The 62,678-nt window shown below is 40.0% G+C and overlaps 1 long non-coding RNA gene across 1 annotated transcript; it reads left to right on the top strand.

The window, feature by feature from the left end:
- The first annotated feature begins 3,078 nt into the window (after positions 1-3,078).
- LOC148148952 (uncharacterized) lies at positions 3,079-42,782 on the top strand. Its single transcript, XR_015758292.1, has 3 exons — positions 3,079-3,153; positions 24,648-24,690; positions 42,716-42,782. It is a non-coding gene; the product is annotated as an uncharacterized LOC148148952 (long non-coding RNA).
- Positions 42,783-62,678: the final 19,896 nt, after the last annotated feature.

Below are 62,678 nucleotides of genomic sequence, written 5' to 3' on the forward strand. Positions count from 1 at the left end.
CTATCATTTGTCCTTGAGAACGTGGTGATGAGCTTCCCTCTTGAACTGCTGCAGTCCATATGCAGTAGGTAGACCCACAATGCCATTCGGAAGGGAATACCAGGGTGTTGACCCAGCAATAGTGAAGAAATGGTGATATATTTCTGAGTCATAATGGTGAGTGGCTTAGAGGGCACTTGCAAGTGGTGCTGTTCCCATGTATTTGTTGCCCTTGTCCTTCTAGATGGAAGTATCATGGGTTTGGAAAATGGTGGCTCAAGAGGCATGGTGAATTTCCGCAATGCATTTATAGATTGTATACACCACTGTCACTGAGCGTTGATGGTGAAGGATGTGAATGTTTATGGATGAAGTGCCAATAAAGTGGGCTGCTTTGTCCTGGATAGTGTTGAGTTTCTTGAGTATTGTTTGAGTACCCAGCCAGGCAAATGGAGAATATTCGATCTCACGCCTGATTTGTGTATTTCAGATAGTGGATAGGATTTGGGGAGCCAGGAGGTGCGTTACCCACTGCTGGATTCCACGTCTTTGATCTGCTCTTATATGCATAGTATTTATATTGTTAGTCCAGTTCAGTCTCTGGTCAATGGTAACCCCAGGATATGGATAATGGGGGATTCAGTGATGTTTATGCCATTCAAAGTCAAGATGTGGTGATGAGATTCTCATTTGTAGGGGATAGTTATTTCTTGGCACTTGTGCGGCATGAATGTTAGTTGCCAATTGCCAGACCAATTCAGGGAACGAATGGACAATTAGAAGCTCCAGAGAAATTAGGTGAGTTTAGCTGATGATTTGATGCAAGTACAAGAAAGTAAGGTAGTTGCTTATCAGTGAGATTCTGAGTTCACCATTAAAACTTTAATTGGGAATTTTTTTCTCAAGGTTGAGGTTCTGATTTTTTAATTTTCTCATATTTTACCATATTCTTGCCATTGCTCAACCACACAAGTGAGCAGAAAATTGTACTCAAAGGATACGGAAGTACTATGTGACTGTAGAACTGGAGGACACGATTGCAAAATAATGAAATGTGGGCGGCACGGTGGCACAGTGGTTAGCACTGCTGCCTCACAGCGCCTGAGACCCGGGTTCAATTCCTGCCTCAGGCGACTGACTGTGTGGAGTTTGCATGTTCTCCCCGTGTCTGCGTAGGTTTCCTCCGGGTGCTCCGGTTTCCTCCCACAGTCCAAAGATGTGCAGGTCAGGTGAATTGGCCATGCTAAATTGCCCGTAGTGTTAGGTAAGGGGTAAATGTAGGGGCATGGGTGGGTTGCGCTTCGGCGGGTCGGTGTGGACTTGTTGGGCCGAAGGGCCTGTTTCCACGCTGTAATGTAATGTAATGTAATGTAAAAAATGTAATGAAACTCAGGAATGAAAGAATAATTTTTACTCAGATGAGTTAATTTGTCATCTGAAGTAGTAGCAGAATGGCACTAGCTATTCTGGGACCATCTGCAGTATGTAGCCGCTGCCAAAGGATAGTGTGGATACACTGAAGTAGATTAATACCTCAGAATGTTCCTCAATTTCCCATTTAGAGAATATAGAGAGCTTAATTTGATGATTTGAAGGGGTCGGGCTCAAGTTGGGAAATTGGGCTCTAGTTTGAATTCATTTTCGAGAAAATTGTTTATAGTTAGCAAAGTAAAAATGCCTGATATGCTCCATGGACTTTCCTTATTCCATCTTGTCTAATATTTCTATCAAGCAACAAAAAAGGATTCTGAATGATTCAACCTATCCCCTCACACTATGTCCAATTTCTAGTTATTTGAAAATAGATAATAATAGCTGGAATTGGTTCACTTCCTACTTGGCTTGTAGTGTTCCCCAAGAGTGCAAAAAACATTGTTGATTTTTCATTAATATGTTCTGTGTCTAAAATTCATTTATATCATGTTGTTGTTAGTCAGGTTTACTGTTTGGATTGAAATTTTAAATTTATTATTATGCATTTATTTTAAAAAAATCAATTTTCATGTTGAGTTTATGAAAATGATAATAAAATAATATGTGGTGACATTGTTCAATTATTAATTAAAACTTCCATATAAACTGGGAAATATCTTCTGGTTCATGACCTGAAGTTGTGAAACTTGATAGACATTCATAACATAAAATCATTGCTCATTTGGCAGGATCAACTCAAGAAATATTATTTGGGGCTATTCTGAATTAAGGCTTTCCAAATCATTCCCGCAATGTTGTTTAATCCGGATCAGACCTTAATTGAGCTTGTATGCAAATGAAAAGGCTCTTTTCATATTCGCATTTATACTATGATATAAATTGACCCTTACAAGGGTTTGTAATTGGATTACAACATCAAAGACACTCCTTAACTCTGCAGAACATGCACTATTTGCCCATTTGCAGACCCCAGCAAATGTGGTCTTTAGGAAAATCATGACCCATAGATTGAGCAATTACTTTTGTAAACTCTATCTGTGAGGTATGAGTAATTGCAGAATGTTTAGCACGATTCAGACTTGTGATAAGAAGAGAGTTAAATAATTGCCCTGTGTGACTTGTGATTGTTAACCTCCGAGGTCAACTAGTTTGAACATAGGTTTAATGAAATCCTGGAGCTAGGATTTATGATACTGCCAGTGAATGTTAAATTGGACAATTTACATAAGGAGGACATTAACCTTCTGTGATCTAAATAGCATTTCAGAACCTAGCCGCTAGGGACAAAATAACACATACCATTATTTCTGATTAGCCTAGCTACCCTGCCTAAAGCCCTCGTGATGACCAATTGGTGCACTAAGTTTAGTGGCATAATTAAATAAATGTACTTGTAAGAAGTAAATTACTATCAGTGTATGCACTATATCATTAAATTCCTGAGGACTGAAAGATATGAATAATTTAAAAACACATTACTAATTTACCAAGATGAAGCAATTGTATGCCACTTCCATGCAGATCTGACCTATAAAATATTGTTTTATGGACTTGCGTGTTATGTGTATGTAGAAGATCCTTGATTTATAGAATAACATATTTCTTTTATTCAGGTTGTCAAAATTGCAGGGCAGTAAAATAAGATGTTGAACAGTAGAAAATATGTCCTGATCTCTTAAGTTGCAGCATTGGCTGAGATACTTTTTGTTAAACATTTGTGTGGAATGAAATGCATCGAGGGTAAGTCATGGCCTACTGTAAAATATTATATCTCTTTAAAATTTATTTTCACAGGTCAACCTCATAAGTGGAAGTATAAATCATATTGCATAGATGGCCTAAAAACTGTGTTATTTATCACAGAGCTTTCTTTGTGATAATTATTTTTAAAAACTTTTTTTTTAAAAATTCATTTACATGAGAGGATGAGGTGATATCTAATAATTTCATGATGTCTTTATAGCAGGATTGATTTTATTTGCATAATCAGCATTCTACAGTGGTAGTGGGAGGTTTGTCTTTAGTTTGTATGACTGTTCATATCAGTTTCAATCCTGTACTGATGCCCTATAACTGAGGTATTTGCCTCAAACAACCATGAACTAATTTCTTGCATGCCATCATTGACCTCATCCACTGGAGAATTTTCCCATTGCTTCCCATTGACCTCATTTTTTTCTTGATCCTTTTTATGCCAGAACTAAATGAAGCTAGACTTAATGTCAAAGGTAGCTACTTCAATACTCCTCTGGCATTGATTTCTTTGCTGAATTGAGGCTGTGATTAGGCCTGAAACAAAGTAGTCATGGCAGTGTATTAGAAATGGTTAATTGGTGCTTCTTGATAGCACAATTAATGACTCCTTCTGTCACTTTGCAGATCATTGAGAGAGTTAATATAGCGAACATTAGATGAAGAATCATCTAGACTTGAAACATTACATTAGATTAGGCTCCCTCCAGTATGGAAACAGGCCCTTCAGCCCAACTAGATCACACCAACCCTCGAAAGAGTAACCCACCCCAGACCCATTCACCCTAACTAATGCACCTAACTCTACAGGCAATTTAGCACAACCAATTCACCTGACCTGCACAACTTTAGACAGTGGGAGGAAACCGGAGCACCCGAAGGAAACCCACGCAAACACAGGGAGAATGTGCAAATTCCACACAGAGATTCCAGAGGCTGGAATCGAACCTGGGACTCTGGTGCTGTGAGGCAGCAGTGCTAACCACTGAGCCACCATGCCACCCTATTAGCTTGCTCTCTCTCCATGGATATTGCCTGACCTGTTGTGATTTCTATTATTTTTTGATTTCCGTACAGATTCCAGCATCTGCAGTAATTTGCTCCAACATTAGATCTTTCTTGTTTGCTTGAAAATATCACAACAGGGCAGCTTTCCACATTGATCTGCAAATGATAGTGCTTTAGATGCACTCAAACAGCTCAAACAGCTCAAATGTAATAAGGATTGAGAGTGAAACACCTAGTATACAAGTATTTGACATTATAGACAAGATAATGTCAAGACGCCTCACCAAGTGGGTGTGTACCGTGGCCAGTTTCTTTTTTAGTATCTCATGGAATGAACGAAACAAGCTGAACATTAGCATCAGTGAATGAAGTTGAATCATCCATACAATATTTTTTGCTGCAGATGCTTCAACCTTATCTTGTGCTATGCTCTGTCAAGTGTTGTAATTTTGAATGGGGATCTTAATAGAAGTTCCTCATCTCATTAGCAGCCTAAATGACCAATACCATTCCAATTGGAAATGGTAGGGATAGAGTATTGAAATACCTATACTGGAAATGAATTACTTTTTGACCTTTTATTATGACAAAAGATAATTCTCTGATACAACCTATTCCTTTTGGCAACTTGGGTTTGTCCATATAATCTATCCAGGTACTCATGTACTTTGAGTACCTTGTGTAAAATAGCATCATAATCAACTCTTAAAGGTGGTGTGAGGATTTGTGAGGATCTAGGAATGTACTCATAACTTTCATAAAACTATCCAGTGTGATACCAAAGCTTTTAAAGTATATTTTACATTTTTAAACATTCTTTTGATTTTTTTTTTAAACAGATAGGCTAAGTTATGCTTTCTGCCAACACCAACTATTGTCTACCATTCACACTACAGAAGGGAATGTGAACTATTAACATTGTGAGGATTATCATTGACTAAAAACTGAACTGGATTAGCAATATAAATGCAGTGGCTATGAAAGCAGTTCAGAGGTTATGAATCATTTGGCAAATAACTCACCTCCTGACTTGCCAACAGCATCCAGGTACATATCAGGAATGTGATGGAAAACTCTTCACATGCCTGTATGAATGCAGCTCCAATAATACTCAAGAAGCCTTACATCGTCCAGGGTAAAGCAACTGCCTCTTTGGCACCACATCCACAAACATTCATTCCCCCTTCTACTGACACTAAGTGGCAGCAGTGTGTACTATCTACACTGCAGAAATTCATAGAGGGTCCTTTGACAGCACCTTCTAAACTCACAACCACAACACTCTAAACCACAAAGGCAGCAAATTTGTGGGAACACCAGCAAAGTTCCCCTCAAATTCATTCACCATACTAACTTAGAAACACATTGCCATTCCTTTATTGTCTGGCATTCTGACACCACTGTGGGTGTAGCTACATCTCAAGGACTGCAGCAGTTCAAGAAGGCAGCTGACCACCAGCTTCTCCAAGGCAGTTAGGGATGGGCTATAAATGCTAGCCTTGCCAGCAGAACCAAACTCTATTGAATGAATAAAAAAAAGCACTGACCAGTGTCTTGGTCATGAATGCTGAAATGATGGCCAGCAACTTCTCCTCCAGAGAATGAGAATGTGCTGTCAGATCTGTCCCTGCTGGAAAGCTGTTTTGGTCTCTGTGTGCACACTATCTTGTTTTACAATGTGCCAGTGATTGTCACAATGTTTTTGGGTGATAGCGTTAACATGGCTGAAGATCTGTCAGTGTGTGTGAGCTGTGAGGTAAGTGTGTAGGTACTATCATGACAGCGTGTGAGGGTGAAATACAATCACGTAAACCAGGAGCCATGACTGTTGGTAAAAAGTGTTGATAGATGAAACAAAAACAAAAATGCTGAAAATACTCAGCTTGTCTGGTAGAACCTTCCCCTGCAGTTCAATTATTGGCCAATAACAGCCAATAATTGAACTGCAAGGCTTGTACAGCTGTATAGCCTTCCAGCGGGTGTGGAGATTGCAACATTGATGACCCTAACTCTCATTTGCCTTTATAAAAATATGTTTTGCAGACATCTGAAAACATGTACATTGTGAGGTTGTGCCAAGCTCTCCTACTTCCCTCAGTAGCAGCCACTCTGATCCCTGTGGAAGCAACCTGTTGGCTGTCTATCAGTACAGGAGAAAGTGAGGGCTGCAGATGCTGGAGATCAGAGCTGAAAATGTGTTGCTGGAAAAGTGCAGCAGGTCAGGCAGCATCCAAGGAACACGAGAATCGACGTTTTGGGCATAAGCCCTTCTTCGGGACAGACAATCTCATTGAACTTCTTGTGTTTAAATTGTGTCTGACCTGCCACCTTTAATTGGTCAGCAAAGGCAGAGATAATAAAAAGAGGCAGAGACAGACAGCTTGGAGACAGCCTTACCTAAAGTTGTACCAGTGGGTGTGCTGAAGCTTTGTGCAGGTTCAGGATCTGCATATAGTCATGGAATTAGGGTCCTTACATGCATGGAAATATTCCGCTCAAATTCTTCAAGTTCTCAAAGTACATTCCATATCTTTCTACTGCATTTCATTGAATTTTTTCTGACTTTTTTGCTTATTGATATGAGAAATGTAAGTGTTGAGGTTGTAGACATTTTGATCTACTACTGGACAAGTGCCTGATGCAGGATATATTTCAATTTAATTAGTATTGTAGTAATGTCATGTCCACACCCAGATCATTGACTATTAATAACACTTATTGACTACAATATTATCTGCATGAAAAGGCAAGGCATACTTAGGACCCAGTTCCATGTGTTCTACCATCACTGATAATATGATCTACTAATTAATATAATTTGACAGTCCCTCGTACCACAAATCCCATCACATCTTTTACTCTACTGCTTCTAACCATTAACATTTAAACATTAACATTTTAATTTTATTTCTATTCTTTCAACCCCCATCAAATTCCCTTCCATACAAGGCTTCAATTTTTAACAATATTCTCAGCCCTTCTTGAGAACTGTTGTGACAAATATATTCTCACATTGTTGTCCTTGGAGAAACAGTGGAAGACTAAGATTCCGGCCTCTGACAACAGCTGCTATGTAAACTGTGGGACTGACAATCATCTGAATCCAGTGCAAATCTTCCAGCTCTGCTGGAAAAGTTTATTGCTGTACAGTTTAGTACTTTATTGAAGACCAAAGAAAGACTCAAAGCCTCTCACACTTCAACTGGAAAATATTCCTCAGTGTTGGACACGGTTTCTAGGAAACTAGGGAAATGCATCGTATCATCACAAACAATTGGAGACTATGGAAGATCTGAAGAAATTGCACATGGGGAGATTCCTTCACATATATCTAATGAAAGTAGAGCTTCTGGGATTCTATCACCAGCAGCCTGATCCTTAGGAAGCCTTTTATAAAGCTTTTCCATCTGAAGACTTGATGGAAGATTGGACCATGGCAAAATAAATTCTTTATCTCATCTGCGAGTTTAGACTGGGTCAGCATTAAGGAATAAATTCTGCATTTTCCTTAACAATTTTTTTCCCCAGGAACTGCCCTCCAGATGGTGATGGTCACCCCTAGCAACAACCCAGGAACAGCCCCTCAGACAGTGATGGTCACCCCTAGCAACAAGCCAGGAACTGTCCTTTAAATGTGATGGCCATCCCTAGCATTAACTCCAAAGAAGGTCAAGCTAGTCCTGCGGTTCACAGACATGACCCTGCAGATGTCACTGGATGTGCCCTCTGAGAGGAAGTCAGTCCTCTTTGCAGCAAATCACATCAGGAGTCCAGACAAAAAGCAATGCCGTGTTCATGTGTTCATTTGACATTGATAACCTATTCATCAAAGTCCTACACAAGAAAGCCATAGATACCAGCACTGCAGCACCATATCATGGTAATCTAGACCTACCGTCAAAGCATGACTCAGTATTCAATGAACTTATAAACACAGCAATTCATGTGGTTAAATTCAGTTTTCCACATGGTCAAACATTGCCATCGGTCAACTTTCTCCACTGGTGAGAAGTTTTTTGGGAAGGGGAAGTTAATATTATTAATGAAATGTAAATACATGCAAATAAGCTTCTTATCATCTGGTGAGAATTTTATATAGACATCCAAAAAGAGAGAACTGATTTGCAAGAGCTTTTCTCAACAGCAAGAATACGACTTTTGGACACTTGATTAAGTCATGATGCTCATAACAATTGGCGTCACCTCAGGAAGGGGAAGATCATTTCCATGTTATTGATGTGTGCATCCAAAATCCCGTGTTTCTTTTAAAAATGCTATTTACTTGAACTGGAGTTATTTATGCTTGACTATGAAATTATTTATTTTATTACAGCCTCCTTGGAAACAGGAAAAACTGCAATGTTGGTACTTATTCATATAATAAAGGAGTTGCTACGCAGACTTTTGCCACTGCTAGATAGGAATCATGTCTGAAGAGGAACTATAGGACTAATGTACCTCTGCATCAATGCTATCTTCAAAGAGCATTGAAACATTCTGAAGAGCCTCCTGCACGATCATTAAAATTGGCATTCCCATATATTATTTTCACAAAGAACAATTGTCAGTCCAGCATATCATCTCATGACTTTCTGAAGAAATATCATAGAATCATAAAACTCCTACAGTGTGGAAACAGGCCACTCATCTCAACATGCCACACCAACCCTCCAAAGAGTAACCCACCTAGACTGATTCCCTTACCCTATTACTCTATATTTACCCCTTATTAGTGCACCTAACCCACACATCATTGAACACTATGGGCAATTTAGCATGGCCAATTCACCTAAACAGCACATCTTTGGATTGTGGGAGGAAACTGGAGCACCTGAAAGAAACCCACACAGACACGGGGAGAATGCGCAAACTCCACACAGAAAGTTGCCCAAGGATGGAATTGAACCTGGGTCCCTGGTTGTTAGCAGCAGTAGTAACAACTGAGCCACCATGCCGCCTTAGTCTCCAGTGTCTCCCAGTTCTTGAACAGGAATAGATTAAGAAATAAAGGAACATAGGACTTAGGAGCAGCAATAGGCCATTTGACATTTTGAGCCTGCACAGCCATTCAATAAGCATCTGATCTCAACTCAACGTTAATATTTGCCCTCCATGATCTTTGATTCCCTTGTTCTGAAATATCTATTTAACTAAATCTTGAATAAATTCAATGATCCAACCTCCAAGAGAATGCCATAAAACTGACAACCATCTGATTTTTTTTTAAAAAGTCCTCATCATAAACTGTGTTCCCATCTAGTCTCTTACAAATGGAAACATCTTCTCAGAACCCACCCTGCAATTTATTTCAAGATCTTATGCTTCAATAACATCACTTCACATTCTTCTAAACTCCAATATGTGAATGTGCAACATGTTCACCCTTTCTTCAAAAGACAAACCCTTCATCCAAGTCAGGAGTGAAGTGAATCTTCTTTGAACTGCTTCTCATGTAATTATACCCTTTCATAAATAAAAAGATCAAATTTGTATACAGTACTCCACATGTAGTCTCACCAAGCTCTGTATAGAGATGTACAGCACGGAAACAAACCCTTCGGTCCAACCTGTCCATGCCGACCAGATATCCCAACCCAATTTAGTCCCACCTCCCAGCACCCGGCCCATATTCCTCCAAACCCTTCCTATTCATATACCCCTCCGAATGCCTTTTAAATGTTGCAATTGTACTAGCCTCCACCACTTCCTCTGGCAGCTCATTCCATACACGTACCACCCTCTGCGTGAAAAAGTTGCCCCTTAGGTCTCTTTTATATCTTTCTCCTTTCATCCTAAGCCTATGTCCTCTAGTTCTGGACTTCCCAACCTCAAAGAAAAGACTTTGGCTATTTACCCTATCCATGCCCCTCATGATTTTGTAAACCTCTATAAGGTCACCCCTCAGCCTCCGACGCTCCAGGGAAAACAGCCCCAGCCTGTTCAGCCTCTCCCTGTAGCTCAAATCCTCCAACTCTGGCAACATCCTTGTAAATTTTTTTCTGAACCATTTCAAGTTTCACACCTTTCCGATAGGAAGGAGACCAGAATTGCACGCAATATTCCATCAGTGGCCTAACCAATGTCCTGTACAGCTGCAACATGACCTCCCAACTCCTGTACTCAATACTCTGACCAATAAAGGAAAGCATACCAAACACCTTCTTCACTATCCTATCTACCTGTGACTCTACTTTCAAGAAGCTATGAATCTGCACTCCAAGGTCTCTTTGTTCAGCAACACTCCCTAGGACCTTACCATTAAGCGTAAATGTCCTTAATATTTTCCTGCTCTTATGTTCCATTCCCTAGGCCAATATTCCATTTGCCTTCCCAATCACCGTTATTCCCCATATCAAAATTTTATGATTTACGAATCAGCACACCAGGTTCCTGTGCATCACAGAGTTCTACAATCCCTCTCCAGTTAAATAGGATACTTCTTTTATATTTGAATTGAATTGAATTGAGTCTCTTGTCACATGTACCGAGGCACAGTGAAAAGCTTTGTCTTGCGAGCAATACAGGCAGATCACAGAGTTAAGTGGCATAGATAAGTAAATAATAGGTAAACAACAGCAAAAATAAAAACACAGACGAATGTTAAGAGTTTGTGAATCCTTTCAGTATTCTAACGACAGTAGGTAGAAACTGTTACGAAACCGGCTGGTGCGTGTGTTCAGGCTTCTCTGTACCTTCTCCCCAATGATAGAGGCTGTTGAAAAGCATGGCCAGGGTGGGATGGATCTTTGAGAATGCTGGCGGATTTTCTTTGACAGCGGGCCTGGTAGATGGATTCTATAGATGGGAGGTTGGCCTTTGTGATTGTCTGGGCCAAGTTCACCGCTCTCTGTAACCATCGCCGATCTTGAATGGTACAATTGCCATACCAGGTAGTGATGCATTCAGACAGAATGGTCTCGATGGCGCAGCTATCAAAGTTGGCAAGAGTATTCACTGTCATGCCAAGTTTCCTCAGCTGCCTGAGGAAGAAAAGACATTGTTGGACCTTTGTAACCAGTGCATCCACATGAAGAGTCCGAGATGACAACTCCCAGGATGACAACTCCCAGGAGCTTGACACTCTCCACTTGTTCCACCTCTGTACTATTAATGTTTAGAGGGGCATGAGTAACATCCTGCCGAAAGTCAATAATGGGTTCCTTGATTTTGCCACATTGTTCTCTAGGTTGTTCTCAGTGCACCATTTTTCCAGATCTTCCAACTCCCATCTGTAATCTGTTTCGTCGCCATCTGTGATTCGACCGATTATGGTGGTGTCATCAGCGAACTTGTAAATGGCATTAATCTGGTATTTGGTGAAGCAGTCATGGGTATATACTAGGGGGCTGAGTATGTACCCCTGGGGGGCTCCAGGGTTGAGTGTTAGTGACGATGAAATATTGTCCCCAATCTTCACTGATTGTGGGTTGTGGGTTCGGAAACTGAGGATCCAGTTGCAGAGAGTGGGGCTTAGTCCGAGATCACTAAGTCTAGTAATCAGTCTTGAGGGGATAATAGTGTTGAAGGCCATTTTCCCTGCTAAAATGGACAATTTCACATTTTGTTACATTATATTTAATATATTGGTTTATTACAACCATTCATTCAAGCCATTCCCCTTTGCAAGCTTCCTACATCTTCTTTACAATTTATCATGGTTTATGTTTGAAGGTTTGTTCTGCTGCTGGAACTCTTCCTCTGCTCCAGTGGAGGTAGGCTTTATTATGATATGCAGAGATTTCAGCAACTGAGCAACTTCCTGCCAATGGAATATTTTCCTACTATATCACAGCAATGGAAGTGTCTCTTACAGCCTTTCTGTTGACCTGTGAGTGAAGAAGAAAACTGGTGTAATGACTGATTCTATCGCTTTCCACAAATTTCTTTAAACATTCATTCGTGAACTTCAGACTGTTGTCAGCTGAATGACCATGGATTGAAAAGATATTATTTAGTCCTTTTGCTACTATGTAGTACCATGTAGTCTGATAGCTTCCAAGCATCTCAAATTTTAAACTACTGCAAGCAACTGTGCTATTGCTCTAAAGTCAAAAAGTCTGAAGCTTTGCCAAGGACTGTTTGGATAACTGGATGGCTATTAATTGCACAAGTATGTCAGGATAAGATAGTCTTTAATTGGCTTTGGAAATTCTGGGCCACTAATCAGACTGTTGTGCACACGTACTATATTTCGCTATGAATTCTATGAATTGTTTCCTCCCTTGTACTCTTGGGTACAATTAACCAATTGTATTAACCAATCTATGGTTAAAGACTCAACGATTGCCCCTTCTTGTCAGATATTTCCTCGATTTGTGGTACTTCCGATGGATTGGACTAACTCTTCACCAACTTGCTTGGCAGCATTTCCTATGCTCTGTATACTCCACATCATCGTTTTATGATTCTTCTGACTAGAGTCATAGAGTCATAGAGATGCACAGCACGGAAACAAACCCTTTTGTCCAACTCATCCATGCCGACCAGATATCCCAACCCAATTTAGTCCCACCTCCCAGCACCCGGCCCATATCCCTCCAAACCCTTCCTATTCATATACCCCTCTGAATGCCTTTTAAATGTTGCAATTGTACTAGCCTCCACCACATCCTCTGGCAGCTCATTCCATATACATACCACCCTCTGCGTGAAAAAGTTGCCCCTTAGGTCTCTTTTATATCTTCCCCCTCTCACCCTAAACCTATGCTCTCTAGTTCTGAACTCCCCGACCCCAGGGAAACGACTTTGCCTATTTATCCTATCCATGCCCCTCATGATTTTGTAAACCTCTATAAGGTCACCCCTCAGCCTCCGATGCTCCAGGGAAAACAGCCCCAGCCTGTTCAGCCTCTCCCTGTAGCTCAAATCCTCCAACTCTGGCAACATCCTTGTAAATTTTTTTCTGAACCATTTCAAGTTTCACAACATCTTTCCGATAGGAAGGAGACCAGAATTGCATGCAATATTTCAACAGTGGCCTAACCAATGTCCTATACAGCCGTAACATGACCTCCCAACTCCTGAACTCAGTACTCTGGCTACTTGACACTTTTTCTCAGAACTTGATAAACACTTTGTACTGAATAACAAAAATGGTTTCTTGTTTGGGGTCCAACATTTGGATCCTATATAGATGTATTTTGTAATACCTGTGGTCTGTTTATACCTAGGAGTGTCTGTAGTTTGACTCAGATAGGCTTCTGCAAAGCTCTGTCAATTTGTATTGTGAGGGAGTACATTATTCTCTCGTACAGACTGTTGCTTCTGTCTTCCCAGTGTCAAGCACATGACTGCTGATGGTGCTGTTACAGGATCGTATACATAAATACATCAATATTATTTCAATTCTCTACAAAGATGTCGACTCCATGATGGCTCATTACGCACAAGGGGTCCATATACTACTGTTACCATGCTAAAATCACACCTACACCCAGGTTAATGAACATTAATATCATTTATTGAATGCAGCACCACTTACAAACAAAGACAAGGGTGGGTATCTTTGGAAATCTTACACTCAAAGGACTCAGTTCCATAAGTTCCATTATCACTGATTCTACTAAATAGCGTATATATCATCCCATCACTCTACGTATTTCAGCAATGCTATTTGATTCCAATCAGACAATGACCCCATGCCACCAAAAGTGCCTACAGCATCTTGACCACTTCCTCCTCATCTCACAGCACTAATATCAGTTTCTTCAGCAACCATGGTGCTGTCCCCTCTGTCTATGATTGCAAATTTAGATCTTATTTTTGCTTTTCTATGTACGATTTAGTGCTCTAAACTTATGCCTTCTAAGAGCTGGACTTAGAGTTATTTTTGATGGAATCCTTACAGCTACCATGAGCAGAAGATGATAGACAGCATTCAAATTAGAGTTGTTATTGACTATTACACTGCAAATGGATGTTTGAATTTCTGCTAGGTATTAATGATGAACGTGGCTTCTTACTTGCAGCATAAATGACCACAAGTAAATTACTGCACTGAACTGTTCAATCTTCTATGACCATTTCTAACATATCTGTAAATTCATTGTGAGAATGGTCAGAAATATTTTGCTGTTTGACAGGAAGGAAATGTTTGAGCCTTTACTTTGAGAGATAAGTATGGTTCTGTGGACATCTGTTCCTCCTAACTGCTGGGATTTATGATAGTCGGTTTACAAGTGCACTCCATGCTTCAAAGTCTACAATACATACAGGTTGTTTTGCTATAACACGTGTTTCATTGACATGAATTCACTGTAACGCGACTGATGAATTGTGGACACTATGTCTAAAGTGCGAACTTTTAAAACATGGTTGGCTGTAACACGATTACATTGCCAACACTTTGGGGGGTGCTGTTTCTAGAGCGCGATTTTTCTATAATGCACGGTTGCACAAGAACACAACTATTGTGTTACAGAAGAAGCACCTGTATATTGCTTTGATAAATTTTAACAATGGTATTCACTAAGCAGTTCACTTTCCCTCAAGTAAAAAGAATGAGTTTAGGACTTTATACACAAAATGGCTAGATTGGATTTGTTTCTTTTCTTATACCCCCAACATTCTAAGGAAGAAAAGATTCAAAGGTTCACAGTCTCAATTACTTAGCGCTCACCTTGTGGGATCTCATAGTTTCTTTATCTCTTTGCCTTGGTCTTGTAGGGATATGGGTTGAACCAGAGTACAACTACTCTTGAGGCTGAAACAAGCTATGGTCTTTAGATTTAGTCTCAGACAATACTGTTGGTTATTAATCTGGTTTAAGATTTCCACTTCTGTGTATTACAAGTCTTGATTTATTAGACGTATGTTTCCTGTAGTAATTGTGGTTTAGTTAGTTTTTGGATGTATCTCAAAGAAACATCTTTTCCGGAGACGCTATTACTTTTCAGACATGCCTGTACCCTCAAACACATTAATGAGAATTTTTTGTGAAGCTGGTGATCAATCTTTATGTCAAAATACAATGTTATGGACAGAGAACCACGGTCGACTGTAATATTAGTCGCCGTAAACCATCTGGCATCATATGTCAGAAGATAAATAAAACTACAAGACTGCATCTTAGACTTTGATCAAACACATACAGCTCAGGTTGCATAACCAAATGCAAAAACTCATCTTCACTCAATTATGTTAACATTAACCAGTTAGTGAAATTACACTATTTATTGGATGCACCATATTGACAAAGGATCAAGCCTTATTTTACTTGTCCATAAACAATTGCTTCTCTTCCTCAAAAGCCATTCAGTGAAAATTCCTAACTTGTTTCCATTACTGAAGGTGTTTTTCTCTGACAGCCACCACATTTCAGAGACTGCCTTGGGCAAATCAGCTTGTGTGACAGGAGCGCTTGCAGGTTGTCAAGTGTTAATGTGAAGTGCCCCAAGACCTTGATGCTTATTTGTCTTCATCCTCTTGACTAATGATTTTCATGTGTTGTTATATGTTGGTAAATTAAAGAAGCTTTCAGGCAGCTCTGTCAACAGTTTACTGAAATGTATCTCTCATTAGCTAGGTGAACTGTCAACATGTGTGATTTAATCCTGTTAAGATATCACTCAGATCACCTAAATGGTAGATGAGAGAGGGGATGTCTGGAGGATGCAATCAAATGATAGGCAATGAAATACTGAATGTAGATGAGCCAGGGCAGATGGTAAGACACAGTTCTGCAATTTACTAGAAGGAGTGCCTTCCATGTTGGAGAAGATCTTACTTGATGATAGACTTATGGCAATAATCTTGTTAAGATTCATTTTATTGCACCCAATATTTTTATGACAGAAGAATCATTGCTATTTTAATCAGCTCACCAAAGTTTAAATTTCCCATCTCTTCCCTTGGGAGCTCCATTATGTTAGTCTGCAATGAGTTTGTACCATCTGGTGTGTTGATGTGTTAAAACCTTAGTATGTTAATCTCTTTGCCACATCACAAAATTAAACTCTGACTTTGAAATTAAGATTTCTGATTTAAATGGAGTGAGTGATATTAAAAAAAATGCTTTGAACAAAATGGTGGAAGTTTCTGTATTTAATTGTTTTGATTAAAACTTGTGTTTGCTTCAGGGTTTTCTATATATCTAAATAGATGTAACAGATTGTAATTGAGAGCTCATAAAGTGTCATCACCAATGCAGTTTTACTCAGTCCCCATTTTGACTGTTACAAAAAAAGTGTTCTTTCTATTACCATTTTTGATTTGTTTTATCTGTTATTTTCCCCTGTTGATATTTCACTGCCTCTTCCTTACACTGGTTTTCTTTCAATCTGTTATTTCTGTCCTATTGTTTACATTCTTACTTTTCTGGTTTTCATTTCAGATATTAGACAATGTATGTAAACATTTTTTTTAAAAGTATGGGTCCGTGTAAGGGTGAAATTTTCAGTATGGGCACTAAATTGGTGAAACCATGGAACAGCAAGCTTAGCAATTGCCAAACTGGGCCAATGTCATTGGATTTTCCTAGGTCAGCATCATTGACTATTCATAGCAGGTTCCTGGCCTAGATTGGGCCTGCCGGCAGCAATTAGCTCTCAGTGAATGGTAGGAAATAGCAAGTAAAGCCTGCTATTAAAAGGTGTACTTCATTGTTGCTGTGCAGAAAAGCAATGATGCCTGCACACAGGGACAGAGGGTCTGAGTTTTTAGAGGACTGTAGATTGGCCCTGAGGTGAAACTTAGATGAAGGTATTGTCATTGAGAAGCTGACAAATGATTCTTGCTGTTTATAGAGGTGATTTGATAAGAATTGCTTCCAGCTTCCCATCCTTGCTTTTGCTTTGCACTTAACAATGTCTAAATGTTTTCTTCCCAATTTCCTCCATGATTATTGCTATGGCATATAATTTTGGACACTTTCATGTGGCTGAACCATGTTTTAACTGTCTGGTGGAGGCTGGTTTAGATGTAGACATGAGGTTAAAAACCTGAAAGGTACCAATGGTTCAGAAACCCAGCATGATCTGTTTCAGTTTTAAGTGGACCACATTTAGAGGCAAATAAGAAATCCATTTGGAACTATCAGGAAGTTAATTTTAATATTTAAATTATTAATTCATATTAAATTTGATCCAGAACTCCAACATTAATGCCTAGTGAACATATTTCCCAAACTGCACAGAGGTTGCTGAAGTCATCAAATTGGTAGGCGAGAAGGCAAAAGGTGGATGCGGGTGGGAGGCAAGTGTGATAGGTTGGTGAGGAGAGTGGAGCGGATAGGTGGGAAGGAAGATGGACAGGTAGGATAGGTCAAGAGGGCAATGCTGTGTTGGAGGGTTGATTCTGGGATGAGGTGGGGGATGGGAAGATTTGGAAACTAGTGAAGTCGATGTTGATGCCATGTAGTTGGAGGGTCCCAAGGTGGAAAATGAAGTGTTCTTCCTCCAGTTGCTGGGTGGTTTGGATTTGGCAGTGGAGGAGGGTCAGGACTTGCATGAATTTGGGGGAGTGGTTATATGGTGAGTGAATCCCAGAGATGCTCCCCGAAATGCTCCACGAGTTGATGTCCTGTCTCCCCGATGTAGAGGAGACCACATTGAGAGCAACAGGCACAGTAGATGAGGTGGGTGAATGTGCAGGAACATCTCTATTGGATACATAGAACTTATTTGATAGCAGGCAATCAATCTTTCACCACTATTAAATGTTGCATCTTTGTTAGCTTAAATTGCTGAGGCAGAAGTAGTCACTGATTGTTGCTATGTTAAAAGATTTGGTGCTGATGAGGAAATGGTAATCCCCTCACACCCCTGCAACTGAGAAGTGACAGTGAGCCAGTGGTGCATCCAAGGTCCAGCAGGGAAATCAAAACAAGGAACTGCAGATGCTGGAAATCTGAAGCAAAACTAAAAAGTGCTGGAGAAACTCAGCAGGTCTGGCATGCATCTGTAGAAAGAAAAACAGTTAATGTTTCGAGTTCAGAGTCTGGATTTGAAACATTAACTATTTTCCTCTCTGCAATATGGAAATGTTGTGCTAGATTATAGGAATGGCTTTTGCCTGAAACGTCGATCTTCCTGCTCCTTGGATGCTGCCTGACCTGCCGTGCTTTTCCAGAACCACTCTAATCTTGGACTCTGATCTCCAGCATCTGCAGTCCTCACTTTCGCCGAAATGTTGTGCTAGCTAATGAAATTCCGATGACTGGGAATGTCAGTATATTGGTCAGCAGTTTTACTAGCCACCCCTCCATAAGGATGTGGTAACGCCTATTGAAGGAAGGCCACAGTGAATACTAAACCCATGCTTGAATGGTATTGCCAGAGACTAAAAAATGATCACGACATAAGTACCCCAATGACTGGGATAAAGAACTAGATTTTCTGTTTGCCTCCAAGGACTCACTCTATGAGTCAATTTACTTCACATTTTCATTAGTTTATAGACACCAAGTGTGAGATATTCTGAAAATAAAGAACAAGAGGCTTTTAGAACAGGTGAGAGGGTCTTCATGTTAGAGTTCCGAGATTCATGAACTTGTGAAGTATTGCGTGAATACTTGAGAATCTCCTGAACAGCGAGAGAGTGAAAAGAAATCAAACATGCCAAGACCAAACTTTTCAGCCAGAAGGTAACATATTGTACTCTTACCAATCCTTAAATGTCCAGTTCAGGGCAGCCAACCAGATGTTTGAGAATTCAGATAATGAAAGACAAAGGCTTTGTAATAAAGTGGCAAATCATGAGATTCTTGGATTATACCAGACGTTTGTCCTAAACTCCAGAACAGTTACGACACTTTTGATAGACATGCATCAGTGAAAAATAACAATAGTATGGATTGAGAAATGCTAAAACCCACTTGAAAAACTGAAGGCCTTTTGAACAAGCAAGCCTGTTTTGACCAAACACTCAATGTAGTCATTGATGAAACTGACAGCAGGAAACCAAGTTGAGATTGGTGAAACCAATCAGATACTTCTCCAAAAATGAAGCAAGCATCAGAAATTATACTCCACTGTGGCAAAGGAAACCCTCAGTTTATTACTGGTTCTCTAAAGCTTTGAGATACATATTCAATCTGGGTACAGAGAGGAGAACACATTTTCTGGACCGCAGCCCGTTAATCTTAGAGGCAAGGTACAAGTCCAAAAACACCAGATTATTCTATTAGAGCTTGTTCCTTCAGTCATATAACCTAAAAACCACCTACATTGCTGGGAAATTGAATGTAATTGCGGATACCAGGTCCAGAAATTAAGAGTCTAGATTAGAGTGGTGCTGGAAAAGCACAGCAGGTTAGACAGCATCCGAGGAGCAGGAAAATCGATGTTTCGGGCAAACACCTTTCATCAGGACTGAAGGCAGGGAGCCTCCAGGGTGGAGAGGTAAATGGGAGGGGGGTGGGGCTGGGGAGAAGGTAGCTCAGAGTCCAATAGGTGGATGGGGGTGGGGATGAAGGTGATAGGTCAGAGAGGAGGATGGAGCGGATAGGGGGGAAGGAAGATTGGCAGGTAGGAAAGGTCATGAGAATGGTGCCGAGCTGGAAGGTTGGAACTGGGATAAGGGGGAGGGGAAATTAAGAAACTGTTGAAGGCCACATTGGTGCCCTGGGGTTGAAGTGTTCCGAGGCGGAAGATGAGGCGGTCGATGAGGCGGTCTTCCTCCAGGAGTTGGGTGGTGAGGGAGTGGCGGTGGAGGAGGCCCAGGACCTGCATGTCCTCGCCAGAGTGGGAGGGGGAGTTGAAATGTTGGGCCATGGGGCAGTGGGGTTGATTGTTGCGGGTGTCACAGAGATGTTCCCTGAAGTGCTCTGCGGTCTCCCCAGTGTAGAGGAGACTGCATTGGGAGCAACGGATGCAATAAATGACATTGGTGGATATGCAGAAGAAACTTTGATGGATGTGGAAGCCTCCTTTGGGGCTTTGGATGGAGGTGAGGGGGAAGGTGTGGGCGCAGGTTTTGCAATTCCGGTGATGGCAGGGGAAGGTGCCAGGGGGGATGGTAGGTCGTTGGGGGGCATGGACCTGACCAGGTAGTCACAGAGGGAACAGTCTTTGTGGAAAGGGATGGGGAAGGAAATATACCTCTGGTGGTGGGATTCGCTTGGAGTTGGCAGAAATCACGACGGATGATGCAGTTTATGTGGAGGTTGGTGGAGTGGAAGGTGAGGACTAGGGGTTCTGTCCTTGTTATAGTTGGAGGGGTGGGGTTTGAGGGCGGAGGTGCGGGACGTGGATGAGATGTGTTGGAGGGCATCTTCAATCATGTGGGAAGGGAAATTGCGGTCTTTAAAGAAGAAGGCCATCTGGTGTGTTCTGTGGTGGAACTGGTCTTCCTGGGAGCAGATACAGCAGAGGCGGAGGAATTGGGAATACAGGATGGCATTTTTGCAGGAGGTAAGGTGTAATGCCGGTAGCTGTGGGAGTCGGTGGGTTTGTAAAAAATGTCAGTGTCAAGTCGGTCGTCATTGATGGTGATGGAGAGGTCCAGGAAGGGGAGGGAGGTGTCAGAGATGGTCCAGGTAAATTTAAGGTCAAGGTGGAATGTGTTGGTGAAGTTGATGAACTGCTCAACTTCTCACGAGGTGGCACCGATGCAGTTATCAGTGTAGCTTTTGCTAGAAATTAATAGTCCCAGTTAGAACTGAAATGATAATACTGACCGAGGCTCGGGAAATGAATGTGTGTGAGTTCTTGTGTATTTGATTTTTAAAAACAATTTCCTTTGTAATGATATGCGAATGAATCTAGTTTCATTTACCTTGTGGGGGAAGTGAAACCCCCTAAATAATCATAGTTAAAAATCACACAACACCAGGTTATAGTCCAACAGGTTTAATTGGAAGCACACTAGCTTTCAGAGCGACGCTCCTTCATCAGGTGATTGTGATGAAGGAGCGTCGCTCCGAAAGCTAGTGTGCTTCCAATTAAACCTGTTGGACTATAACCTGGTGTTGTGTGATTTTTAACTTTGTACACCCCAGTCCAACACCGGCATCTCCAAATCATAAATAATCATAGATATATTTAAACTTTGCTTCAACATGTGTTTTTTTTTAATTAAGCGAGGTCTGTTACAACTGAGAGAGGAAGGTAGATGTAAATTCACTTGCTGTCTGCTAAAGTCCTGTATGGGACTGATGGAATGTTGCACCTGTAGAGGTGTGTCAGTGAAATTTCAAAGAAAGAAAGAGAAGCGTAACAAGGTGACATAATGAGGAAGCTGTCTATCTCCCCACTTACAGCATAAAGCTATCTCTTGCAGAAGTTGTGTGTTTTGGCCTCCCATGAAAATATGAGAAAAAGGGTTTAAAACCAACTACAACTCTAATCTGTTGGTGGCCTGATGTTCCAGAGTGATGTGAAGGTTATAACTCTGAGAATAGTCATTTAAGTACTCTGTACTGCAGCTAAAATGAATAGTAAGTATTCTCACTACTCTGATTGCTGCCAGCAAATCACATTTGAAAGGAATCAGAAAAGAAGAGTTTCAATCAATATAAAAAGGCAAGAATCTTGAAATTGATTGTTGAACGATCAACATCAACTCTACCAGTAACATCCAGTTCAACAATTGCAATGTTCAAATAATCATGCCTCGTGGGAAAAATTAAAACTGATCTTTATATATTTTTGTTAAACCTTTTCTCTTTGGATTCATTTCTTATTTCTAATCTATGTGCATATTTGTTGTGTTACTATTTCTTCTCAAGTTTTGTAACTCATAAATTTACAACAAACTGATTAAGTTGCCTCCCTTTTAAAACATAAATTCATTTGGGTCTGAGGAAAAGGTATCCACAAGGGAAGGGATCCTTTCAAATTAACTTTGTTGTGATCAATTGGAGGGCAGATGAACAACTAGGGGGAGTCAGTTTACCCCTCCTCACCAAGAAGCTGAATAGTTTCAAGTATCCCACATGGAACCATAAGAAAAGTGGGGAATCTCATTGGGGGACTGAAAGTGATGTCACACTGTTCAGATCTTGTCTGCTTCCAGCCTTGACTGCAGCATGGGAACAGCTTATATGACTCCACCTTGAATCCTCAATGAAGAACACAGTGAGCAGTAACATTAGCAGCAGCAAAAGCAACACATACACCAACTATTTCTCCTCAGCCATGTCGACAGAATAATGGATGCTCTGTCCCCAGCACAGATTCTGCAATGGAGAATCAGCTGTCTTGATAAGTCTAAGTACTGGTGCCATATTAGGCTTAGACTTTCATGTCCAGTCATTGCAGAGATCAGCAACCTCCTGAAACAAGACTTCTATCCCAGTGGACAAAGAGGTTGCGTCCATTAAGGTGTTTTCCACTAAAGGGGCCATCTTTGTTTTCTGCCTCTTCATGGACTTTTGTGTCAGTCCCACTATGAGGACAGAAAGTAGAGTTATGTGCCTGATTAATAGAATATTTGAACAAGAGAGAATGGTACTTGTGTAGGGAGACTGCAGGTTTAGGTGCAAGATGACAGAAAACTGAAGGTTGGCTGTTCACATGGGAAGTGGTTGGAGAAAGAGGAAGGAGTGAGACTGCAAAGTGTGTTGGTCAGAGCTGCAATCTGGAAAAGAATCAAAGTGTAGCTGTTAGCACCTGATAATGTTATGTCACTCAACCTTCCAGTCCTTATTCGGTCTTTGAAACCTTGGGGAACTGTATCTGGGTACAAGTGACCACATTCCAGCTACTCACTTTCTTGATCACATCTATCTATGTCTACCTTATCTAAGAGTCTTGTCATTTCCTCCCGTCCAGGGAAGCAATACTTTATGTCAAGCTCTTGGATCCTGCAGCAGGATGTTCCAGAGACCTAGGGACCAGCCTTCCCATAATTCCTTTTCATTCCTGTGGTTGCTGAAGCCTCAGAAAGAAATGATAGGCTCTCCCTTTGCTCCCTTCAACTAGAAAATGCTATATTTGACAGAGTATGGATTCCCTAACCCACTGCCCAACAGCCCTAATGCAACAGGGTCAATTTCAATAAATTTTGACCTTTAGTATTTAGTGGATCAGTGAAGTCCTTCAACACATTTGTACCTGGAGAGTAACTTTGCACCTACTCCACTGTAAAATTTTTGGAAATTGCTGAATTGAAATGCAATGATTGCAAAGTTTACATTTTCTTCTTGATTAGTAAAAGGAACTACAAAAGCTGGTAATTCACATTTACACATGTATATAATTGGCATTTGTAGAATAAAATGAGATGTTATTGTTTTGACTAGTATTAAGAATTGAATGATAACTAAACATTTAAATAGGATCTTGCATCTTTTCTTTTGATTTCACTAAAATGTACGATTATCTACCTAAGTTTCTAGTTACATTATATATTTCATAAAAATGTTGCTATTACTTATCTGAATTCACCATTTGCAAAACTGATCCACAGACTTCAGTGGATAGTTGTTTCTTACAGACATATCATTGTTCTATAATTAAATAACTTCATCTGGAGTACAGTTGCATTTCATTCTGCAATACTGAAGCTAAAAATTGTACACCACAAGACAAGTTTGCCCTATTCTGAAGTATCCTATTATATGTAAGAATAAGAGTTTGCCATGTGTATTCTTAGAAATGTTGCAAGCTACAATATGGACAGAGACCTGATTAGTCTCCCTCAGTGTTTATCCTCCATACTGTGAGAAAATAAATTCTAGTCAAAATGATCTACTCTGTTTCTTTTAACACCTTTGCCCTTATCCATGCACCAGTTATGATCTTGAATGTTGACAGAGTTTCTACTCCAAGCACCTTTTCCCTATGTTCAACAAATGTGAAAGATGCCTGTGATTTCCACATGGCTTCACTCATCCTACACCCTACACCATTAGTATTAATGTGGAAATCAATTAATGAACACTAAAAGTTTGAGTAAACAGAGGGTTTGAATCCTATAAATGATTGAATGCTGGAACCAAATGCTGAGCTTCTGCAGCCACTGCACTGTTACAGTATGTGTGTGACAAAAATGGTTAATAGATCAAACTCAGTCAATACACATTTTTGAATGCAATTGACCAGAATTACAAATACATTTTGTGAAATCGGTTACACAACCCAAGTCTTCATAGCATAACAACATATATAAGTACTTAGTGTGACAGTAAAAACAGATTTGGCTGTTTAAGATGAAATACTGATGCTTTGGTCATTTCAGCTGGTAGTCTACATGAAGATTGCCATTGCAGTAGTTTTCTATATGTACAATATTAATCTATAGTCAATGCAGAAGAAAACAAAGCTCTGAATGAAATTTGCATTAGTAAGTTATTATTGTCATGGGCAGAATATATGTGTTCCCTTTACTGCTCATGTTTCAAAGTCTTTTTTACTAATCAAAGGGGTGGTGATGTTAATTCCATACCCAATGTTGTGGGTTTAGTACCTTGAGTGTTTGAGACAGCTAGCATTTGTTTGACCAATTCAATTTAATCATACATTTTTGAATAGTTTCAAAAAAGGATATTGATTCAACATCAGACTGAAATATTTCTTATATTTCCTCTTAATTAGGAGCGTGGCTTCGCATCTACAAATGGAGACAAGTGACCTTTAGGTAACCATCTTTTGAAGCTTTTTGTGTTTGTTTGCAAATATAAAGGTCTGACTGAAAGTTCATACCATACTGTGGCATGACTTTCTTTTATTTACCAAAGTGGCTCAATTTCTCGTATAATTTAAATGTGATTAAATATTTCCCTTACAGATTCTGCTTAATTTCCCAGCTGTCTTCACTCTTCTTGAACCATCACTATCAACCATGTAGTAGAGGCACCAATGCTGATCTGTAATCATGTCATAAGAAAGGTGATAAAGCTCAAAAGCTTCTATTTCTATCCTTCACTGTTTCAAAAGTACTTTTAAGCTCCATCATTCAATGACTCCATGCCATCATATGTTCAACACAAATATAACAATGAAACCTTTTTCAAGTTTATATTCCTGAAGTCACCAGAGTAGTGTTTGCTCAAGAACTTTTGAGGTGGCCCCAATGGGATCTTGAGCTACATTGCTGGTTTATCCTTCAGTTATGAAAAACATGTCATCTTGGTCAATGCAACACCAGGAGTAGCTGTCCAAAGACTTACTGAACAATCAGTTGTCATCTAAAATATATGGTGGTATACATTTACAAGTTTATGTGGCATTTGGTGGCTAGACCTTCAACTATATCAACAAATTATTTGGGAATAACCACAGCATTGATCTTGATTTAAAATGTTACTTAAAGGAATGCTAACTATTTCAGCTTCCCTGTTTGTTGGCCACTGTGAAAAGGACCTCTGAAACATATGACGAGGACATTCCGGGATTTTAATCAAGGTTTTGTCAACACTAAAGCAACATTTATTCCGAAAGTTCCCTGAGGATTGAACCGAAAAATGTGGTTAGCATGTTATTTACGCCATCAGCCCATAACTTAAGAGTATGCACGGACAGGGGAAATGAATGACCAGCAGGCAGTCAATACGATATAGGCAAGATATAGGCCCGTGAGTACCTGTCATTCTGTAACCTGCGCTCTGTTCTAAATACTGATGAAAGCGATGGTCCACCTGGAACATGCAGCCAAAGCCAAATCTACAGCACATCAACCACAAACAAAGAAGACTGCAAAAGCAATGTCCATTGTAGATTTAACTGTTGTGAGAACAGACAAGCATTCCTGCAACTTCTGCTGTGGACCCAGGCTGCTATGTTGCTTCCCTGATGCTAGGGTCTAGGATGTCACTGGACAGCAGCAGAGCACCCTGAGGTGGGAAGCTGAGCAGCTAACAGTATCCATGCCAGCATCAATGGTTGGTAGCAAGAGATCACTGAAGCTTTGTGCCTTCCCTCAACAGGACAAACTGATGACAAGGATGAAAAATTTCAAATGATCGCAATGTAGGTTTGTTGGCAAGTAAACTCTGATTGGCCAAGGCATTGCCATGGAAAAAGCAATGGGGAACTACAGGCTCCTAAGACTCCACGTGATCTCTGGATTGATCCCCATGCCACATGCTAGTGAGTCCAGAAATAGAAGGGTTGAATTATAGAGTCTTCAAGATGCCCAGCACGAAACAGACCCTTCAGTCCAACTCATCCATGCCATCCAGATATCCCAACCTAATCTAGTCCCATTTGCCAGCACTTGGCCCATATAGATCTAAACCCTTCCTATTCATATACCAATTCAGATGCCTTTTAAATGTTGTAATTGTACCAGCCTCCATCACTTCCTGTGGTATCTCATTCTACACACACACCACCCTCTGCGTGAAAACGTTGCCCCTTAGATCTCTTTTAAATCTTTCCCCTTTCATCCTAAACCAGTGCTCTTTAGTTCTGGACTCCCCTAATTCAGTGAAAAGACTTTGTCTATTTCACATATCCACACCCATCATGATTTTATTAACTTCGATAAGGTCACCCCTCAGCCTCAGATGTTCCAGGGAAAATAACCCCAGCCTATTCAGCTTTCCCTATTGCTCAAACCCTCCAACCCTGGCAACATCCTTGTAAATCCTTTCTGAACCCATTCAAGTTTTGCAAACATCCTTCCTAAAGGAGGGAGACCAGAATTGCATGCAGTATTCCAAAAATGGCCTAACCAATGTCCTGTACAGCTGCAACATGATTTCCCAACTCCATGCTCAATGTTCTGACCAACATTGAACGCATACCAAATACCTTTTTCACTATCCTATCTACCTGAGACTCTACTTTCAAAGAAATATGAACCTACACTCCAGGGTCTCTTTGTTCAGCAACAGTCTCTAGGATCTTCCCATTAAGCGTATAAATTCTATTATGGTTTGCCTTTCTAAATGTCTGCATTTCACATTTGTCTAAATTAAATTTCATCTGCCACTCCATGGCCCATTTGCCCATCCATCAAGATCCCATTGTACTCTAAGGTAACCTTCTTCGCTGTCCATTATACCTCCAATTTTGGTGTCATGTATAAAACTTACTAACCATACCACCTATGTTCATATCCAAATCATTTATATAAATTATAAAAGGCAGTAGACCCAGCACCGGTCCTTGTGGCATTCCATTGGTCACAGGCAACACTCCACCACCACCTTCGAGGTCTTCTACCTTCAAACCAATTCTATATCCAAATGGCTAGTTAGCCCTTTATTCCATTTGATCTAACCTTACTAACCAGTCTACCATGAGGAACCTTGTCAAACTGAAGCCTGACTGAAGTCTATTTAGATCACATCAATCACTCTGCCCTCTTCAGTCCTCTTCATTACTTCTTCAAAAAACTGAATCAAGTTAGTGAGACATGATGTCCCATGCATAAAACCATGTTGATTATCTCTAATCAGTCCTTGCTTTTCCAAATACATGTATATCCTGTCCTTCGGAATCTTTTAATCTTTTCTGAACCCTTTCAAGTTTCACAACATATTTCCAATAGGAAGGAGACCAGAATTACACGAGGCCTAACCAATGTCCTGTACAGCTGCAACATGACCTCCCAACTCCTGTACTCAATACTCTGACCAATAAAGGAAAACATACCAAATGCCTTCTTCACTATCCTATCTACCTACAATTCTACTTTCATGGAGCTATGAACTTGTACTCAAAGGTCTCTTTGTTCAGTAACATTCCCCAGGACCTTACCATTAAGTGTAAAAGTCCTGCTAAGATTTGCTTTCACAAAATGCTGCTCCTCACATCTATTTAAATTAAACTCTAACTGCCACTCCTCAGCCCATTGGCCCATCTGATCAAGATCCCATTGTAATCTGAGTAACCTACTTGCTGTCCACTACACCTCCAATGTTGGTGTCATCTGCAAACCTACTAACTGTACCTCTTATGCTCACATCCAAACCATTTATATAAATGATGAAAAGTAGTGGACCCCACCGATCCTTGCGGCACTCCACTGGTCACAGTCTCCAGTCTGAAAGACAACCCTCCATCACCTCCCTCTGTCTTCTACCTTTGAGCCAGTTCTGTATCCAAATGGCTAGTTCTCCCTGTATTCCATGAGATCTAACCTTGCTAATCAGTCTCCCGTGGGGAATATTGTCGAATGTCTTACTGAAGTCCACAAAGATCACATCCACCGCTGTGCCCTCATCAATCCTCTTTGTTACTTCTTCAAAAAATTCAATCAAGTTTGTGAGACATGATTTCCCATGCACAAAGCCATGTTGACTATCCCTAATCCTTGCCTTTCCAAATACATGTACATTCTGTCCCTCAGGATTCTCTCCAACAACTTGCCCACCACCGACGTCAGGCTCACTGGTCTATAGTTCCCTGGCTTGTCCTTACCACCTTTCTTAAACAGTGGCACCACGTTAGCCAACCTCCAGTCTTCCAGCACCTCACCTGTGACTATCGATGATACAAATATCTCAGCAAGAGGCCCAGCAATCACTTCCCTAGCTGCCTAAAGAATTCTAAAGTACACCTGATCAGGTCCTGGGGATTTATCCACTTGTGTGTATTTCAAGATATCCAGCACTTCCTCTTTTGTAATATGGACATTTTTCAAGATGTCACCAACTATTTCCCTACATTCTATATCTTCCATATCTTTTCCACAGTAAACACTGATGCAAAACACTCCTTTAGTATCTCCCCATCTCCTGCGACTCCACACAAAGACTGCCTTGCTGATGCTTGAGGGACCCTATTCTCTCCCTAGTTACCGTTTTGTCCTTATTGTGTTTGTAAAAACCCTTTGAATTCTATCTGCCAAAGCTATCTCATATTAAGAAAATTAAGAAAAAACACTATAGATTTATTAAGGAAAAATCCTGTTTCGCTAACTTATCAGTGTAATTTTTTGAGAGAGTAGTGAAGATTAATGAGGATAATACCGTTAATGTGACATAAATGGACTTCAAATGATATCCGATATATGAACATGGAACAGGAGTAGGCCATTCAACCTGCTACTCTTTTCAATAAGATCATTTGATCGAATAATAATCTCAAATCCACATTTCTGTCATATTTTGATAACCTTTCACCCCCATTGCTTAAAAATAATCTATTCCCCTCTGCTTTAAAAGTATTGAAGAAAACTGCTTTGAAGCAAGAAACTTCCAAAGGTCCTTAACTCTCCAAGAGAAGAATAAAATCCAATTAATCTCTGTTTTAAATGGGTGGCTTCTGAGTTTTAAATCATAACTCATCATTCTTGATTCTCCTATAAGCGAAACTGTCCTCTTGACACTTAACCCTGTCAAGACCTTGTAGAATTTTGTATGTTTCATTGAAGTCTCTTCTATTCTTCTCAAGTCCAGTAGATACAAGGCTAGCCTGTGGAACATTTCCTCATGAGACCCAAGCTCATTTCAGCTATTAGGTTGCTAAACCTCCTCTGAAGTCTTTTGAAACATTATGAAGAATGTATGTTTCATAACATGACCAAGAATGTAAAGAGTATTCCAAATGTAGTCTCACCAGTGTCCTTATAATTGAAGCAAAACCTTCTTACCTTGGTATTCCACTCTCATAGAGTCATTGAATCATAGAGTCATAGAGTTATACAGCATGGAAACAGACCATTTGGACCAACTTGTCCGTACCAACTAGATATCCAATTTCCCAACACTTGGCCCATATCCCTCTAATCCCTTCCTATTCCTGTACCCATTCAGATGTCTTTTAAATGTTGTAATTGCACCCGCCTCTACCACCTCCTCTAGTAGCTTATTCCATATATGCACTACCCTCTGTAGGAAAATGTTATCCCTCAGGTCCCTTTTAAGTCTTACCTCCCTCACCCTAAACCTATGCCCTCAAGTTTGGGACTCACCTACCCTCAACAAAAGACCTTGGCTATTCACCATATCCATGCCTCTCATGACCTTCCATTAAATGATACTGTTCTATTTGTATTCCTCATTACTTACATCTTAACCTTCTGTAATTCATGCACTTAGACCCCAGGTCAATTTGCATCTTGTAAAGTACATCCTGCATGAATACAGAGAGAGTTCATGGAATAAAAGGATAATAGCAACATGGATACAAAGTTGGCTTGAGTGATAGAAAATAAAAAGTAGTTGTGAACAGTTGTGTCCTGACTTGAGGGATATTTGTCGTGGAATTCCACAATGCTTCGTGTTAGGATTGCTGTTCTTCCTGATATTTATTAATGACCAGACCTTGGTGTACAGGCACACTTTGAAAATTCACATCTAATTCAAAATTTGGATATGGTGACTCATGAGGAGGATGGTGTAGAAATTTAAAATGACACAGACAGAGTGGCAGAATGAGCCGACAATAATATGAAATTTTAACAGGGAAATGTGAAATGAAATGTTGGTAGAAAAAACACAGAAAGACAATATAAAAGTCAGCATGCAATGATAAAAGCAGCAGCGGATCAGAGGGACTTAGTTATATACCTAAGGAGAAGTTTGATTAGCTGAGAATTCTTTCACTGGATTGTAGGAGATTGCGGGGTGACCTTATAGAGAATTATGAGGTGAATAGCAAAGGTATTTTCCCTAGTGTTGGGGAGTTCAAAACTAGAGAGCATAATTTTATGGTGAGAAGAGAAAGATTTAATAGGGACATAAGGAACAAATTTTTCACACAGAGGGTGGTTCTTAAATGGAATGAACTGAAGCGGTAGGTGCAGGTACATTTGGACAGGTACATGAATAGGAGTTAGAAAGGATGCAGAAAAGATTCCCAAGCATGGTTCCTGGGATAGAGGATTTAAGTTACATAGAAAGATTGGTGAACATAAGTAATAAGAGCAGGAATAGGCCAGTCAGCTGCTCAACACTGCCTTCCATTCTATAAGATCATGGATGATCTACATAAGGCCTTAACTCCTCTTTCAGAGTTACTTATACCCCTCAATTCCTCAAACTGTCAGAAATCTATCTACCTCCTCTAAATATTTTCAGTGATCAAACCTCCACAAATCTTTGGGGTAGAGATTTCTAGATATTCATTACACCCCAGAAGAAGACATCCCTTTGTATCTCAGTTTAAATGAATGTCCCCTTATTCTGTAACTCTGTCCCTTAGTTTGAGATTCTCCAAATAGTGTAAACATTTTCTCAACAGCTAAACTATCAAGCCCTCTCAGAATACAGTATGTTTAAAAAAGGTCACCAGTCATACTTTGAATCTCTAATGAATAATGGCCTAACCTGTTTAGCCTGACTTGATAAATCAACTATTTCATCATAGGAATTGGCCTCATGAATCTGTTTTGAACTGCCTCCAATCTCAGTTTCTATGTTTCATCTTTCTGTGTCCATCACATCCTTTCTTTGCCTGCACAAGTTGCACAGGGTACAGCATCTAGGATTATGCAGCACAATTTGCCTTATGCAAGACACGTCCAAACTGATCCAAGCATTGGGACATCACCTTCAGGGCACCAATATCATGTTCCACCATTGCCCTTGTTGAAAAATTAACTACATTGTAGTGTGCTCCACCTTAGGGGCAAGGGGATACAAAAGAGAGTTATCTGCCATTGTTACAGAAGGTATCCCTTGTCGCCCACTAACCATCCCTGTAAGGCATCCACTTTTGAAATGAAGCAATAACCAGAGAGATTTTCAGTGATATTAGCATAATGGCAGTTTCCAGAGTACCTGGCACAGGCTTCTAATAGTAGGTACCAACGATTGCTCATGACTTGTACATTGATGGAAAGGAACCCTTTCTGTTCATGGAGTCAGTGCATTATGATTTGACGTGAACAGACCATAGTGCTGTGCACCTGGGAGAAACCTAATACCCAGGCTGCAGCTCCAAAGTCATCACAGAAAAATGACATGACGTGATGGGATCTACATTGGCAATAGCTTTGACACATTTGTAGGTTGAGGATTAATAGAACACACACAAGTCTCAAGTGGAGTCTTGGAAGCAGAGTCTGTTGCATAAATATTTAGCACAGCTGTTAACTTGATGGCCAGAGTGATAGGATGGCCATTTACCCATTCAGTCAGAGGTCCCAATCCAGCAGTTACCATAGTTCAGTGACCTTGGACATCTTCTGGTTGAGTGACACTACACCTTGCTCATCTGGACAAAATGCCAATCTGCTGGTAGATGCGGGACCTCCTGTACATCCTGTGAATCCTGAGGGACCTTCTGCAGCAGCGTTTTCACATTGATGCCATTCAGAAGCAACAGGATGTTAATGGTCCTGAGCTTGCTGGAACATCTATTCCTTCTCAACCTCTCTGTAACTTTATATCACCTTGACCACAGAGACAATGACCCCCACTGTTCAAGCTCCATTAGTGATGGTTCCAAGGAATCTGTGTTGGAAATTTCAGAAACACCAGGTCCTTACTAATGTGAGTAGTCAACAGTAACAGCACACACAAATGGTGGACTGGCTTTGTTCCCCCATATAGTGGGACATGGAGGACTTGAAATATAGGGCCATTGATTCACTCTACATGGATCACCAACACAGAGATCTTATTCAGATGAATGCACTACAATCCACGAGGTGCAAACTCAGAACGAGTTTGTAAGTGCTATAGGATTACTGATATGTTGTTCTCCCACACCCATTCCCTCACGTCACCCAAGAAAGGTTGCATTGCATGTCAGAGATCTTGGTGAATCCTTACAGTTCAAGGTGCAAGGAAATCAGTTCAGTAGCTCTGTACAATCTATGAGACCTCAGATTATTTTTGTGAATTATTGCCCTCGGGTATCTCCTTTAATGTTGCCTGTGATCAAGCCCTCTTCACAAAGCTGCCTGTGATCAACTTGTAATGACCAATGACATGGTGAAAATTACTTCTGACCAGGATTTGTATCCCACATATTAGAAACTGCATGAATTTCACATGCAGGATATTATAATTACAGAGGTCTTTAATCTGTACTGTGTAAGTGCCTGATTGGTACAATTGCCCCTTGAAGGGCTTCACATCGCTCACAAGTAGAACTTGCATACTCAGTGAGAAAATAAAATACTTGCTCTGTTCACTTTGGATGTGGTCATAGCCATTTTCCATTTACAACGTGCCTTTACAATTTGCATGAGTATGCAAGATAATACAGATTGCACTGTGTACAGGAAGTTGAAGGGCAGCCTGTCAATCAAGGTGTCCCACCCATGAAAAACTTCCATTTTCCTTTCTTCCAGACATTTCCTCTCACGTCCATTAGAACTGAGCTTGCAAACATTTCTACACACCTTTTGATTTATGACTTCATTAAATTGAGCCCTGGTCCTACAGCTTGTGTTTGTGCTGTCCACCTGTTGAGGTCAGGCTGCTTGTGGTCCTCGATAACACCCTTCCTGTGGTAACCCATGTCCTCCAATACATGCTAGTCTCATCCCTTTATATGTTGAGTTGCCCCTTCACAATTATTCTCCTCTCTGCATCTAAGAATTTTATTCATTTTTTTCATTCACAGGATGTGGCAGTCACTGGCTCGGCCAGCATTTATTGTCCAAATAGAGTCAAGCACATTGCTGTGGGTCTGAAGTCACATGTAGACCAGATGAAGTAAAGAAGGCAGTTTCCCTTCCTAAAAGATGTTAGTGAATGAGGTGGTTGTTTCCCAATAATCAGCAATGGTTTTATGGTCATTGTCAGATTCTTAATTCCAGATTTTTATGAAATTCAATTTTCACTGTCTGCCACAGCAGGATTCAAACCCAGGTCCCCAGAACATTACCGGATCTCTGGATGAATAGTCTAGCATTAATATCACGAGGCCATCACCTCCCTTGAAAGCATTGGAATTGACTTCCCCAACCTCCCAATCACAACAACCTCCTCTGATAAATCCCTTTGACCTTCATTAAGTTGACCAATACAATTGACTGTTGACCACCCACCTAAGTGATGGGTGACCAGATCTCTGAATAATCTCTGTGCAGACTGACTCATTCATCCCCAGACAGGTTACATTGTAGTTGCAGGACTGACCATGGCTTGCTTCATGAACTGTCGTAAATGGATCCTGACCTTGTCTGGCCTAGGTAGCTGAGTGACTGCGTCAAAGTCTGGACTCTGTTATAACCCAGATGCTTGACCGTGAGTTACTGTGCCAGGACCACATGAGTGAAAGCGGTTTCACTTGACTTGTCCGAGGACTACTCACCTTAGGCTCTGAGGCCTGGCCATTTGTTGAAACACATGCAGCTTATTTGCCACGTAACCACCTGGCACTTACTGCAGGTATAAATTGGGCATTGCATGGTGTCATAGCACAACATGTCTAACCACTCCAAGGAGGTACATATTAAACTGTAAAGGGCTGGACACTTTTCAAGGATGATAAGTGAGAAACAAGGCTTACCCTCTCCAACCATGGCTGATTACTGAGCCTAGATACAATGCTAATCATTCTTCAACCAGGGTGTCATGGAATGGACCATAGAGCTCTGCATGACTGGAACAGGCAGAGAATGGATGTCATGGACCCCAGAGAGGTGAGAGAGTGATAAGTGTCCTCCATAGATGAAGATGACCAGGAAGACTATCACCTTCAACATGATAGAGTGCTGCAGCATCAGGAACATCAAGTCAAGCAGGACTTGATTGACACCAGGTTCTAGGAAATGTGAGCTGGGTGCAGTGACCACTCATTAATTGTAAATTTGTTCCTGCTCCAAAGGTAACTAGTCCCTGTTGTTTGGAGAAGTGAATCCTGCTGTTATTTGTTTTATTCTTTGCTGTTGATGGACCATATTGATTTTTCAATACTTTTTAAACATTTTCAATACTTCCCAGCTTGCAATGGTCCCACATTAAGTTCAGCAAACTTTATTTTAAGTGGTACCTTATGAATCAGCACCCTTGATAAACTAGCAAAAATTACAAATACCTCAAATACCACAAAATTTACGTATTATTCTGTCCCAATGATCATAGTTTTTAATTTATTTACCTCAATGTAAATATACTTGTTCAATTGAATGGACACACGAAATATCAACAGTCGATTCAATTTCGAATCAATTTCTCGTCAAATACTGTGATCTCATGAGTAGTCAGTTGAGGATGCAGGTGAGAAGACTCTCTGCCAGTAAGTTTTATTTAAGTCAAAGTTGCATTACTATTTAAGTGAATTATGCTGTAAGTAAAGTATAACAGTGTTGTGTATCTCCCCTGCCTTATGTTTCTGTCACTCAGTGTGTGGTTTTACATTGATTATGTTGACTTCTTGATCAACCAGAATACTTGATCATTTGGCATGCCCCTGGTCCCATAGATAACAGAGAATAAAATCTTTGTTGTAATAAAAACGACGTTAGGCTACATTGAGCATTGGGCAAAGCACTTGCTTACACTGAGGTCTGAGGTGGGATGCCACAAAGCAGCGTAATCTGTGTGGCTTGGTAGGTAAATAGCAACAGAGTTATGAACCTGCACTTGTATTTGCTCTGAAGTGTCAATCCTGTCGTCTATGTGCCTTGAGAAGCATTTCTTTTTTGGCTCATCTCATATTCTGTGAAGGGCAATTCTTGGCTCGCAGCTCTTGACTTGGTACACAGCTAGGCTTTAAAAATGTCTCTAGCACTGGGAATTCTGGGATGTCCTGGCAATGGCAAGTATCTCTATCTCTGGTGACAGGGAGGATATGACATGCAGGGCACCATAGAAGTGTGCTTCATGGTTAATGAGATATATTTCAGGAGATAGCATGAGAAATCTCGGTAGGCCTCACTGAGAGAGACCCTCAAAAAACCCCACCAAAATTAACACAGCCAGTTTCTGATAAAATTCAGCCAAATATTTCTAAATTTGTATCAGATTGTATTCAATCAAGTTTGACAAATTTATTCACAACCACCTGATGAAGGAGCGGTGCTCTGAAAGCTAGTGTGCTTCCAATTAAACCTGTTGATCTATAGTCTAGTGTTGTGTGATTTTTAACTTTGTACACCCGAATCCAACACCGGCATCTCTAAATTATCCTTATATAGTGGCCCCTTGTATCCCACAACAATTTATGTGGTTTTCAAATAACTTTTTTTTTCTAAAATATGTGGGTTACATCAAGTAAAAATTGTTTTGAGGTGAAATACGGACCATTTCAATCCAGTATCCTTGGGGGTGTAAGCTGACATTTAAAAACTATGCTCAATTTTGCACTAAATAAAACAAATTTCAACTTTCTTTCAGAGAGAAAATAAGTATGGTTGGCATGGATAATGGAAAATTCACAGTGGGCAACATGAAGGTCTGTGCAGCATGGATTTCTACTGGCTACTCCAGTTTCGTCTCACAGTCCTAAGATGTGCAGGTTAGATGGGCTGGCTATGCTAAATTGCCCATAGTGTCCAGGAATATTCAGGTTAGGTGGATTAGTCATGGTAAATGCAGGATATGGTGGGGGTCTGGGTCTGGGTGGGCTGCTCTTTGGATGTTCAGTCCACACTTGATTTGCCAAATGAACTCTTTCTGCACTGTCGGGATTCTATGATGTGCATAGGAAAAATTAATGTGATTAAATTGAATGTCCATGCTTCAACTGAAATTGCTCTGGATACGACGTTAGTATATTTGAAATTACCTGTAATATAGTTGAAGATTTCTTCACACAATAAAAATAATGTCAACTGGTTATTGGAATAATCAGACATAACTATTTCCTAATCAGAAATGGTGAAAATAATATGTACTTGATATCTTCTCAAATTCCTATGAAGGAAAATATGGCAGAGAGCATAATGACACATGTATCCTTTGACTAATTGGCCTGTCAAAATTGTATTTCCCACTTTTATAACAGATTGATCCTCCATTGCCACAACGTTGGAATAATGGATAACTTAGCCCTAACCTCTTTACCTTTGTTTTAATACCACCATGTAATCATCAGTTTGTATATTTCTCCAAGCTGAGACAAATCCTGATTGTTGTGACAATGCTGTCACTTGAAAAAGGTTATTTTGTCCTGGTTTTTTTTAAGAGAGGTTGTAAAGACAGAGGTGCCGAAGAGTCTAGAGGGCTTTTAGGTTGTTTTTAACAGTGTAACAATGGAAGTGGCCAGTTCTCCCAATTCAGGTTTTTCTAAGAATTTTTAGCTGTAGCAGTCACAAGATGTGTGAGTCCAGAAGGTTTGCAAGTTTCAGTAAATGATTCCTAACTGACTTTCTCTGAAATCTCTCTGGATGTCGTTCCCTCCTATCTATAAGAATCTGGTTTTGAATTTACCTTTTTGCCAAGAGGTGTGTTTATGGGATATTACTGGATTGAAACAGTTAATTAGTTAAGTTGCTGTATCGGGTCAATTAAGTTTTCAAACAGTTAAGATATTCTAAATTCCACTTTCTTTTGTTTGTTCTTTTTCTTGTTTCAACTGTAGTGTTTAAATAAATTCCATTTTGCATAAAGCTGAGTGTTTTGACCAGTTGCATCATACCTGGAACACTCACTTCATATTTATCTTCAAAATAAGAAAAAGTTAGGGTCTAGACTACCTATATTTTGAGGGGGTCTGGCCTGGCTCACAACAGACTGGGGTCTCTTCTGGGATTATTCTATAATTTGGGTTTAGGTTTGTTGGACTCAAAAACGGCGAGTTGTATAAGTGTTTCTAGTTCCGGGTGTTGAAATCACCTTTCTGAGGTAGTGAGAACTCATGTGAAAGAGCAGAGAGTTAAAACTGCACGATTAGCAGCTGAAATGGCTGATGATTATGAGTTACTTCATAAATCAAAGCTTGGGTTTTGACATCAATTTCAATCGGTGAGGAGTAGAAATTGGGTAAAAGAGAAATCCTCAGGTGGTGAGGGAAAAGTAGATCTCAGTGAAGCTCATAAAGATAGTTTACCGCAGGGTAAAAAGGAAACCCAGGAAGGGGAAAGAGAGGTTAAAGAGCTCAGGTGATCTTATTACAATAAAGTAGGCCATATGAAGTCACAGTATTGGTGGGTTAGAAAAAGGATTGGGAAAATGGATGTAGGAAAACAGGATAAGCCATTGAATTTTGTTAGAGTGGTAAAGGAGAGTGCAGTGGAAGCTAAAATGCTGTCCCAGATTATGCAACCTGGTCGGAGGTTGATTGAGAAGGAAGTGCCAGAACTTCATAAAGCATTTACTTGTGAACATAAAGTTTACTCACATAAGCCAGGAGCAGCAGGTAAAGAAGTTACAGTATTAAAAGATATCGATCAATATTTGATGTTGAGAGATGAGGAGATATGTAACTCAGAAGGACTATTGCCGAAAAAAGTGCTAGTACATTGAATTCATGGTGAGATGACAAGTGCTCCATTATATGGAGTTAAGGTTGGACTGTCTGGTAAAAAGTGGAGAAGTGTTGGTAGGAGTACGAGAGACAACCTCAGCTCCAGAAATACAATTTATCCTTGGTAATAATGAAGCTGGATCACAGGTAGGAATGCTGCCTACTGTAGTTGAAAAGCCAGTGGAAAATCAGGCTACTCAGGTAATGCAGAAAGTATATCCTGGGACTTTTCCTGACTGTGTGATTAACAAGGTCATAAAACCCACTGGCTGAAATAGGAGGAGAAATCAAAGAATACTGATAAGGAGGTTGAAATGGAATTATCAGAGACCATGTTTGATCAAATGTTTGAGAAAAAAAAAGAACGGATGGAAGACAAAGTGGATATTTTTAGTTTGGAGAAATTAACTGAGTTACAACAGAAAGATGAAAAACTGAAGGAATTACATCGAAAAGTGTATACAGAAGAGAAATCTAAGTGTATTCCCAAATGTTACTATCTAAAAAATGATGTCTTGATGAGGGAATAGAGACCATCACATATTCAAGCGGATAAGAAATGGGCAGAAGTTCACCAAGTCGTATTGCCAGTGGGTTATAGAAAGGGTAGCATATGAATGACCATACATCAATGTATCGGATGAGTCAGAAGAATTGGAGATAATACTCTTGCCTCTGAACTACAGGGTTGCAGATTCAAGCTTGTATAAAGGATTCAAGCTCACACCTAAGTCTGATTCATCAGTGCAGTATAAAGGGGACACTGCACTGCTGTAGGCATTCTGCTTCAGATAAGATTTTAAACCAAGGTTCTGTCTGTCCTGGTTGAATGATAAAGATCCCATGGCTCTACTTACAAAGCGCAGGCTGTAACTTTGTTCTGGTCAATACTCTCTCAAGAAAACCCTTCTAAGTTGAGTTCAAATGACTGCTACCCCCAAGGCTCAATGTAAATGAGATGTGCAATCGCATTGGGCTCCATTGGTTAAATATCTTCAAATAAGTAAATCTCCCATCTGACTTCATTTGCACTGCTTGTAAGATGAAGCAGAATAAAAATGACAATGCTGAAGAAACAAAATTGCTTGGATTCAATCATTGAATTTTGAATTACCTTTTCAGTTTGTGAATTACATGTTACTCTGCAGCAGGTAATATCTAAATTTGATTATTCTGTTGATTATCGAAATGATGTTGTTGACTTAGAGAAATATAAATGGTTAGTGAACACTTTTTCTGAGCTCATCTGCTGATGCAACTCTCAGCCTTTGTCAGACTCTGTCATGTCCTGGCTGGTCTTCCACATTTCGCCTTCTGTTATTCTGCATTTATCCAAAACTTTATTGACTGTATCTCAGCTCAACCCAGTACTGTTTCCCTATCACCCCTGTGACCTGTGACGGCTTCCAGTCAAGTAACATGTTAATTTTAAAATTCTCATCCTTGTTTTCAAATTCTTTCTTGGCTTTGCCTCCCTGTACATGTATAAACAGCAGCAACTTTACAATCTTCTGAGATGTTATTATTCCTCTAATTTCTCTCACTTTTGCTTTCCCAATCATAATTATGGTGCCATTGGTGCCGTCAGGTGCCTGGACATTAAGCTCTAGATTTCCTTCCATACTCTCCTCCTGCTTTCTACCTCTCTCTTCCCTTTTAAAGCACTTGCTAAAACAAACTGCTCTGGATCAAGTGATTTCATATTTTCTTATGTAACTGAGTGTTAGATTTTATTTAAGAATGTCCTGTGAAATATGTTGGGATGTCTCACTCCATTAAATTCCCTGTATAAGTACAAGTTGTTGTTATTCTGAATTGTTTTGTATCTATGGTAAGGTTTGACCTGTCTGCTCATGAAGCTTTCTGGATACTACTTTTCATTGAGAGCATCAGTGGAGAAAAAGGTCATAAATATCCCTTTCGAACTTGAAGTAAGATTACGATGTATTATTTTCTTCAAGTACTATAATATGTAAGAGATGGTTCATTTGGAGCACTTTGAAATAAATATGAAAATGTGTTTCAATTTAATTAATTTAGTTCATAAATCATACCCAAGAATTACTTCCTCCAAGGGAAGACGTGTGAGTTGGTCTTCCTGAACTGAGGTAGCCAAAGTCGAATAAACTTTGAAGTATCAAAAACAGAAATTGCTGGAAAAGCTCAGCAGGTCAGGCAGCATCTGTGGAGAGAAATCAGAGTTAACATGTCAAGTCCAGTGATGTTTCCCCAGAACTTCGATGTATATCAGATGGAAGTTTTAGACAAGCTAACTCGGCTGAAAATAAACAAGTTGCTCAGAATGGTACCAACGCAGAAAATTGACCAAAAAGAAAACATGGGTGGCACTGACAACCATTATGTAGGAGTTGTATATATTTGTGGAGGTAAACTGGAATTTACTAATGTGGTCCCCAGTTTCGAAATGGGAGATAAAAGACAAAGATGACCAAAGAATCTATTAGTCTTCCATCCATTGCACATAAAATAATGGATTTGATTATTAGGAGTAAACATAAACAATTATATAAGCAATTTGGTAATAATTTTGATTCCATCCGATGAACCTCTTGAAAATCTTTCAGGAAATAACATCCAAAGTCCCAAAGTTTGTGGAGTTAGAGACAAGATATGTGCATTAGTAAATTAGTGTTTGATTTAATTTATTGCATAGGGAAAGACAGGGAGGAAAATTAAGCAACAGATGTGCTCTATGAACAGTGTTGAAATATCAAAGGATAAAATTGAAAGAGAATCAGAGGTCTTAAGAGGCCAAATGTGGGACCAAAGCAGAACAACAATTAATAAAGCCAAATGAAATGTTAAATCATAATCAGAATGTTATTGTGAGACTACGATCAATTCTGTCACCAAAAAATACAGGAGACATTCAAACATCAGAAGAATTGCAGAGAAAGAGCTGTGGGAGACTGGTCCACATGTTAGATGTCTAAGTTATAAAGAAAGACATGAACAATTTGAAATTTTCACTCTAGAAAGGTCATAACTATGAGGAGATCCCATAAAGCTGTATGATATAGATAAGGGCATGCAGAGTAGTATTGAAAGTCAATTGTAGAAGTAGAATAAGGGGACACAACTTTGAACTAGATTAGATTAGATTCCCTCCAATGTGGAAACAAGTCCACACCGACCGTCCGAAGAGTAACCCACCAGGACCCATTTCCCTTTGACTAATGCACCTAACACTATGCAATTTAGCATGGCCAATTCACCTAACCTGCACATTTTTGAACTGTGGGAGGAAACCCACACAGACACGGGGAGAATGTGCAAACTCCACACAGACAGTCACCTGAGGCTAGAATCAAACCTGGGTCCCTGGTGCTGTGAGGCTGCAGTGCTAACTACTGAGCCACCGTGCCGCCTAGTACAAGGCAAACATATTGCTGATATGAAGAGATATTTACTGAAAAAAAGAACATTTCACAGGTTTAACAATGAGAAGAAAGATGTCACAGTGTGGTAAGAAATAGAAATAAAGGATGTGGAGTACTGGGGAGGGTTATGGAACTGGTGAATAATCAATAACACACTTAAAGAATTAGGTTTCTAAGAAGTCTTCTTTTGAAGGAACTAACTGAAATGGTGAAGTGAAATTGTTCAGAGAGGAACCTTTAGAGGCTGAGCCACTGTTATTTGAAGGTGAGCTACCAGTGGTACAGTAAAGAGAGCAAAGAAATATGCACACTAAGTCACAGTTTTATTTATGTAGAATTTTTACTGAATGCTGGAGGCAACCACACAGAAGAGGAAAGAATTTGCATTTATGCAACACATTTTCACATTTATTTCAAAGTGCTCCAAGTGAACTGATATTGAAAGTCTCGTCACCTTTCATTTGATAGCCTATTTGCACACAGAAAGATCCCAGGCACGGGGAATACTATTAAGCTAAGCTGTTTTTTATTTTGGCTGTGAAACAAACACTAAATTCAAGAACATTATTTATTCATCAAGTATTAGCATGCTGTCTTTTATATCTACGACAGGGAGAGATGGATAAAACTTTGATTCAGTACTTCATAAACCAGTCCCTCTTAGAATTTGACTTAGATATCAGCTGAGATGATATATTAATTTCACAATTGGCATTTAAGTACATAAATGTGTAGTTCAGAAGTACTAGTGCTGGTAATAAAGCTAAATTGACATGGGAAGGAAGAATTATCTTATGGAGTGATTTGAGATTGACAGATTTTAACTTTTTTTTTGCCAAGAAGTGTGGAGGAGAGTTGCAATGAGTTCATGTCATTTTACAGATTTTGGTGTGATATTTTCAGGTCATATGGCCTGTTGATTACAAACATCTGGAAGTAAATTATGGCATGGAGAGTGTTAACGCTTCTGACTCGCATTTTAACTCAATTCTGTTTTTTTAGGCATTCAACATGAAGACAAATTGTTCAAAGAAAGTACTTCAGCTGGAAGATGAATGCTGTGTCTTCATTTGAAATCATAATCACATAATTTGGTGAGACTCACACACATATAATTACAATTTAATATATGGATCAATAAGCAATAAGGCATTTTAGACAGGTCCGTACGTTTTATTTTATCTCAGTTAACCGTAATATTAATTGAAATGGTATTAAAATTCCCATTGAAATCAGACATTGCCATTTTTCAGGAAAAGGTAATTAATTACACACATATAGTTAAACCCTTATACCTTCCGAAACCATCATTTTCTTGCTATGTTTTGTCAGTAATGTTTCAATCGCACTTTAATACAACCTGAGCTGTGATTCCAGCTAGCAAAGTAACCGAGTCATTAAATCCATTTAAAATAGCCTCATTTGTGGAGTAATAAAATTTTTAATCATTTTATTACTAAAAGAGTATTTAATAAGTACCTAATTAAATGCCACAGGCAGGTTATCTGAGTTTAACCTTCAGAGGAAAACTATGTATCATACTTTGCCTCTGGCATTATGGGATATAAATGTCATCCTCATAATCATTGTCAGAGAACTTGCTTCTGGCATTTTCTAAAGCTATATCTAAATCATAAGATAAAATTAACAACCACTCAGATAATTTCCAGGTTGCATGTGCCCACAGTAAATTAAAATAAGCCCATTGCTTTTGTAAAGTGAGCTGCTTTAAATTCAGAATGGAACAACTTGTATCATTTGGTTCACTTCTCTGGTCTAAATATTTTGCTTGATAACACTTTTGTTTCCTTTGCTTTTTATTTTGAACTCCTTTATTGTTTCTTGGACTTGTGAACCTATAGTCTCTGTCATGCAAGTTTAGCTTAAATCCATCCTGGAACTGATGCAATGATTTCTGTTAACTGTAAATGACAACTTGAATGAATCTGGGGACTTACAAAATTTTAGTAAGCATGTGCCTACTACATTTAAAATGAGCCTACTACCCTGAAAATGTAGGATTAGTTGGAGAAGGAAAAAGGATGATTGAAAATGCATTTGTAGGGCAGTAGAAGGTGTTCTGCAAAGTTTGCAGTTTAATGCATTAGTTCAGCAAAGTACAGCCGTTCTGCTCTCAATTAGATTATGATGCACCTTATATGGAAGCACTTCATGCCAGTGGTGAGTGATACCTTTAAGAAAGTGTTGTGTCTCACAATATTGAAACTGATCACTCTGAGGAATGAAATTCAATCCTCCAACAAAAATAATGTCAATTAGCAATATTTACATTTCATAATGTAATGAATCATTTGCAATGGAATGAAAAGTGGACAAATTCTCGAACAAGTAGGTGATCTGCTCCCTCATGATAATGAGTCTTACCTACCTGTTGGAAAACCAATAGGAACCTTGTGTTGCTTATCTCCAGATGCCCTGACACAATTGCCAGACAATCAGGCAGCATCAGGACCTTGTGTGAAGTTAAGTCACCAGCAGGGTAGAAATTGGGCGATTAGGAGGGATCTGGCCAATCTGAAGCTAGCAATTCACCAGCACCAGCAGGGTTAAGGGCATTTGTGCTCATAACTGGAACAAACACTCATGCCTTCAAGATCTCTGGGTAGACATAGGTATGAAGCAGATGGTGGTGATGGCTGAATCACTGGTATGGGAGGAAATGGTTGAAAGCAAGGGACTAAAGGTGACTGTTGGTGGGCTTTATCCTTTCCTGAAGAGCTGGGTCCTTCAGTTAGGTGCAGAATGTCTCAGTGTGAAGGCCACATCTTGAAGCCAAAACTGACAGTGCTTTCTGGGAAGCCTCCCCAGATAGTGAATATTTACAGTGACAAAACGGTGCATTTAAAGGCCTCGATTGGACTCTGGGTTGGAAGGCTTCCCTCCACCTTCCCTGTGTGGAGCTTGATTGTGGGAGTCAGGAAGGCAACAAGGACTGCAATATGCACGCCCAGCAAATCACATCCCCACTCCCCAACTCATAGAACATAGAACATAGAACAATACAGCACAGAACAGGCTCTTCGGCCCTCGATGTTGCGCTGACCTGTGAACTATACTCAGCTCGTCCCTCTACACTATCCCAAAATCATCCATGTGCTTATCTAAGGATTGTTTAAATCTCCCTAATGTGGCTGAGTTGACTACATTAGCAGGTAGTGCATTCCACGCCCTTACCACTCTGTGTAAAGAACCTGCCTCTGACATCTATCTTAAATTTATCACCCCTCAATTTGTAGTTATGCCCCCTTGTACATGCTGATGTATCATCCAAGGAAAAAGACTTTCACTGTCTACCCTATCTAATCCTCTGATCATCTTGTATGTTTCTATCAAAAACCCTCTGAGCCTTCTTCTTGCCAATGAGAACAGCTTCAAGTCTCTCAGCCTTTCCTCATAAGACCTTCCCTCCAGACCAGGCAACATCCTGGTGAATCTCCTCTGCACCTTTTCCAAAGCTTCCACATCCTTCCCGAAATATGGGGACCAGAACTGTACACAATATTCCAAGTGTGGACGCACCAGCGTTTTGTATAGTTGCAGCATGATATTGCGGCTCCAGAACTCAATCCCTCCACGAATGAAACCTAACACACCGTATGCCTTCTTAACAGACCTCTCGCTGTTAATTTCAGTCAGGGTTTGTTGCCAACTTTCTAATGTTCATATCATGAAATACTTGGAAAATACATGATAGTGCATACAGATTGGAACCAGAAGTTTGATGAAGGTTGAGTGTTATGCCTTGTTATGTAACTAAACTGGCCTGAAAAATCGAAGAAGGGAATTGCTCACAGATGGAAGAGAATCAGCTGGAAACATCAGCTGAGTATAGAAGAACTGCTCATGTTTTAAAAATGCCCACACACAACATATTGAATTATATCAATAATGGGCAATAAAGCATTCCATTATTTTTGCTGTTTATAGGTCCTGCCTCTAAGAGAAAATATTGGAAAATCGTTTCCCTTCTTTTGGTGATGGCAAGCAGTCAGAGAAGCTGCATGTTATTTTCATTAAATGAAATTATACGTAATATATTGATTCAGTTTCAGATATTTACATCATAACATTCCAAATTATAGATGATTAAAAAGACTTTGTCAAAAGCTTTCACTGAAGAAAACTCCCCTTTAAGTCCAAAAACAGAAACAATTGGAAAAAAATTGTTGTTTCTGATTTCCAGCATCGACAGTTCTTTGGTTGCTTTGACCCTTCAAGTAGCGTGTTGTAAAATTATACATAGATACACAAAACATAACTTGTTTTTGACTTTTATGTCATCGGATAAATTTTGTTCAAATGTGAATTTTATGATGTATGACAAGAGAAACGATTTTCATCCAGTTCTTTAGGCTTGTACTTTGAAGAGAGCACAGATTTAAGGTAATTAGCAAAAGAAGCAAAGACACCATGAGTAAAATGTTTAAACCAGTGAGTGGTTAAGATCTGGAAAGTGCTGACTGATAATCTGGTGGCGATAGGTTCATTTGAGGCATTTAGCAGGGAATTGGATTGTTACCTGAAAAGGAAGAATGAACAGGGCTATGAGGAGAGAATAGGGGAATGGTGTTAATTAAATTGACCCAATAGAGAGTCGGTACAGACATGATGGGCCACATTACTCTTTCCTGCGCTGTAAAAATTTGTGGTTCTGTGGTGTCAGGTGTAAAAAAATGTCTTTTTTCCAGTATATCGCAGAGCTTATCTTAATTCATATTTTTGAAATGAATAGTTTAACCTTACTGTCAGCAAATCCCCATCTTGTCAAATCTGAACTCTTCACACAAATGAGCTAAAAGTATTTGGTATGCCAAATTAATGTAACAGAGAAAATACAATGAATTCCTGATATTTCAATGTAACAACATGTTAGACTTCCTTCTATAGATTAAATAACAAAGAATGTATGCTGCAGAAGTTAGGATGCTGTGGTAATTGATGCAAAATCACATTTAATCAAATGAGAATAACATTTTGCATATTGTGAAATACAACAGTTGTGCTTACAGGACTCATGCACAAGATGTTTATGAGCTTGTCAAGCTGTTCTCCTTTTTTATGACATCACCTAGACTTCCTCAATGGCTGTGCTCCTTGTAACTCACTCCATCCATCTATTATTACCTCCCACTGGGAGTTAAACATTTGATTGACTGTGCCCTTGCCTGTCATTTTAACACATTTCAATTCTTTCTAATATCTTCCTGGTAATTTTGATTTCAGGTCTTTTTTTCCCCCTCTTTGACTCAGTTTGAACTGATTAGATTTGGGAGGGAATATTTATGTTCTCCATGGAGAAACAGGATATTTTGAAAACAAATCCCGCTAAGATGACTGTTTTAGACTAAATATGATGTCGATGTGTAAATGACTGCATAGCGGCTGATTTGGCAGGATCTTTACGATCTTGGTGTGCAACTCACAATGAACAGTGGGAGGCATAACTCTAACACAACTGTAATTTTTTTTCATGTTTGTATTGTTGTTTTTCCCTCAGAATTGACACAGTCAGGATATTGCCTTATATCAAACATTTACATTTGTTTCACAGAATCATTGTGAAGGTCAAATAAGAATACTTTCCCTTATAAAAGTGCAACTCTCTCAATGTCATTTTTGATAAAATTCTAGAATCCAAGGTTTTAATTGCAAGAGTAAAGCTTTTTAAAAATGTGTTGTTGGCAAATGATAGTGCTATAGTCCATGACTGTTTGTTATCTGCAGCCTTCACAGTTGACAGCAGGCTGACTGATTAATAGTGTTAGATTAACCCCTTGGGTCTCTTTAATATTCATTAGATTAACCCCCCTCTGTTACTGATGAAAAAATGGTACAATGTGATAGGAAGTAAGAAAAAGGCAAAGAAGAAACCCATGGTGAAATTGTAATAATTTATTTTATTGTTCATATTTACAAGTGTACAACATTCTCAGCCTTTTAATTTATGACTCCACTTTGAAAAACGATATTTTCAAGGCCCAGAACTTCTACTTTGTTCTGCTTTCTTCTATATAGGTGAGTAGCTGGTGGAAAGTGCATCGTATGCATTTTTTAAGCCATAACTTGTCACATTTGTTAATAATCCTCCTTTTTAAATTCCAATTATACCAGTTGTTGAGAATTGTCCAGCGCTTAATTGCCACTAAAAATGACTTAAATTTAATAGGTTTAAAATGTATTACTGTAGAGTAATTACTACTTATTTTACAAATTGCTGCAAAACTGCAGTCTGACTTCCAAAATAGATGAGAATGCAGGAAAGAAAATGTTTTTCCTAGAATACATCAATGACAAATTTAAATGCACATTCCTTTCTATGTTGGATGAGAATAGATTTGTACCAGAGGAATTCCTAAATAGGCTTTTCTTATAAAGAATCAAGAAATGAAGATATATATTCTCTTCAATTACATACTTTGTTTTAAATATATACTTGGAATAGAGTTGCCACAAAGTCATGAATAATTTATAAACAAAATGCCATTTTGCTAATCGTTCCTGGTGCTGCATAGCAGAAATGAGGCATTGCTTGAAACCAAATCCTTGGTTAATGCTGGCTCAGTTGATTTTGCCATATTGCAATGGTGCGCAAAGACTGGCAGAGTTAAGACAGAAGAAGATAGGAATTTTCTCTACAATTTGCTCTGAGCTGAATTGAATTATATTGAATTGAATGAGGTACATTGTTACATGAACTCACACGAGTGCAATGAAAAGTTTACAAAGCCGTTACCCACGGTGCCATCTTAGGCAGAGAATCTTAGGAATAAATGAGAAAAATAAAGAAATAATGAGAAGTTCAGTATTACAATCCTTCAAGCACACTGCTCCGGGCCTTACCTCCAGACCGCGCCGAACTCAATCTGGGGCTGCTTGTTCTGACCAGAGATACCGGGGACCCTCACTCTCCGCCACATTGGGCTCGCTGGCCCCACAATGACTCAATTCCACCTCTGCGTTGCACAAACTCACTCTCCACAGAAGGTAAATAGATTGAAGTAAGGATAACCAAAACAGTGAGAGAAGACAAACTAAATTAAGTCGGACGGAGCATGCCGTGTTGCTACTCCACCACCATCTGCAGTGGCGTGGTATCAACTATTATTGTTACATTTATGTCTTCTGATTTTAGGGTCTAGTTTGATGACTGCCCCTCAAAAGATGATTTTGACGTTCCACCAGAAGTACCAAAATCAATGCACTGTAGTTCTTTCACAGCACGTAGCCGTTTTTAGTGTGTGATACATTTCACCTTTTTGCAATGGACAAATTTCACAAATGACTCAACAACATTTCATGGGGAGGAAAGGCTGAGAATGCAGTTAATAATTCTCCTCAAGAAGTTTTGTAGTTTATGCAAAAATGTAACATTTGCCTAAAGAATTGTGGCTATTCCATCCAAGAATATTTTCAAAAAACTATGGTTAATTTGCTTCTTCTAAGTATTTTTTCTGATTGAAATTGACATTTTGATTTTATCTTAGGCCTGCCAAAACTTCACCAGTTTGCTTTCTGTTGATTTCACTGAAACACTTGATCCAACTTCACGAGAAAATACAAGGCTAAAATTAAGCCTTTGTTCTCTACACTTTTTATGAATGAAATGCAATTTTCATTTTGTATTAATGCAAAACTTGAGCATATCTGCAGAGTGAATTCACAATCTAATGGTGCATTTAAATCTGGTTAATGGTAAAGTGTGAATATTTCCATGGAGCACGTGGACATGTTGGTCTTTATACCAGTTGTCATTGAAATTTGGTATGTAGCAAGCTTTTTTTCTAGCCTGTTTTCTTCTCGAGCTTCCTCTAATTATTCACTTGTATAAAATTCCATAGTAGTGTTGGTAGGAAAATACAATGGCTATGACTTTCAAACAGTCCTATGACAAAGTAGATTATTAGAACAGACTAAGCAAAATTAAATTTGGGGAGTTATGATTAAGTGAATGAAAACTTTGTTACAAGGAAGGAAACAGTGAGTGTAAGCTTGTCTTGTCTCATCTGTGGAGAACTTGGTCATGAAGAGGGTGCACTTGATTTGGTGACCAGTGGGTAAGTTGCCTTCATCTCAATTGAGTCAAGAGCAGGAAGGCAACTTAATGGCCACTTAATCATCTCGACTGTTTGTTGCTGGTATTAATCCAGTGGATGGCAGAGGACTCACCATAAGGAGAAAAAGACAAGAGGCACTGAGCGGCTGCTCAAGGGAACTGGCATCAGGAAAAGGGAGACCTACGGAAATGTATCCCTCTTTCCTTGCTGTTGACCTCCTCAGCTTCTTCCCCATGGCCTCCACCTTGTGACCACTACCGTCCCACATCCCTCCCCACCCCTCAGCACCTGGGCTCCTTCTTGATTAAGCGCCTTGAGGAAATGTTGTACCCAGCAGCAGCAGCCAGCTCCTGGGTGTGCTGCTGGGTATTGAAGAGCTGCAGGCTGGGCTCTCAGTGGGGGCAGGACCTCTATACCTGCTGTCCTTGTGATCCTAGAAGAAGGCCTGTTGTTGGCCTTTCATGTGTCTGAGTGCCACAAGAAGCAGAAAGGAGGCAGTTTTGAGGGTATTGCTGGCCCTTCAGCTGTCAGTTGAGGCCCACATCACCTGAACAGAATTTAGGGCAGTGCGTTCACATTACGAGCAGTTTCTCAGTGTGGTTAGGAACAAATATCAGTTTTCTGAAATCATTGCTGTTCATTATGTAGGTCAGTGGCGACAAACCAATGTTGTGTGCAATTCTGCAGGTGATGTTAAAATAAGAGACACAGGAATTCATTCTGAAGATCAAAAATAGCTTCAAGCAGATATCATTAAAATGTTGGAACAAGCAAAAGTAGTTAGATGGGCTTCAAAATAATTAATTGTTGAAGTAGTACATTTTGGTTAAAGCGAATAAAAGAATGACTATATTTTTAATTGTTTGTTAGTACAGAATTTGAGTATTGCTGAAAAGATACATATTGTGTTGATTTTATTTTGTTCCGCATTCATCAGGACAATTTGCCACAATTCCAATTTACTGGGGAAAACCAATATTTAAGCATGAGAAGAAAGTGTTGATTGATTGCCAAGCCGACTCTGATTGGTACATGCACTGCAATGAGAGTGCACCAGTTAGTGATGATTGACATTTGACTTCCAGGCTCTGTTTAAATTTTAAACCAAGAACATTGAATCTGATTGGTCAAGCCATTGCCCTGAGAAATGAACCAGTGAATGGCTGTGGACATGTCTTTTTGGCTTGATGGCAGCATCTTACTGTTGGCAAACATCTCTTGTGTTGCTGTTGCATTGTAGCAACACAAAACAGTTAGCTTCACCTATTGCTCATATCTTTGAGATAACATGACCTTTGAGGGTAATCTCAGGTCAACTGGGCACGTTTCAAAACCAAAGGTGGTGCCTTAGAGTCATTCGTGCATTTGTAGTGTATATAGCAAGAAATGATCAGATTAGGGGAGCCATTATCCTGCAGGTTTACAAGGCTGCCATTAAAGCCAATCTTATTGTATGGAAGCAGGAGCCCCAATATGTATAGTGATCAGTGAAGATGGGTTTGTGGTTTGATAGTAGCAGAGAATGCCTTGGCTGATTTCTCAACTAAAATCCTGTTTGGAAGTATGTGGTTGAGAAACTTATGGTTGAATGGCAGAGTAGACTCAATGGGCTGAATGGCCTAATTTCTGCTCCTATGTCTGATGGTCTTAAAATATTGAAGAAAGGGATATCTTACATGAATTTGAGAGCATGATAGATCCATTTAAGGCATGTCTTTTCAGAATAAGCACATTTTTAATGGAGGTAAATTAGATGTGTTATGGACCAGGCCAGACCCTCTCAAAAATTTCAAGAAAGTAGCCCAGACCCTAACATTGCTAGTTGTTTAAGCAGGTGTAATGCAGATATTCTAGGAGGTTGCATCTGATCAAACCATTTAGTTTTAAATGAAACAGAATTTATTTACAAGATTACCAGATGAAACACAAACAGAAGAGAAGAGAATACAGAATAACTTAACCTATCTGAAAAACCAACAGATTATACCAGCTTAATGATGCTGTTCCAAATATTTGCAACAATCCCCATAAACACCCCTTGGCACAAAAAGGTAAAATCAAACACAGTGTCTTATAGGAGAGAAGTCAAAGAGAGAGGTTCAGCATGGTCCTGCTTCTCTGGGTCCAGCAGCTTCACTACTGACTGACTACTTTCAGTGAACAGCCAGACTGCCAAAACCAAATCAAACCAGAGAAAAGCTGAGCTGGGAGAACTGGCCACTCCCCATTCATTTTACAAGTGTTTGTGAAAAATAAACTTGAAAGGCTTTTGCCTGAGTCAGTATCTGTTAGCTGTAATCAAATTGGCCCTAAAACACATCCAAGCTCAGACTTTTCAGAACCTGTGTTTTACGACCTCCTGAAAAAAAAACTCAAGGACAACATAACCTTGTTCAAGGAGTAGCATCAACACAGATGATGTGACTAGATGGAGAGATTTAAGATTCTGGCAGCACCTCAATTGAAATGTTCATACAAGCAGTTTGGTGGAACACTCTCCATTAGCCTGGATGAGTGTCGCTGCAATGACACTCAAGAAGCTTGACACCATCCAGAACAATGCTTGATAGGCACCACCTTCACAAGCATTTACTTCCTTCACCACTGACGCTCAGTATGTACTGTCTACAAGATGCGCTGCAGAAATTCTCGAAAAATCCTCAGACAGCATCGTCCAAATCCATGACCACTTTTATCTAGAAGGACAAGGACTATAGGTACTTGGGAACACTACCACCTGAAAGCCACAAACTCTCCTGACTTGGAAATCCTTCACTGTCACGGGGTCAAAATCCTGGAATCCTTCCCTAAAGTCATTCTGAGTCAACCTCCAGTATATAGACTGCAGTGGTTCATGAAGGCAGCTGACTGCCACCTTCTCAAGGGCTGCTAAAGACAGGCAACAAATGTTGTCCAGCCAGTGGTGCTCATGGTCCATGAGTGAATAAAACAACAAGACAGTATTGGATTTTAAGATAGGAGTCTAGAGTATGAAGTGACAATGTAATGGTGAAACTATGGCAAACTTTCATAAGATTGTTGTCTTACACACCTGGAGACATCAAAAGTCCTCAGAAGTCATGGCAGTGTCTGCAGGTCGAAAGTGCAATGTATAAACTGAGAAAGTTTCAGGAATCAAATACCAATCAAGTCCAATTTTTTTCCTCTGGTACAGATCCAACATTTTAGATTAAACTTCTATATATTTTAAGTGTGAAGGAAGAAAGTAATTTTGAAGTATGAAGCTAAAAGCTAAACTAGTTATTTGAACTATGAGAAAGACTTTTTGCACTGTTATTTTTATATTTCCAATTATCTTCCATCTAATGGCACCACCATGGAGGAGTAATGGTCCTTCAGATGGAGATCGCACAGGCAGGCTGGGAAGGCTTGAGCTCCAGACCTCAAATTGTTACGACTGAATTATCAGTTACCAGCTGATTTATGTCAGCCTTTTCCTCCTCCACTCCACCTCCATTCCCATCATCTCATTAAGTGACATATCTTCGATCTCTGTTTAATGCTTCATCTAGCTGGCCCAGCTAAGAACTGACAAATTTCACCCATCCAAGGTAGGTGAATTGGAATGCTAGATAGCTCTGGGACTGTAAAACATTGGGAGGTGAGCCATTCATGAAAGTGTTTTTAAAATAGATTTCAGGAGAAAATTAGATAAGGCATTGTTCAAAGGTGTGTTTTTCTAAGGCATTTTGGAATAAGGATAAATCAAATCAGATCAAGTACTGAACCCAAAATTAATGAAATCAGTGATAGCTAAAGAAAAAGAACCGTGTTTGAGCTGAGCTGTAAAAATCTGATTAAATTTATAAGAATAATATAATTTGAAAATAAGTGAAAGAATTAATTTAAGGGGCAAACTGATCATGTACAAAAGTTTAGAATGTGAATTAAATTCACATCAAAGTCAGTGAAAAAAAGTTTTGCATAAGATTGCATATTTAATTCTGGTTAATTTTGCTTGCTTGTGATGCTTGGTTCAGAGATATTTGGACAAATGATTAACAGTTAGTAGCTTGGAGTGCGAATTGCAACAACATTATATATTAATTTTTAACAGGGTTTTTTTCCCTCTGTATTTATTATGTTATATTATCAAACCTTAGAAAATCCCAAAGCCAGCAATCTATTTCTGGATGACAGTCAGTGATGTGTGTTTGAATGCAATAGCTAATTTGTTAACACCAAGCTTTCATCAATGGAATATAAACAGCCTAACTGCTTTGCGAGGAGAAGTTGGTTGAGATAAATTCATTGGCCAGGTTTCTCAGAGCACTCCGTGCTCTTCTCAAACACTTTTCTGAGATTTTTTGCATAGAGTTGCTCAAGCAGCTTGGGCTGTCATTTAAAGTTGCTTTCAACTGATCATTTGTAACATTCCTTTAGTGTTGCTGCTCAGTTTACATATTCAGGAGTTCTGAACCTGAAATGCTTTCAGTTAGAAGCAAAACGTTTTACCCACTAAATCAAGCTGAGACTTGCTTTCTGTCCTTTGCTGGGTTACTCAGCTCTGATGGTCCACCAGTTTTATCCATTACGTATTAAATTAAACATACCATCAAAGTCTCACTTCCAGTCAGCTAAAGCAGCAGATGCATATTTTGATTCTGGGTTAGCAAGGGGTTTTCAGTCATGGTAGTTATGCATCAATCTTATCTGAAGTAGACAAGTGGGGGCAAACTTGTGCTTAGCTGTGAGGTCCATCACAAAAATGTCTTCACTGATCAAAGGCGAGGCAGGTTTTACCACTGCACATTGGAATTTCGAAGAATGAGAGAGGATCTTATTCAAATATATAAGATCCTCAGGGGATTTGATGGGATCAATGCTGAGAGATATTTCTCCTGTAAAGGAGCCTAGAACTAGGGACACAGGTTAAAATTTAGAGGGCTCCAATTTAAGGCTGAAATGAAGAGAATTATTTTCTCTCCAAGGGTAATTTGTCTGTTGAATACTGTTCACCAAAGAGCAGTGATAGCTATGTCATTGGTTATATGCAAGACTCCATTAGTTAGATTGTTGATTGACAAGGGAATCGAAAGTTATTAATCATGATTTTATTGAATTATGGAACTGGCTGGATGGATTGAATGGCCTGTTCCACTCCTAATTCTTGAGTCCTTGCATTTTAACTTGACAAACTGAGTGTAATTGTGGTAGCTTTGCAGGCATATGGAGCAATATCGGGCAACATTCAATAGGCAGCAAGGAAAGTAATCCAATTAGTTTGTTGTTATTAACATTAATTTGTAATGTTGGCTGTACATCAAAAAGAATCTGCTCTCCTTTGAATAGAATGTGTATTTCACATCCATTTAAACCACCAGAAATGATGAATAATGCACCAGTTTAATATTTTATCAGTGGGTAAAATGGTAAATTATCCAATGGTGAAGCACTGCAGTAGAGAATCAGTTTGGATTACAGGTCTAGGGAAATTCATCCTATGAGAAACTTTTGTTTGCTTTGTGGGATTTAAGCTCTTCTTTGTATCTCCTTCTAACACATATTAAATTTGGATATCAGAGGGTATCATGGCATGTGTCTGCTACTCCTTAATAATGTTAATGTCTCTCTGGGCAGAATTTTCCCAGCTCTTGAACGATATGGGCTAGGGCAAGAAATTTTGGTAAATTGGATGAGATCCAATGTGGCGCTGAGACCAAAAAGTTACAATTTCCAATCAAGTTCTGGGCATTGGGATGAAATCTGGTCTTGAGAAAAGTGAGTGGCCTACCAACATGGATTATTGCTATTACCATTCTCATCTAGTCTTGCACATTAATATGCAGATTCCCATTCTCCTACCTGCTAGATTAAAACTAGATGGCAAGAACTTCTGACATGGAAATCTGAGCTGATATCTAGCAATTCTGAATTGTTGCTTCCTCCTCCAGACCTCCACCTTGGACACCCAGCATCAGAATTTCAGGGCACACTCCACAGTCAGTGACAACACATATCCGAATCCATGCACATTGACATCCAACTCGTACCAGCCTCACCGCATCATGGCACATCTCCAAGCCACTTATATTATGGTTTTGCAATCTAATGCTGCAATTCAGAGTGCACTGGCACCTTTCATTGTCATGCTGCTTTAAGAACACTTACACATAGGGATAGGCACCCAGCTCATAGATTGAACCAGGCTACATCTTGGGGCTGCTGTTCGCTCTTTTTGCGCACACTCACTTTGCACTCACCTGGTTGCTCATTCCATCCCTGCCTTGCTTTGCTTTTTTTTGGCTTGACCCCTCATTCAGACCTTAAACACTCACAGTATTTCTGGCCTGCATTGCTGTTTAGCACAAAGCCAGGCAGCTTATCATGGCTGTTATAGTGATCAATCAATGAAGTTGGACAATTTGCTATACGGAACAGTCCTACGCCAGTCTGACACCTCCAGTATGTGCCAGCAGCCTATTACAGACAAACTGTGTGTACATAAGCTGAATGATCATGTCTCAAGTCAAACAGAAGTAGTCCTCAAATCAAAGGTAACTGCTTTCAGGCAGGGGCCCCAGTACAGTCAGTCAAAGGTAGCATCCACTCACAGCGGAGTGGGCCACAGTCAGTCTTGTAGAACAAAGAACAAAGAAAATTTACACCCCAGGAACAGGCCCTTTGGCCCTCCAAGCCTGAGCCGATCCAAATCCACTGTCTAAACCTGTCAGTCAATTCCTAAGCATCTGTATCCCTCTGCTCCCCACCTACTCATTCATCTGTCCAGATGCATCTTAAAGGAATCTACCGTGCCTGCCTCTACCACCTCTGCTGGCAATGTGTTCCAAATGCCCACCACTCTCTGTGTGAAGTACTTGCCACGTGTATCCTCCTTAAACTTTCTGCCTCTATCCTTGAAAGCGTGACCTCTTGTTATTGAATCCTTCACCCTGTCTCTATCCACCATGCGTATACCCTTCATGATTTTGTAAACCTCAATCAGGTCCCCCCTTAATCTCCTTTTTTCTAATGAAAATAATCCTAATCTATTTAACCTCTCTTCATAGCTAGCACCTTCCATACCAGGCAACATTCTCGTAAACCTTCTCTGTACCCTCTCCAAAGTGTCCACATCCTTTTGGTAATGTGGCGACGAGAACTGTACACAGTATTCTAAATACAGCTGAACCAATGTCTTGTACAATTTTACAAATGATTTGCCAGCTCTTATACTCAATATCCCGTCCAATGAAGGCAAGCATACTATATGCCTTCTTGACCACGGTATCCACCTGTGCAGCAAACTTCAGGGTACAATGGACCTGCACTCCCAGATCCCTCTGCCCTTCAACTTTTCCCAAGACTCTTCCATTCATTGTATAATTCGCTCTAGAATTAGTCTTGCCTAAATGCATCACCTCACATTTGTCTGGATTGAAAGCCATCTGCCACTTTTCCGACCAACTCTCCAGTCTATCTATATTCTCCTGTATTCTCTGACAGTCCCTTATGCTTTCTGCTACTCCACCAATCTTCGTGTCATCTGCAAACTCGCTGATCATACCAACAGTGTCCTCTTCCAGATCATTTATGTATATCTCAAACAACAGTGGCCCCAGCACTGACCCCTGTGGAACACCACTGGTCACCATTCTCCATTTTGAGAAACTCCCTTCAACTAATATTCTTTGTCTCCTGTTGCTCAACGAGTTCTTTATCCACCTAGCTAGAACACCCTGCACACCATGTGACTTCACTTTCTCCATTAGTCTACCATTGGGAACCTTATAAAACACCTGACAAAAGTCAACGTATATGACATCAACAGCCCTTCCTTCATCTATCAACTTGGTCACTTCCTCCAAGAACTCTATTAAGTTGGTAAGGCATGATCTCCCCCGCACAAAACCTATCACTGATTAGCCCATTCTTTTCTAAATATAAATAGATCCTTTCCCTCATTACCTTCTCCAGCAACTTTCCCACCACTGACGTCAGGCTCACTGGTCTGTAGTTACCCGGAATATCCCTACTTCCCTTCTTGTACGGGGGACATCATGAGCAACCTTCCAGTCCTCCAGCACCTCACCTGTATTTAAGGATGCCACAAAGATATCTGTCAGGGCCTCAGCTATTTCCTCTCTCGCCTCCCTCAGCAAACTGGGATAGATCTCATCTGGTCCTGGGGATTTGTCTACTTCTAGCCTACCCAACACATCTTCCCTACTTATGTCAACGTGATCCAGACTAATCAAACTTCTATCTCTAATCTCAAGATTCATCATGTTCCTCTTCTCAGTGAACACTGATGCAAAGTAATCATTCAGAATCTCACCCATTCTCTCAGATTCGGCACACAACCTTCCTTCGTTATCCTTTAGTGGACCAATCCTTTCTCTAGTTACCCGCTTGCTTCTTATATAAGAATAAAATGCTTTGGGATTCTCCTTAATTCTGCTTGCTAAAGCTATTTCATGACCCCTTTTAGCCCGCTTGATTCCTCGTTTAAGACTTATCCTACTCTTCCGATAATCCTCCAGGGCCCGTTCTGTTCTTAGCTGCCTAGACCGTATGTACGCTTCCCTTTTCCTCTTGGCTAGTCGTACAATTTCTGCTGTCATCCACTGTTCACGAATCTTGCCCTTCCTATCCTTTGCCTTCAAAGGGACATGCCTATCCTGCACTATCTTTAACCTATCTTTGAAAGCCTCCCACATATTAAATGTGGACTTCCCTTCAAATAGCTATGTCCAATTCACATTTCCGAGCTCCTGGCTAATTTTGATATAATTGACTTTGGCCCATTTTAGTTCTCTTCCCTTAGGACTACTCTCTTCTTTATCCACAAGTATTCTAAAACATACCGAATTGTGGTCACTGTTCCCAAAGAAATACCCCACCGCAATTTCTACCACCTGTCCTAGCTCGATCCCCAGTACCAGGTCCAATATGGCCCCTTCCCTTGTCGGACTATTGACATACTGCTCTAGAAAACTCTCCTGGACGCTTCTTACAAATTCTACCCCATCCAGACCTCTGACACTAAGTGTATCCCAGTCAATGTTGGGAAAATTAAAATCTCCCATCACCACTACCCTATTGCCTCTACATCTTTCCATAATCTGTTTACCTATTTGTTCTTGATTAGATTAGATTAGATTAGATTAGATTACTTACAGTGTGGAAGCAGGCCCTTCGGCCCATCAAGTCCACACTGCCCCGCCGAAGCGCAACCCATCCATACCCCTACATTTACCCCTTACCTAACACTACAGGCAATTTAGCATGGCCAATTCACCTAACCTGCACATCTTTGGACTGTGGGAGGAAACCGGAGCACCTGGAGAAAACCCACGCAGACACGGGAAGAACGTGCAAACTCTACACAGTCAGTCGCCTGAGGCGGGAATTGAACCCAGGTCTTTGGTGCTGTGAGGCAGCAGTGCTAACCACTGTGCCACCGTGCCGCCCACTACCTCACGCTCACTGTTGGGAGGCTTGTAATACAGTCCCAACAATGTAACTGCACCCTTCTTACTTCTCAGCTCCACCCATAATGCCTCACTACCCAAGACCTCCATAGTGTTCTCCTTTAGCACAGCCGTGATATCGTTCCTGACCAGCAATGCAACTCCACCTCCCCTTTTCTTCCCTCCCTCTCCTGTCTGAAGTGTCTATATCCTGGAACATTTAGTTGCCAATCATCATGCCCTACCTTCAACCAAGTCTCTGTGATTGCATAAACATCATACTCTCAGGCACCAGTCCAAGCCCTAAGTTCATCTGCCTTACACACTATACTCCTTGCATTAAAGTAGATGCATTTCAGGCCACCAGTTTTTTGCGCTCATCTGCTCTCTGCCTACTCTTCCCTTTATTAATGGTATCTTCATAATTCTTACAGTCTCCAGTCTCTACCTCACTGCCTACTTGTTTTCTCTTCTGGTTCCCAGCCCCCTGACACATTAGTTTAAAACCTCCAATGTAGTCCAATGTAAGCAGTTGAGCCTGTCTATCTGAATTGGTCAGGGGATTGAACAATGATCCATCCTGGGGTCAGCAGGATAAACGTTAAAGGGTGGGAGTAGTGGATTAGAGCACACACTGTTGTGTATAGGAATTGGGGACTCAGTGCTCGGGTTTGGAAGCAGAACATCAGATGCAGAGGGAAATGGACATGAAGCAGGTGGAGGGGGCACAGAAATTCAACAGAGAAGGAGGGGATCAAGTAATGCATAGGTGGGCATGGGATCTGCTGGGAGGGGAGGTGGTGATTATAGGCATTCGCCATTATTGTGGCCGGGAAGGGGGAGTGTGCATGATTATGGCAGGCAAGACTAGATACTAGCACCCAGACTCAGAGATTAAGGATTGCAGCTGGAACCACAGCAACAGGTGGAGAGTGGGAGCAGTCATGATGGGCTGTCCATGGGAGTATAGGTAGAGAAGGAAATGGGAAATGGATGTTTGGGGATAGGAGGGGGACAGGGAAATGATGACCTGATAATTTGGCTCAGCCTGTGCCTCAAGGTGTCCTGCACAACTTGTGTTTCTTTCCATGATCTTTTGATTCCTAATTGTGACCCACAAAAAGAAAATGGCTATGACCATATCTCCAAATATTTTATTTCTGGGTCAACACACGACCTCCACTTCTGAGGGACAGCTCTGTGCTGAATGTGCAATCCCTTTTTATGAGATTATTCCCCCTGGTACTAGGCTCTGTTACAAAGTGAAAACAACCGTTCCACATCTATCCTGTCTATTCCCCTAAGAATCTTGTGTGTTTCAATCAGGTTGCATCTCATTCTTATATACACCAATGAGTAAAGGCCCAACCTACTCAACCTCTTCTTCTTAGACATTCACTCCATACTTGGTCTCTGGACTGCCTCGAATGGCAACATCTCTCTCCTTAGCTTGTTGGTGTTCGACATACATACAATTTGTTTCTGTTTTCAGAAACAAATCCAGGTTCTGTTTATTTGACTTTTGTTCATGTTTGGTGTTGGTGAATAAAAGAGAATGCTTTAAATCATTTGAAGACTTCCCAATATGCATGGTCCCACATTGAACAAATGTTATTCTACACTGGGCATTGGGGAAAGAGTAGAAGTGACTTGGAAAGGATTGTAAGATGGGATGTAGTTAAGGACAGGTAAGTGGTGGTGCTTAAACAATGTGAGGTATAGAAATGTGCAGTAGTACATGCAAGGCATTGTCAACCATACCACATACGTACTGTGGGAAACACTGGTCTGTAGTGGCTGTGCCACTACGTGCACAGTGAAGGGCAACTCTCAACTTCCAGCCCTTGACCAGGTTATATAGGAGCATAGGAATAGAAGTACGCCATTCAGCCATTCAAGCCTATTCCACCATTCAATGAAATCATGGCTGATGTGTTGCCTAACTCCACATAGAGTCCTTTGCTCCATATCTCTTAATAGTTTTGCTTAACAAAAAAATTATCTATCTCAGATTTATTGCTGGGAGTCAAAGATGAGAGTGGGGGTGCCGGAGATCCCAGGTTATCTGGCGGTGGTGAATAAATCTATGTATAACAAGTGGAGGAATCCAGCTGGGATTGGATGAGGGTCTGTTGTAACTGGTTAAAGAGGGATGACATCAGGAGAAAAACTATTCAATCTCATGGAGGGAAACCCTGTATGAAACTCAGGGAAAATAACACTTCTCTGATTTCTGGTAAGACTAAGCCCTCTACCTTTTCTCCTCATCTTCATTTCCAAGCTTATGGACAATGGACTGTAGTGGTTTGCTATTCCTTTCTGACCAGGCAACTCTCTTGCTCTTACCACCTGCAAAGTGAAACTATTTACAGGCTCTAAATCAATCTGTTTAGCTACTCTCCAACTGCATTTTCCATGCCAAACAATGCTAGACCCAAACCCAGAGCTTCTGGCTCAGGGGTCGGGGTGCTACTGGTGCACCATAAGATTGCCTTAATAATGTTGCATTGAATTTAATTGTGACCAAGCATTTTTGAAAAGACAGGAGATCACAGAAGTGCAATCTTGAGTAAATCTATGAAATGGTCAATAGTTGTTAAATCTAGAAGAGTATAATGTTACTGTTTGGGTACAAGAACAGTTCATGATAATCTTTAGACTTGACAGTAACTGAACGAGCATGTTATCACAGTTTTGATAAAATGTATGAAACAGTTAATGAAAGTTATTTCTCAGAGAAATTAGACTAAGGACGTTAGTCAAACTTAAAGTAGACGAATCATCGGGAGCGCATCAGTCACATTCAAAAGTCCTGAGAGACATTGTAGACGAAATTGAGGACACATTTGATTATAGTTTTCCAAAACTCTACAGAAATCACCCCTATACCCATTGGATGGACCACCAGTCATTGAAAAGAATAGGAAAGTAGGCTAGTTAGTTTTGCTTCTGTTATTGAAAAGATTATCATTGTAAACGTATCTAATTGATAATCTGAACTGATCAAGACCTGTCATCATGGATTTTACAAGGACATCAGCTTCACTAACTTTATAGAATTCTTCAAAGAAATGAAAATATAGACCAAGAAAATGCAATGGATATGGTTTATACAGATTCACAAGAAACATTTGATATACTTAAAATGGACATACACTTAAAAAAAATTGTTGTGCTTTGGGAGAAGAGCTGTGTTATGGGCCTATTAGGATAGATCTTGCAAAAAACCCAAAGGCACAATGGGCTAAGTTGCAACTTGCTATGCTACTAGATTCCATAATCCTAAAGTATATCCACCAAGAGACCGATAGCAAATGTTTTGGCATATTGAAGTAAATAAAATATGGCCACATAGATAGCTAAATCGGAGTACAAGTAGAAAAGGCCATAAAAAAGCAAATTGAATCCTTGCTTTTGTATATAGAATTAATATAAAAGCATGAAGGTATTACAAAG

The sequence above is a fragment of the Chiloscyllium plagiosum genome, unplaced genomic scaffold, assembly GCF_037043375.1.
Source record: "Chiloscyllium plagiosum isolate Xiang-an unplaced genomic scaffold, Cpla_swu_hap1 HiC_scaffold_10, whole genome shotgun sequence".
Lineage (NCBI taxonomy): Eukaryota > Metazoa > Chordata > Chondrichthyes > Orectolobiformes > Hemiscylliidae > Chiloscyllium > Chiloscyllium plagiosum.